Source organism: Arachis stenosperma, chromosome 1, assembly GCF_014773155.1.
Source record: "Arachis stenosperma cultivar V10309 chromosome 1, arast.V10309.gnm1.PFL2, whole genome shotgun sequence".
NCBI lineage: Eukaryota > Viridiplantae > Streptophyta > Magnoliopsida > Fabales > Fabaceae > Arachis > Arachis stenosperma.
In genome coordinates, this window is record NC_080377.1 from 93,137,737 (window position 1) to 93,209,825 (window position 72,089).

Below are 72,089 nucleotides of genomic sequence, written 5' to 3' on the forward strand. Positions count from 1 at the left end.
AATAATTTTTTATTTTTTATATCCATATATATTCTTCAATCCCAACTTCATTCATACGCATATCAACAGTTTTTTTTTCTAATAGTGATATTTTAATTTTTCGTTTTCTTTTTTTTTCATGTATCTTTTTTTAAATAGTGATGTTTTAATATTTTTTTTTTAAATACATTTTTTTTAATAATTACATTATTAATCTGAAATTTAAAATGAGAAAAAAGGTAATACATATATCTAAGAAAGAAAATAAATTTAAAAATTAGAAAAAAAAGAAATTTTATATTAAAAAATGTAAAAATAATATATTCAATAAGAATAGTTGTAATATATAAATTGAGTCAACAATTTAAATTTTTCTAAAACTAATTTAATCAAATACCAATATTAAAAATAAATTACTTAAATAATATTTAATCTATTCTAGTCCTTAGACATGTATAGATTAGAGTCATTCTCGTAACGACAACCAACTGAAACAACATCGTAAGTTCGAACATTTATAATTCGTGCAAATTTATACCATTCTTTTGTTCTTTGAAAACTTTCTGTATCCCTGATGGAGTTGAATCGTAATTCCTTTTATGGAAAAAGAGTTACGGAGGTGGCTTTGATGTGTTGGAGACCAAAATTCGGAAGTCACTATTTATATTTGAGTGTGACATCCATTAAACCCTAAATGCCAAATAAAATAGTATCTCTGATTTTATTCTCATTTAATTCTAAATCAAAAGTAATAATGATTTATTTAATTCAGCATTTATGATAATAAATGAGATGACCATTATATAAGTCATTTAATATAAAATAGCTTAATTTGTGATTAAAATTATTATATGTATTGTCCATAAATAGATTATGAAATAATAATTTCATAACAAAATAATCATTCAATTTGAATTACAATTAATTGATTGATAGAAATTATAATAAATTGTATGATATTTAAATAATTAACTAAATCAATTAGTTGATATAATTAATTTATTATAATAAATTAAATTTAATGAGCTAAAAGAAATAAATTGAAAAACACCATTAGAAACATGCCACGACAGTTTTATTATTAAGTACAGAAATTTAATTTTTATATAATAGAATAGATATTTACATATTATTATATTAAACACAGACTAAAAAAATACACTAAACAAAATAAAAGCATCAATGATAAAATATAACCTAAAAAATTACTTAAATTCAAAAAGAACCCGTGATGAATTATAATAAATCTATATATGAGAAACAAAAGTAAAATAAATAATTAAAAATAAAGTAAAAAGAACAATTAAAAAAAGTGAAAGAAAATAGAAAAGATAATGTGTGGAGTAGATAAAAAATATATTGTAATAGAAGATTGATATAATTAATTAAAACAAATGATGAAAGAGAAAAATCAAAATACGATCTTATTAAAAAATTTCAAAAATAATATTTTAAAGAAGAACCTATTAATCAACTTTTATAAAAATATTACAAAAAAATTAAATTATCTTTAAATAAAATAATAATACCTTTAATAATTATTAATAAAAATAAATAAAAAAGAATTAATATAAAACAAAATCATAGAAAAATATTAACAAAATTAAGATTAAAAAAATAAAAATAAAAAATTACAAAATATATAATACCCGAGTTTTTAAAATTAAATTTTATTATATTTTAAGTTATTATTATTATTATTATTAGATATGAGCCTATTATGTGTATATATATATACATATAACCTATGTCACCTAATTATAATCATCATTTTTCATCGTATGAATCATCATCACCAACGGACATATGAAGAAAATAAAAGAAAGAAAATGGAGACGTGGCTTAGGTGCATGAATAAATATGTATAAGCTTGACACCTAATGATATTTAATACCACTGTTACGGCCCGGCCCAGAATCAGCTTTGGGCCGACCCGATCCAAGCAGTACCCGACCCGGACACGCGCCCTCCAACCGATCCGGACACACGTCCTGTACGGTTCACACACGACTGCAGGACAGCGTCCTCGGAAATATGGGCCTGTCCCATAAGGGGCCCACTACTGACATGTATATAAGGGGAAGATTGGCTCTTCCCCCGAGGTACGTCACATCTTTTCAACCCTATACTTTGCCCGCCTGCACATTGCTGACTTGAGCGTCGGAGTGTCTTTGCAGGTGGCACCCCCCCTCATCATCTCTCCAAGACAAGTGCTCGACTACTCGTCTACCCGCAAAACAGCGCGACCCCAGTTAAGGCGTCCTCACCCTTACATCCTTTGTCCACCCGACCTGTTCGGAACCCGAGGAGCGAACATTGGCGCCGTCTGTGGGGACATCTTTTCCTGAATGGAAGTCGCGCCAGGTCCCGGCGACCGAGCTCGAGCAGCCGGAGCGGATGGGGCAGCCTCCGTCGCCTCGCAAAGGGGAGGCCGGAGATCCCCCCAACAACACACGAGAACCCGACCATTCGGGGGAACGGACGGCGATAGCGCCATAATAATGCAGGAGCTACGCCACAGGGTCCAGAACCTAGAACGACAGCTGGCCAACCGGGAGAGGGATGGATGGTCTACCGACCCAAGCTACACCCCGTCTCCTGGGGGCGAGGAGGAAGAGAGCTCTCACCGAAGCCGCTCACGGCGTATATCTGCATCCCGGATGGAAGCAGAGGGCACGCAAGAGGAATCACCCATTTCGAGAAGACGGAATGACACAGTCATCTATTCTCGCGGCAGACAATCTCGCCGAACGGCGAGAGGTCGTGAGGACGGAGAAGGGAAATCCGAGAGAACACGACAACCTGTGATAATGGGTGTCACGCCGTTCCACCGATCTATCCTCGAGGTCCGGTTGCCGAAACACTTCGACAAACCAACGGACATGAGATATGACGGAACTCAAGATCCTCTAGAACATCTCACGGCCTTCGAGGCTAGGATGAACCTAGAGGGAGTAGGCGACGAAGTAAGGTGCCGCGCCTTCCCGGTAACCTTAGCAGGACCAGCGATCAGATGGTTTAATGGCCTCCCCCAAGGTTCCATCTACAGTTCTCAGACATCAGCCGCGCATTTCTGGCTCAATTCACAACGCGAATAGCGAAGGCCAAGCATCCTATCAACCTCCTCGGGGTAACCCAGAGACAGGGAGAGCCGACCAGGAGATACTTAGATCGGTTCAACGACGATGCTTGGAATAGACGGCTTGACCGACTCGGTGGCCAGTCTCTGCCTGACGAACGGCCTCCTCAACGAGAACTTCCGGAAACACCTTACCACGAAGCCGGTTTGGACGATGCATGAAATCCAAACGGTGGCCAAAGAGTACATAAACGACGAGGAGGTCAGCCGAGTCGTGGCTGCCAATAAGCGGCAGTCCGGTTACGGCCAGGCTCGGCAGTCCGGTGGCGACGGGGAGAGAGCAAAAGAAAAGGTTAGGGAGGAGGCATCAAACAAAAGCACCTAGGCCGTTCCTCGAGTCGGGAAGTTACTAACTACACTCCACTCACCCTCCCCATTGTGGAAGTCTATCAACAAATAGCTGAGAAGGGAATTCTTCCGAAGCCCCGACCACTAAAGGATCGCACAGGTGGAAACAAGAACCTTTATTGTGACTACCATAAGGGATATGGCCATCAAACACAGGACTGTTTCGACCTGAAGGATGCATTGGAACAGGCGATAAGGGAAGGAAAGCTAGCAGCGTTCTCCCACCTCATCAGGGAGCCGAGAAGGCGTTATCGTGATCAGGACGAGGAAGACAAGACACGCTCGGCCAAACGGCGGCCGGAGCCCGAAGACAGAGACCACGGCCTCACGGTGATAAACGTGGTAACGGCAAAAAACGCTGCACCAAAATCCCGGTTGGCACACAAGAAAGACGCCAAGGTTCTGGCGATCTCATCTCCGCCTGTGCAGAGTACCAAAAAACCTCCGTCCATTTCTTTCGGCCCAGAAGATCAATGGTTCAGCGACGCCCCGGAAAACCCTCCCATGGTCATAACGGCCAGAGTGGGAACCGGCCTCGTCAAACGGATCCTTGTCGACACTGGGGCTGATTCAAACATCATGTTCCGCAATGTGTTCGACGCACTGGGGCTGAAGGATGCCGACCTGACGACCCACCAGCACGGGGTTATCGGGTTAGGCGACCACTTTATCAAACCAGACGGAGTCATTTCCCTACCGATCTCGGTAGGACAGATGCACGGCCGAAGATCGGCGATGGCCGAATTCGTGATCCTCCGAGACTCCACAGCCCTACACATCTTGGGAAGAAAACAATCAATGATTTTGAAGCCATAATCAACACCAAGCTACTAGTTATGAAGTTTGTCACCGATGATGGATCCATAGGGACCATAAGAGGAGACCTCGAGACGGCGGTCGCTTGTGATAACGCCAGCCTTTCCCTCAGAAAGAAGTCCAAGGAAGCATCTGGCGTATTCCTAGCCGACCTCGATGCCAGAGTAGAGGACAACCCGAGGCCGGAACCAGAAGGGGACCTGGAGAAATTTAGCATCGGTGACGAAGGGGAAAAGTTCACATTCGTTAACAAGAACCTCCCACATGAGTTGAAGGAGCCTTTGATTGAAATGATAAGGGCCAACAAAGACCTGTTCGCATGGACGCCAGCCGACATGGGCATTGATCCACAAATCATCTCACATCACCTAGCCGTCAAGAAGCACGCCCAGTGGCTCAACGAAGGAGAAAGATGTCGGCGGAAAGAGCAGAGGAGTAGCCAAGCAAACGGCCGGCCTCCTAGAAGCATGCTTCATACGAGAAGTGGACTACTCGACGTGGCTCTCAAATGGTATTGGTGAAAAAACACAATGGCAGATGGAGAATGTGCGTGGACTACTCTGACCTTAACAAAGCATGCCCCAAAGATTGCTTCCCCTCCCAACATAGATGCACTCGTCGACGCCGCGGCAGGGTACCGATATCTGAGTTTCATGGACGCCTACGGTTACAATCAGATACCGATGCACCGACCAGACGAAGACAAAACGGCGTTCCTAACGCCAGGAGGAACTTTCTGCTACAAGGTAATGCCGTTTGGCTTGAAAAATGCAGGGGCGACATATCAAAGGCTGATGAACAGGATATTCCGCGACCTCATAGGGAAAACGGTCGAAGTTTACGTGGACGACATCCTGGCAAAAACAACACGACCTGACGACCTCCTAAACGACCTGGCAAGTGTGTTTGCGTCCCTCCGCCGACATGGTATGAGGCTGAACCCCCTCAAGTGCGCCTTCGCCATGGAAGCCGGCAAGTTCCTGGGATTTATGATAACTCAGAGAGGGGTAGAAGCCAACCCGGAGAAATGCCAGGCAATACTTCAGATGAAGAGCCCGGGCTGTGTCAAGGACGTCCAGAGGTTGGCAGGGCGATTGACATCACTTTCCCGGTTTTGGAAGCCAGGGGACGGGGAACCACTGTACCTGTACCTCGCTATAACAAGCGAAGCCCTGGCCGCAGTACTAGTGCGGGAGGACGGGAGGACCCAACAACCAGTCTACTTCATTAGCAGGGCCCTACAAGGAGCAGAGTTAAGATATAGCAAGTTGGAAAAGCTAGCCTTAGCACTCCTAACTTCCTCGAGAAGGTTAAAACAGTATTTCCAAAGTCACCAAGTGGTCGTCAGAACGGACCAAGGGATCCGGCAAGTTCTCCAAAAACCCGACCTGGCGGGAAGAATGATGACTTGGTCCATCGAACTCTCTCAATATGACATACGGTACGAGCCCCGGCAAGCCATCAAGGCGCAGGCCATGGCGGATTTTTTGGTTGAAGTAACAGGAGACCCAGGCGAGGACATGGGTACACGGTGGAAGCTCCATGTGGACGGAGCCTCCAACCAGACCTTCGGAGGAGCCGGGATCATCCTAGAAAGTCCAAACGGGGTCGTATACGAACAGTCGGTCAGATTCGAGTTTCCCATCTCGAACAACCAAGCAGAATACGAAGCCCTCATAGGAGGCTTGACCCTAGCAACAGAGGTCGGCGCAAAAAGGCTGGAAGTATGCAGCGATTCCCAAGTCGTCACTTCCCAAGTAAACGGCAGCTATCAAGCCAAGGACCCCTTGTTGCAGAAGTACTTGGAAAAGGTCAAAAGCTTGAGCCAAAAGTTCGACGAGGTCACGGTCCAGCATGTACCAGAGAGGAACACACGAGCAGACCTCCTATCAAAATTAGCCAGCACGAAGCTAGGGGAGGGAAACCGGTCTCATCCAAGGCATGACAAGGGAACCTGCAATTGCACTACACATAACAACCCTAAGTTCTTCATGGCTAGACCCCATCCAACTACCTAGAACACGGCCAAGTCCCTGGTGACGAAAAGGATGCGGTGAAATTAAGGAGGGAAGCGGCCAAATACGCCGTCATCCAAGGACAGCTGTTCAGAAAAGGGCTCAGCCCCCTACTGAAGTGCCTACCCCGACCAAACGGACTACGTCCTCAGGGAAGTCCACGAGGGCTGCTGTGGGCACCACATCGGAGGAAAAGCTCTAGCAAGGAAGTTGATCCGAGCTGGGTACTACTGGCCGTCAATGATGGCAGATTCCAAAGAGTTTGTCAAAAAGTGCATAAAGTGCCAACAGAACGCCAACTTTGCCAAGGCACCGGCAAACGAGTTGAGCTTGCTGACGACTTCCCGGCCGTTCGCTCAGTGGGGAATCGACCTCTTGGGGCCCTTCCTTGTCGGCCCTGGGCAGGTCAAATATCTCATAGTGGCAATTGATTACTATACCAAATGGATAGAAGCCGAACCATTGGCTAGCATATCCTCAGCCAATTGCAGAAAATTCATGTGGAGGCAGGTGATAACACGGTTCGGGATACCAGAAGTCGTCATCTCGGACAACGGCACACAATTTGCTGACAAAAAGTTCACAGAATTTCTCAACGGCCTAGGTATAAGGCAAAGGTTCTCTTCAGTAGAACACCCTCGGACGAACGGACAAGTGGAGTCCGCCAACAAGGTTATCCTTTCAGGGCTAAAGAAGAGGTTGGACAACAAAAAGGGTGCTTGGGCCGACGAGCTGGCATCGGTCCTCTGGTCTTATCGAACAACCGAGCAATCCTCCACCAAGGAAACCCCTTTCCGACTAACGTACGGGGTGGATGCAGTAATACCCGTGGAGATCGGTGAACCGAGCCCGCGATTGCTTTTGAAAGGAGTAGAGGAAACTGTAGAAAAGGACCTGATAGATGAAGCCCGGGAAATGGCCCATTTGACGGAAACAGCGCTAAAACAAAGAATAGCTCTGCGCTACAACACCAAAGTGCTCAAGAGAGACTTTGAGCCTGACGACCTCGTCCTGAGACGGAATGATATCGGCCTGCCGACCCCCGGAGAAGGCAAGCTAGCGGCAAACTGGGAAGGCCCTTACAGAGTAAAAAAGGTGATGGGAAAAGGAGCCTTCAAGTTAGAAAGGCTCGATGGCAAGGAGGTCCCGAGGACATGAAACGCGGACAACCTTAGAAGATTCTACTCCTAGAAGACGGAACGACGTGCCGGCTAATCTAGCTAAGTAGTCAACTTGTCGTTTATAGTAACTTTCAAGTCCTTTATGTGGTTACCGAATAAGATATACTTGTGCAAATTCTCCACTCTATTTTATGTCCGTTTTTCAGATAAATCATCTTGTCATGACTAGCGACGACACCTAACCCGGGACTGATCACCCCGGGAGGTCATCAACTACCGTTGTAACGAACAACTACACGAGAGCCCACGGGCCAACGGTATAAACAACTATAAACCAAAAACGGTTACTAGAAACGATAACGCAATCACACAAGTAAGAAAAACTTTATCGCGACAACACGAGCAAGCGACTAAAAAGTCATTGTTCACAAAGCCAAAATTAAACGGCTAAGATTAAATTGTTCATAGGCCAAAACGGCTAAAACCAAGACTGTTTACAAGCCAAAACAAAACGGCTAAAAGAACGACGAAACAAAGAGTTCATTTCTTGGGAACATCGACAACTTGGCCGTCCTTAATAATTTTGAAAACACCGATTGCCGACGTATCGAACTCAGGGGCAACAATTTTAATTTGAGCCTTCAGGGCTTCTTCGGTACCCAAAATCGCGCCTTTGCCCTGTTTGACGACGTCTTTGTACTTAGCCTTCCATGATGCCAGTTCGGCCTCCACGGCCCGCTTCTCCTTCTCGACCTCGGCCGTACGCTTCTGCGCCTCACCGACTTGTTTCTCCAATGCCATCTCACGCTCGACCAACCGTTCAATCGTCGCGTCCGATTCTTTTTGTTTTTTTTCAGCGGCGGTGGCCTTCTGTTCGGCGGCAGTGGCTTTCTGCTCGGCAGCGGTGGCTTTCTTCTCGGCGGCATCTAATTTCTCTGAAGATTGAGTCAGCTGCTCCCGAAGGGTCTCAACTTCGCTTTTTAGCTCATTGTTGGCCTTCCCAGCGGAATCCAACCTCCTTCGGAGAGACTCCATCCCGGACAGCTCGAACTCGGCCTTCCGAGCTATGACCGCACCGCGCAGGAGAGTACGGTACATCCACCTCGCCTGCCCGGCAAGGGATGATTCATGAAAATGCTCCTCGGTGCCGGGGATCAGCTGGGTGTCTATGAAATTTGCGGCGTCAAAATTCCTTTCCATCACGGTAAGGACGCCCTCAGGGCTAGACGACGCCGTGGAGGCCTTCTTCCTTTTTCTCTTCAGGCTGGGGACCTCCACCACCTCCTCCTCATCGTCCAGATTGGCCACCGAACCCCCGGTCCGATCACCTCACGGATAGAGAAGTATCGACCGCCTTGTCGCCATCGGTTGCGGCGCCTTGAGCCGATGTGTCGATCCCTTCGGTAGCGGCCCCTGCTCGGGAGCATCCTGGCCCTCCGGGGGAGCATTAGACCCTTCAGGGGCGGTTTGCTCGTCACCTTCCTCGTCATCGCCGCCGGCAAGAAAGGTTTGAAACAAGTCGGCAAGGCCCATCACCGACGCAGACATATCCACTGCAAGAAAACAAAGAAGGTCGGTTAGTCGCCACACAATATCAAAAAGACGAAGGGCAAAGTAAAAAGTTTCTCACAAATATAATTGCGACCGGACTCCCGGTCACCCATGAGGAGATGGGGATTTACTGGGTTTTTCCCAAAAACTGCCATCAACACTTCGGCAATCTGTTTATCCACCTTCGACATACTCCTATAGGCCACCTTAATAAAAGAATTGGACCCCGCCCCGAAACTCCAATAAGTCGGGATAAGCCGTACCCCCTCCAAAGACAACCAAAAGGGGTGACGACCTTTAGCAGGGCGAACCTTAAAGTATTTATCCTTAAACCCGTGGTAGGAATCTTCGAACAAACCGAAAATCTTCCGACCCTGGGCAGCTCGGAAGGACATGAATCCTTTTTTGTGTTTTCCTTCCTTAGAAGGGTTTGTGAGGGTGAAAAAGAAGAGGAAGACATCCACAGACACCGGCAGTTCGAGGTATTCACAGACCATCTCGAAACAGCGGATAGAAGCCCAGCTGTTCGGATGCAACTGCGACGGTGACACGGAGATTCGGTTCAAGAGCGCCATCTGAAAGGCGGAGAACGGAATGCGGACCCCGACTTGAGTGAACATGGCTTTATAGAACCAAATCTAGTCGGTGACCTGGCGGGGTTGGAAGTTGATTTCGTACAAACGCTTGTGAGGAGCCGGGACGAAGACGTCGTAGTTGGCCTCCTCGTCGGTCCCGCCGCACAGATACCCGGCTTGTCGGAACTCGGTGAGCTCCTCCTCACCCATTTGATTGGGGGAATCCCTTATGTCAGAGACGACCCAAGCGTATTGGTCGTACGCCGCAGGATTAACGGATGCCCGGGAGACCGTGCGAGCCATACCTACATGGGGGTACCATCCAGTTAGTCTAAGAGATCGGTTGCTCAAGCCGAACATACACACCACCCTCACGACTTCCCGACTAAGGCCAAACAAGACTAAATGGCTAAAAGAGCGAGAAAAAACCTACCCTGGAATGGTACTTTTTCCCCTAACACGTCTACTCGCAACTAAGAGGCTACACGATAACTTCAAAGAACCAAACAACAAGCATACAGAAATAATGCATAAAAAGGGGATGATCCAAAAGTTACCTGAATTGATGAAAGGAAGATGAAGTTGAATCTGGAAAAACGCAAGAAACACGAACGGAGGCACCACAGCAAAGCCTTGTAGCAAGGAGGAAGAAGGGAGAATAGGGAGTGCGAAAAAAGTGCATAAAGTGCAGAAATATCAAAACCACTCGCTTAAAAACTGCCTCCAGAGCGCGAAACGCCTGGGGGCAAAATGGTCTTTTCAAACGGGGTTTTTTACCCCATTATGAGCATTCAATGCTCGGCGCAGGAAACGAAGCGATGAAACGGTTGTTTGATCAACCAAGAGACGCGCTTTGGGGGCACGTCCTCCCCACGAGCGACCGACAAGACGAGATGCGAGACGACACGCCATTGGTAGCTCCCACGACTACCATTGGCGCGTGGGGGCACTGTTACGGCCCGGCCCAGAATCAGCTTTGGGCCGACCCGATCCAAGCAGTACCCGACCCGGACACGCGCCCTCCAACCGACCCGGACACGCGTCCTGTACGGTTCACACACGACTGCAGGACAGCGTCCTCGGAAATATGGGCCTGTCCCATAAGGGGCCCACTACTGACATGTATATAAGGGGAAGATTGGCTCTTCCCCCGAGGTACGTCACATCTTTTCAACCCTATACTTTGCCCGCCTGCACATTGCTGACTTGAGCGTCGGAGTGTCTTTGCAGGTGGCACCCCCCCTCATCATCTCTCCAAGACAAGTGCTCGACTACTCGTCTACCCGCAAAACAGCGCGACCCCAGTTAAGGCGTCCTCACCCTTACATCCTTTGTCCACCCGACCTGTTCGGAACCCGAGGAGCGAACAACCACAAAATTTTTCATTCAACACCCTTAGCCTTTAATCACCCTCATTTCCTTTCATTCATCAACATGAACTAAAGAAAAAAAAGAGGGAGAATGCCGTGAGCAAGAAGAACGAGAAACCATGGCACTAAAAATCTTTCGAGTTCAATTTCTTGCGATCCGTAATTCCAATAAAAAATCTAATCTAGTAAAAGTATTTTTATCTTCCTTCTCTACACGTTGGTGTCACTTTTGTTCGATGAAAGCTGACGGTGACGTAGCTCCTCTTTCCCTTGAGTTCGGCCAATTGGAGTTCTAGAAGACACAGATGATTTCTGACACTTTCCTTTTCAGCAGCTTGGTCAAAAGTTTCTCCAGAATTTTTGTGGATTTTGATTTCATACAGAGGTAAGGGATCTATTTTTTAAAGATAAACGTTTTTAATTTAGAATGCCTACAAAATTAATTGAATAATTACAAATATATATATATATATATATATATATTAATAATAGTAATGTTATTGAGTATGGATTATTGCTGTGAATGTGACTGTTTTCTGATTATTAAGAATTTTGCTTATTTGAGAATTGTTGAGAAAAAAGCTGGTGAATTGTTGAGGAATAGGGTGGTTTAGACCGAATTTTAGAGAAAATACTCCGAAATTTTATAAAATCTGAGGTTTTATTTGAAAAGTTATTTCAAAAGATTTGGTTTTGAAAAATTAAATTATTTAAAATATATTTAGTTAAGAAAAGATTTACTCTATTTTAAAGTTTGATTTATTAAGAAAAATATAATGTTAAACCCAATCTTTTAAGGAGAGATTTTGTTTTAAGTAAAGATTTGAGCTCGGTTTATTAAGAAAAGGAATCTCTGCCATAGGAGAGCAGAGAACAAGGTTTTAAAGAATATATTAATTAATGAAGTGTCTGCCACAGAAGAGCAGATGTGACATTGTTTGGGCCTTAGTGCCAAATGTAAAGTGGGGACGCCCACACATTGAGAACTGTTTTCCAGATGTACGCTTATTGATTTGGAAAGTCACACTGATGCGGCCTAGTCGTACGACTTATAAGCACACTGATGCATCTGGAAAGCCATATCTGGGACTTGTGCCCGGGTAATGTCGGGAGCGGGTAGGCAACCGACACATGAGCTCATGGCCTGCGTTAGGGATAGACATGCATCATGTTGTTTGCACATTTGTATTTGATTGCGCTTGCTTGTCTTATTACTTTGTGATTGTATTGTTTGTCTTGTTGTGACTTGCTTGTACATTGAATTGAATCTTTTGCTTGCACTACTTGTTTGTGAGTGTATTAAAGTGATTACGAGTTGACATTTGACGGAGGATTAACTATGTGGCTGAGAGACAGAAAATGTGACTAATTTTTATATTTAAGTTTTGTTTTGAGTTAAGAGATTTTAAAAGGAAGTAATTAATTATCTAAAGTAGAACCAAGAGTATTTTCAAAGGGTTTGATAAAAATATTTTTTTATTGAGTAAAGTTAATTATTTGCACTTTATATCATTACTTTTACGGTATTCCCATTTCCTACTGAGAACGAGTGGTTTGTTCTCACCCCAAAACTTCCACCCTTTCAGTGACACAGGTTCGGAAATTCAGTAAGAAGCTGCAGACGATTCGTAGATTTACTTGTGATTCCTGTTGTTTTTATAGAGTTCCCTCGTCCTTGTTGCTTTAAGTTTTATTTTATCCAGAGGGATAGGTATTGTATTTGAGTTTTATATTGAATTCATTTGTATAGCATTTATTATTATTAATAATTGTGTGATTTGAATTACTACAAACAATTTTCTGGTATTTTCCTATAAACTGAAACGCGATATCAACCTAAAGGCTCAATATTAAATAGTAAATAAGGAGAACAGGTTGGTAACTCCTTACTTTTGGTACGATCATGACGTGCTAAAGGTTAGGGTGTTACAAAATATTTTACATGAAGTACAAAATAGAAAGAGAAAAAAGGATATATAAAATAATAAGATAATAAATTCAATTAATTGAGTTTATTTATTTCATTGTTTTATATATTATTTATTAAATAATCTAATATTTATCTCGATCAAATTAAATAATAAATTAGTTATAATTAATTTGGTTTCATGAATCAAACAAAATTTAAAATAATTTGATATTTACTCTAATTAAATTAAATATTTGAAGTTATGATTAATGTAATTTAATTAATCAAATAAAATATTAAATGATAAAATATTTATCCTAATCAAATCAAATTACTTAATTGATTAGTTATAATTAATATAATTGAATGAATTAAACACATTAAATTGAAAAAGAATTTAATTAATTTGAGTCTTAAGGATATATTTTAAAAATATTTATTTTTTAACAACTTTTATAAAATATTTTTATTAATATTTTTAACCTATGGTCTAAAAGCACAGTTATAATAACTCATTAAAAAGTACTTAATTAGTTAATACAAATAATTATTATAATTGATTTAGTTTAATAAATTAAAAAAATAAATGTGAAAGAAAAAGATAAAGGAAAAGTGAAATTATAAAAAAGTGTAGCGTTTAAAAAACAATAAAAAAGTGCTTTTTAGTTATTTATTTATTAATTTATCATAATTAATTTCATAACATTTATTGTACATTATTCATCTTACAAATTAATAGAATCAATTAATTGATATCAATTATCGATAATTAATTATAATTGATATAACTCATTTCGCTATACTTTCTAAATAAATAATTAAAAATGCACATCTTAATTTTTTGTTAAAGTAGAATAAAATAAAATACATAAATTAAGTAGATATAAATATGAAAATTATAAAATTTTATTAACAAATCAAATAAATTAGTACTATCAAACTAAATTTAATGTTTATTTTAAAAATAATTATTGACCTTTTATTCTTTTAATTATTAATAATTTAAATAAAGTAATATCCTATAACTTATTTTGTTATCTATTTTAAGTAATTACTAACATTCTATTTTTTTAATTATTTGCTTGTCTTATTTATCATTTATGTTTTCAATCAATTATATTAATAAACAAATAAACTAAATTAACTCTGGTTATACTTGGACTATTCAACAATTCAACATAATCTTTTGAATTTGGGAATAACTACTAACGATAGAAAATAAAAAATTTAGAGTAATTTAATATTATGAAAATTAATTATTATTGTGAATTAACCTAAAATTATAATGTAATTTATTTTTAAAGAAATAATCCAATATAATTGTTAATTATGAAATAACTTAAAATTATAATGCATTTTATTTTTAAAGAAACAATCATTCATTGATAGCTATAAATAGAAACTATCATCAAAATGCTTTGATTAAAAATATGAGGGGTTAATTACTATTCATTATTAATAATATATCGATTATATCAAAAAGTAAAAATATAATTATCCGCATTTACACCATTAGAAGAATCACCATCACAAGTAAAATTTTGTCAAAAAAATAGAATAAAATTGCATGGGTCACAAATATACACTCTAAATTGTCACGATATTTCAAATAAAAAGAGCATCAAAGAGACACACACACAAAAATAATAGTAAAGAGAATCAATAAAAACATTAACATATAAACCACATACACGAACAATGTATATATGAATTGAAGTACACATGAAAAAAATAGAATATTACAAAACAAAATTATAGTAAGATTATTTAAAAACAACGTAAAGATGACACATTTTTTTTGTTAATCAGAAGCTAAAAGAAAAAAAAGTATGTGCCTAATAATAAGCAATTAAAATAAACAAAAGTTTTAAAAAAAATATAAAAAATAAATATAAATAAAGATAAAAGAAACAAAAATTAAATAAATTACAAAAATTGTACCTTGAACATGAGAGAGAGAGGGAGGGAAGGAGAGAGAGAGAGAGAAAAGACAGCGAATAAGTAAAAAATATTTGATCTTGTATAAATAGATGGTATTGAGAAAAATAAACTAATTAAACTAATTCATATATTTCGTTATCATATTTATTATTTATTAAATAATTTGATATTTACTCCAATCAAATTAAATAATTAATATAATTAACCAAATTAATTAATTGATATAATTAATTATAATTACTCAATTCATATAAAGTATAATAAATGGTGAGATTTAAATGTCTAATCAAATTAATTAATTGATATAATTAATTAATTATAATTGATTTATTTTAACGAATTAAATGAAATAAATCAAGAAACACTTCAAGAGCATGCCACATTAGTTCTATCATTATGTGTAAAAATTCGATTTTTATATAATAGAATAAATAGAATAGATGGATAATAAAGATATTTTCTTAAATTAGTATAATTATACATTATTCATTAAATATTTATTATAATATTGTAATATAATTATAATAAAAATATTTTTCTAAAATAAATTTATTTAGAGAAATATAAATTAGATATTAATAATCAGTGCCATTATCATATAATTATCATTATTACTATCAATATAATTAAAATAATTAAAAATATTTCTGATTGATAATTGATAAGTAGTTTAATAATGCATTAAATATTGATTTTATATAACTATAATAAAGATATTTTTTTAAATTAGTATAATTATATATTATTACTTAAATGCTAATTATAGTATAATTATAATAAAGATATTTTTATAAAATAAATTTAGAAGAGAAAATAGTGTATTTATTTTGGCGGGAAAATGGAATCACGAGGAATTGACACCTCACTTCCATTAGTTGGGAAAAACCCAGTTTTAGTATATTACAAGTGTAATAATCCGTGCCATGCACGTGATAAAATTAAAATTAAAATTTTAAATTGTTTTGTTAAAATTAATTTGAATTATAAGCATTTGATTAATAAAAAAGTAGCATGTCATGCGTTGTTCGTTTTTTCTTAATCTGGTGTTAAGTGCATCAACTCTAATGTAGTTATTAATCGTTTTTACTAATCTACTCTAATGGTGAGCATGTGACGGCGCGACGGATTCGTTCTTTATGTCGTTGAGTGGTCGTTAGATTTGTTCACTTATTTGGGTTTAGGGTTGTTTATGAGATTGGTTGTAACAAGTAGCAGTTAGACCCCAATTAATCCCACAATGTACACCTTATTTTTTCCTCATTTATTTCTAAATAAAAGCGAGAATTAAGAGAAATAAGTAATAATATATCATGAAAAAGATAAAAGATTTTGCATATGAATAGATAATTGTTACAAAACAAAATCTCATTGCAAAATATTAAAATTTCACATACTACAAATCATGAAGATCAACCACAATGTAATGACCACTTCTCCCTATTTTTTACCATGATATAAGCTCTCATTTTCTAGTCAAGAGTCTAATAACATCTAATTGAAAAAGAAAATTGAATTAAAAGTATCAAATTAAAGACAAATAAATGAATAATATAATAAATTACTTATAAATTAAAGAGATGTTATCCATTTATTTTATACTAATAAACAATAAAACTAAAAATATATTAATAAAAGGATATAGCTTTAAAAAAGTCACAATAAAAATTTAAACATTTGCATAAATTAAATGTTAAAATTTATGTTATCGATAAAATGATACTATAATATAATTTCTTGACAAAATAAAAAAAATAATTTTGTGTAGGTTAATATAAATTAACTATGTACCAAATAAATTCGATTGTTTATTTGTTTGTTTTAATATATCAGCATGAGCAAGAAAATTGAAATGATTGTTAGAAATTTTACGATCATCGACCGTATTTACTATACCTGACTCCTTCTTAAAAGTTATTCTACACATGTGTGTAGTTGGAAGAAAAATTTTGCTTGATTCTTCAATCACAAAATTTGAGAAGACATAGACCCTCCCCTAGATCAGTTCATTATGAAACAACTTTTTCAAATAACTCTTGATTGACCAATGAATTTTATCATATTGTAAAATAAATTAAATATAAAAGCTATTAACACTTATAAAGCTATTAAAAATATTTATAAACTGGATCTAGCATTACTTGAAAGAATCATGAAAAATAATCAACTAACCTTATCATTCATTAGAACCATTTCTATGTAAGCTGTCTTGCTCTTGTCAAATTTAGATGGGACTTTCCATAATTTTATAATTCTTGGCTTTATTTTTCAAATTTTTCATCATATAATCTACCATAGGTAATACTATTGATAAAATCTTAGCTAGTAGCCATCAGGTATGAAAAATATAAAATAGAAGAGGAACTATGTCTGAATTATGAATTCTCTAAATGATAAATAATTGTAAAACATCACTATTACTCAGTATATATATATATACACACTAATTATACACGACAATAATTAGGCAATATTTCTAATGGAGATAGTTGCTACAATTAGATGAAAATTATGCCATTATATTTTATTAACCTTTATGATTAATTCAATGAAAATACTTGTTCAGTATATATATTATCTAAATAGTTAAAGAAGAGAAAAAAGATATAATATTAAATAAATAAATAATTATCAAATAATATAGAGTAAAAATTTTGTATTCTATAAAGAATAATATAATCTCCAATGTATTCATTATATAAAATAAGTAAATTAAATTTATTATCAAAATTTAAACACAATTAAGAATATTATTGGACATAAAAAAATTTTAATAAATATTATTGTTGATTTATTCGTATCTAATTATTAATTATTTTATTATTTGTTCACAATAATTTTACATAATTGATTAAAATAATTATCATATCAAAATAATATTTATTATTTGCAGTTTTTTAATTCAACTATTTTTTTCCTTAGTTATTATAAGAGCAAATAAAAATAAAAATAAAATAACTTAAAAACTAAAAAAAGAAAAAAAATTTCATATTCAAAAAATTTAAAATAACATATTAAAGAAGAATAGTCATAATATATAAATTGAGACAACAATTTAAATTTAAATTAATGTAAAACTAATTTAATTAAATACCAATATTAGAGCTAAATTACTTAAATAATATTTAATATATTCTAGTCCTTAGACATGTATAGATTGGAGTCATTCTCGTAACAACAACTAATTGAAGCAACATCATAAGTTTGAGCATTTAGAATTCATGCAAATTCAGACCATCCCCTTATTAAATAAGCTTCATTATTCGCTATCCAAGCAATCCGGTAAGATATAGAATTACCACATCGAAAAACTAAACTGACATTTATTCCCCTTAATGTCATTGCATTGATATAAAAGAAGGCTGGTAATTTCTGAAAAAAATACAATATGTTATAAAATTATTTTAATTACGAAAAGCTTAAAATAAGAAAATTTGAATATATTACTAATCGTTGAAATTGCATCTCCGAGTTTGACACAAATTTTCCAAAACTAAACTTAAATTGAGAAAATTCAATCTCATTATGTGCTCCACTTCGAAGATTTTTGGACAGACTTAGAAAGCATGGAAGGTATGGAACTTGAACTTGACCTAAAAAGTTTCGTGAAAATAATTTCTCAATAAAAAATTGAGCTCCACCCAAGAAAACTAACTTTACCCACATTCCATTAGGTTGGTCATAATATGTGAGTAGATCCAATCATCCTTAGGTAAAATAGAGTTTATTGCCTCTTCATTGGATGCTTACATCCATGTAATTAGAACCCAAATCAATGAATACAACTTGAGATGATATTTGATGGATATGGTGCATTGTAAACTATTGTGGCAAAAGACAATCGCACTGAAATATTAGACAAAAAGAATAAGATGGAGTAAAAACAATCATTAAATTATCAAAAGACTAATATAATAGAATGAGTATATAAAAAATATTATAAAAATTTATAAAGTGTACCTTAAAATGATCAACTTCGATGAAAAACGAAGAATATATTCTTATTCTATGAAGTAGTAAAAGAAGAATAATAAATTAAAAAAAAAGAGTTAACTCTCAGACCTAGGCTCACGAACAAAAAAAAACTACATATAGCTTTTATTAGAACAAAAATAATTATATAAATTAGTTATTATTAAATTAATTTTTTGTTATTTATATAATACATCATATATTTATCGTGATTGAATAAGTCATTATCATATCATATACATTTTTATCATAATTAGAATCATAGATTTTTGTTTTAATTTTTTAAGGTAGATATCAATATCAACTTGTTCGAAATTATGATTATTTTAAAATTATATTACAATGATTAAAAATTAACATAATTATGTATTAAATGCTAATTTGATGTATAATAATAATAAAAATTATTGGCAATTAGCATAATTATGTAGAAAATAAAATATAACAACTTAAATTAAATTTATTAACTAATTAAAGTTAGGTAGACAATATTTGACAATTATTTTAGCATTTAATTATTGATATCTATTATTATTATTATTATTATTATTATTATTATTATTATTATTATTATTATTATTATTATATAAATGGGTCACTATTAACGTAACAACTTGCCACTAAAAAAATTATTGCATAATGAATGAGAATTAAAATGGTATCAATATAATTAAAATGATTAAAAATATTCTCGGTTGATAATTAGTTTAATCATGCATTAAATATTAATTTTATATAATTATAATAAAGATATTTTTCTAATTAGTATAATCATGCATTATTCATTAAATGCTAATTGTAATATAATTATAATATTGTAATATAATTATAATAAAGATATTTTTTTAAAATAAATTTAAAAGAGATAATAGTGCTTTTATTTTGGAGGAAAAATGAATTCATGAGGAATTGACACCTCATTTTATTAGTTGATAATATATTAAATATTGATTTTATATAATTATAAATTCATTAAATGCTAATTGTAATATAATTATAATATTGTAATATAATTATAATAAAGATATTTTTTTAAAATAAATTTAAAAGAGATAATAGTGCTTTTATTTTGGAGGAAAAATGAATTCATGAGGAATTGACACCTCATTTTTATTAGTTGATAATATATTAAATATTGATTTTATATAATTATAATAAATATATTTTTCTAAATTAGTATGATCATGCATTATTCATTAAATTCTAATTGTAATATAATTATATTAAAGATATTTTTCTAAAATAAATTTAAAAAAGAGAATAGTACTTTGATTTTGGAGAGAAAATAAATTCATGAGGAGTTGACACCTTACTTTCGTTAGTAGAGAGAAAATTCAATTTTAGGGAAAAAAAACTCAATTTTAAAGGAGAAAACCCAATTTTAGTATATTAAGTAGTACTATTTTAGTAAACTACTTTATTCAATAAAAATGTGACTATAAATAACCTAATAATATTTAAACCCACTAACAAATTTTTATATATTCTTTTACTATCAAGTAAGAACATATCAAAATCAACTCAAAATGAACAACAAATTATTAGAGAATTTTAATGTATAAAATTCTCCAATAAACAATAAATAATTTAAATCTATTAAAAAATAACTCAACATTCTCCTTTGATACCTGCAAAATATATACCTAAAACAATATTATATCAATATTAGTATACGATATTATATGATATTATATGATTAACGTAATTTTAAAATAGTTTATAAAAAAACTACGTGTGAAGTAGAAATTTCTAAATGATAAATAATTGTAAAAATTCACTATTACACATTATATATATATACATATTAAATTAAATTAAAAATTTCATTTAATTTTATAATTAATGAATAATTTTTTATATTTAAATTATAAAGTTTGATAGTTACAAAATAATAACAATTTTATAAATTTAGATTAAATAATTGAGATTTTAAAACCTAACCCTTTTTGGTTCTATAATAATATCATTTATATAGAATTATTGCCAACTCATATATATAATGTAAATGGCGGTGCATAATAAAATCACAAGATAAGACAAATAAAACCCAAATTATAGGCAAACATTGCAATTGCATTTATCTCCGCATTTGGACATTTTCAATCGTCCAAAAGGCCCATGATGAGCGGATAATTTATACGCTTTTTGGCATTGTTTTTACATAGTTTTTAGTAAGTTTAAGCTACTTTTAGGGATGTTTTCATTAGTTTTTATGTTAAATTCACATTTCTGGACTTTACTATGAGTTTGTGTGTTTTTCTGTGATTTCAGGTAAATTCTGACTGAAATTGAGGGATTTGAGCAAAACTCTGAAAAAGGCTGACAAAAGGACTGCTGATGCTGTTGGATTCTGACCTCCCTGCACTCGAAATGGATTTTCTGGAGCTACAGAACTCCAAATGGCGCGCTCTCAACGGCGTTGGAAAGTAGACATCCAGGGCTTTCCAACAATATATAATAGTCCATACTTTATTCGAAGAATGACGACGTAACTTGGCGTTAAACGCCAAGTTCATGCTGCTGTCTGGAGTAAAACGCCAGATAACGTCATGATTCGGAGTTAAACGCCCAAAACACGTCATAACTCAAAGTTCAACGCCAAGAAATGCCTTAGCTCGTGGATTGATCAAGCTCAGCCCAAACATACACCAAGTGGGCCCCGGAAGTGGATTTATGCATCAATTACTTACTCATGTAAACCCTAGGAGCTAGTTTATTATAAATAGAACATTTATCTATTGTATTAGATGTCTTTTGACCACGTTACATCTTTGGTCTCATCTTTGGTCTCAGTTTTGTTTTATTCTTCATCTTAGGAGATCATTGATCACGTTTAGGGGGGCTGGCCATTCGGCCATGCCTGAACCTTATGCTTATGTATTTTCAACGGTGGAGTTTCTGCACACCATAGATTAAGGGTGTGGAGCTCTGCTGTACCTCAAAGATTAATGAAATTCTACTTTCTTTTATTCAATTCCTCTTTTATTCTTATTCCAAGATATTCATTCGTACTCAAGAACATGATGAATGTGATGAGTTAGATAACCCTCATTATTATTCTCACTTATGAGCGCGCGTGATTGACAACCACTTCCGTTCTACATGCAACAAGGCTTGAATGTGTATCTCTTAGATTCCCCAACAGAATCTTCGTGGTATAAGTTAGATAGATGGCGGCATTCATGAGGATCCGGAAAGTCTAAACCTTGTCTATGGTATTCCGAGTAGGATTCTGGGATTGAATGACTGTGACGAGCTTCAAACCTGTAACCTGCTGGGCGTAGTGACAACGCAAAAGAATCAATGGATTCTATTCCAGTAGGGGAGGGAACCAACCGGTGATTGGCCGTACTGTGACAGAGTGCGTGAGCATTAGCTTTCACTGCGAGGATGGGATGTAGCCACTGACAACGGTGATGCCCTACATAAAGCTTGCCATGGAGAGGAGTAAGAAGGACTGAGTAGAAGGAATAGGAGAGCAGGCGTCCGTGAGCTCTACAGCATCTCCATTCCGCTTATCTGAAATTCCTATCAATGAATCTACATAAGTATTTCTATCCCTTTTATTATTTATTTTCTTATTTCTATTTTCAAAACCCATAAATCAATATTTAATCCGCCTAACTGAGATTTACAAGGTGACCATAGCTTGCTTCATACCAACAATCTCTGTGGATTCGACCCTTACTCACGTAAGGTTTATTACTTGGACGACCCAGTACACTTGCTGGTTAGTTTAACGGAGTTGTGAAGAGAATAAACAGTGCCCTAAGGGTACATGCCAAAGCTCAAAAGATAGAATAAAATTTATACAACTTAAGAATGTTGAATCACAATTTCGTCCACCAGCCCACTTCTTCAATTTTCAGTTTGTACTTAATATATATATATATATAATCAGCACAATTATTATATATACAAACTAAACATAAAAGAAAAAAGTGAAAGTGGAACTGGGAGAATGGAAGGAGGAAAGGGGGACGTGTGAGAGAGAGAGTTCACAGAGGAGAAGAAGAGTGCGCCGGTCAGGGAGGGGCTGTTGCCTTGCCACCACCATACTTTGCCCTGTTTTGCATCATCACTATGCCACCGACCTGTCTTGAAGCCGCCGTCGTGAATCAGAACTGAGGCGAAAGAGAGAGACCCGAAGGAGGAGGGAACCGCACGTTGCCACCGCGCCCAGTCACGTTCTCACCATGAAGTCCGTGTCGCTGCCGTTCGAGCTGTTACCTCCAGCCCTCGTCGTCACCGTTCCTACTTGCTCTGCCGACGTGGAGTGTGTCGCTGTTAGGAGCCAGAATGCGAGAGGAAAGAAGAGCTGTCGCGTTCGGCCGCCGCTAAAGGACTCGTCACCACTAGATCCGCCGCTGCTAGAGTCTCTGGCCGCCGGGCGTGACCTTGTTGCCGGTGAGCGAAGCTGTTATCTCCAACAGCCACTTCTGTTAAGGGTTTTAAGTTGGTTTACGTTCTTTTTGAGTTTTCGGAAGCTTTTTCATCGCTGCATGTCTGTTACAGCCACCGGTGTCAGATTTCTGGTCGCCGCTATCGTTTGGGATGGCTGTCGGGGCTGCTACCAACCCGGTTCAGCAACTGCCGCTGTCTCGTTCTTATTAAAGTAAGTGTTTATATTTCGAAAACCCTTGCATTAGTATTTTGTTAGGCTTGGTTATAAACTTTGAAGTTCTGGTAACGTAGGGTCGTGTTTAGAGTGTTACATGTCGGTTTTAAGTTGTTGTGGTTGCTGCGAGAATGGTTAGGGACTGAGTTTGTGGTTGCCATTGGTTTCGGGCCGAGAGAAAAGAGTTCGGTTGATGCGTTTGGGTTATGGTTTCGACGAGTCGAGGTAGGGACATTTCCTTAAATTCATTTTACTTCTAAGAGTTGTTATAAGTCGATAATAGTATGAAAAATATATTTTTATAATTAAATGAGTTTTATGAATTGAATTGAACTATTTGGATGGCTATGATTATTTATTTGACTGGTTTACTGAATTATTGAGGAAACTAGTTATTGTGATTTGCTATTTTGGTTTGTTAAATTGGTCGTTATTAAATTGATTTTCCTTGAATTACTGGAAGATGTTTATTGTTGGAATTTGGTTTGATTTGGAAAGGATTTGATATTGAAAACTAGTTGAGAATGGGTTAAAAAATGTGGTTTTGATGGGACCTGCAAGGGTGGCATAGTCCAAATTTTAAAGGAGATGCTGTCCAAATTTTTTATAAAAATTGGAGACTTTGTTTATGAAAAATGGTTATTTAGAAAGATTTAGATTTTCAAGGATCTTATAACTTGATTTTAGGGAATTATGAAGAAAAAGTTCATGTTTGGTACTTGATTTATTTAGAAAAGAATGAACTATATTTTGAATCTGAATTATTGAAGAAAATAACAAGTGGTATGATGAGAATGAGTATGATTTTTGAATAATTGAATGACAATGAGATATGAATTAGTATCAGAAATGAAAATGATAATTATGGAAAATTATTGAATATATTGAGTTTGGGGCGTTGCCCCATGTCAGCCGGGTTTTTTTCCCATGGTTACTATTGAGCTTGGGGTATTATTTTCCCCATGTCAGCTTGGGGTGTGGTCTCTTCTCCCCATGTCAGCTTGGGATTCGTCCTATGGATATATTTGAGCTTGGGGGCATTCTCTTCCCCATGTCAGCTTGGGAATTATCCCCATGGTGTAGTTTTGAGTTTGAGAACATGTCGGGAAGGCTACGTAACCGACAGTTGATATCAACAGCCATATGATAGGCATTCATCATATACATTTGTATGCTTTGCTTGAGTTTGAATTTGTTTGGATCTGCCTAATTGCTTAACTGTTATTAACTGCTATCCGATCTATTTGCTATTACTATAATCTACATGTGTGTTTTCCTTTTATGTTTTGCTTGTGTTTGTTTCTGTTGTGGTACCTTTGAGTTTGAATTTTTATGATGAGATGATGATTTGGTTATGAAATTGTTTGAGTTGTTGAGTTGAAGGCTGTGATTGGTTTCTGATTGACTTATTAGTAAAGTATGAAAAATCAAGTTGGTTCAGCATAGACTTAATGAACCTATGTTTGAAACAGATTGGTCATTCATACTGTTAGGAAATTTTTAATTTTCTTTTATAGGAAAAACTGTGCTTTTAAATTCTGGATACTTAATCACTGAGTTTGAACAATAGTTTACCTACTAAATAACTTCTTATAAAAAACTCTGAAAATCTGAGGTAAGACCATGTGGTTAGGTTTTCACCCTCCTACAGACTTTTCTTTTCAGGAAACGGACGAAGAAGCTTATGAAGAGTAGTTGAGTTTAGCTTATGCGATAGAAGATGTTTTAGTTTAGTTATCATTATTCTTCCCTCGCCATTAACATTATAACCTTTGCAAGAGGGATAAGAGTTTTGATATTTGAAGTTTATATATTGGTATGATGTGTATATATATATATATATATATATATATATATATATTATTTGTAAGTATTGTAAATTGTATTGAAAATTATGGATGTGTGTTTTGAAAATTCTGTTTAAGATTTAAACAGGCTCATATTTTAGTATTAAATATTTTAAGAGTCGTAATACCCGAGTTATCAGAGTGGCGCAGTCGGAAGCGTGACATTTTGATAGTTAGGGTGTTACATTTTGGTATCAGAGCAGTTCATCCTGATTAGAGCCTTGGGAATGGACTGACTGTGCTTCATTGCATACTCTGAGTGTCTGTCATGTTATAGGTCTTGTTTGGATGACAAGAATTAGAACTTAATGCACATGACTGTCTATTAATTAATGCTGTTAGCTTACCATTGCATATCTGTTGATGTTAAGTCTGGCCAACTTAATGTTGATGGCTTATGTGAACAGGGAAGTTAATAAGTTATTATAGACGAATTGGAATTGATAAGTAATGGGTAATGCGAGTCACGTGGTTCGAGAATGCTAGAGTTCACTGGTGGACGAAATTGTGATCACATCAATGTAGTATTCTTTGTTGTTGTATGGAATCATTATTATGGCACCTATGTGTGGACACAACTCCGTTCAACTAACCAGCAAGTGTACTGGGTCGTCCAAGTAATACCTTACGTGAGTAAGGGTCGATCCCACAGAGATTGTTGGTATGAAGCAAGCTATGGTCACCTTGTAAATCTCAGTTAGGCAGATTAAATGGTATTGGGTTTCGAAAATTAATAATAAAAGAAAATAAAAAGGGATAGAAATACTTATGTAAATTAATAGTGGGAATTTCAGATAGGCGTATGGAGATGCTGTGCTCCTCTTGAATCTCTACTTTCTCATTGCTTCCATCCAATCCTTCTTACTCCTTTCCATGGCAAGCTGTATGTAGGGCATCACCATCATCAATGGCTACTTTCAATCCTCTCGGGAAAATGGTCCTATGCGCTGTCACTGCACGACTAATCATCTGGAGGCATCACCCTTGCTGATGGCTACATCCCATCCTCTTAGTGAAAACGTTCCAAATGCTCTGTCACAGCACGGCTAATCATCTGTCGGTTCTCAATCAGGTTGGAATAGAATCCATTGATTCTTTTGCGTTTGTCATCACGCCCAGCCTTCAGGAGTTTGAAGCTCGTCACAGTCATTCAATAACGGAATCCTACTCTGAATACCACAGACAAGGTTAGACTTTCCGGATTCCCAGGATCCTACTTGGAATACCACAGACAAGGTTAGACTTTCCGGATCCCCATGAATGCCGCCATCTATCTAGCTTATACCACGAAGATTCTGTTGGGGAATCTAAGAGATATGCGCCCGGCCTAGAGTAGAACGGAAGTGGTTGTCAGTCACGCGTGTTCATAGGTGAGAATGATGATGAGTGTCACGGATCATCACATTCATCAAAATGTTGTGCAACGTATATCTTGGAATAAGAATAAAAGAGAATTGAATAGAAAATAATAGTAATTGTATTGAAACTTGAGGTACAGCAGAGCTCCACACCCTTAATCTATGGTGTGCAGAAACTCCACCGTTGAAAATACATAAGTGAAAAGTTCAGGCATGGCCGAATGGCCAGCCCCTTAAAACGTGATCACCGGATTCAAAATACAATCCAGGATGAGATTATAATAGTAAAAAGTTCTATTTATAATAAACTAGCTCCTAGGGTTTACATGAGTAAGTAATTGATGCATAAATCCACTTCTGGGGCCCACTTGGTGTATGTTTGGGCTGAGCTTGTTCTATCCACGAGCTGAGGCTTTTATTGGAGTTGAACTCCAAGTTATGACGTGTTTTGGGCGTTCAACTCCGGATCATGACGTGTTTCTGGCGTTTTAACTCCAGACAGCAGCATGTACTTGGTGTTCAATGCCAAGTTACGTCGTCAATTTTCGAATAAAGTATGGACTATTATATATTGCTGGAAAGCTCTGGATGTCTACTTTTCAACGCCGTTGAGAGCGCGTCATTTGGAGTTTTGTAGCTCCAGAAAATCCATTTCGAGTGTAGAAAGGTCAGATTCCAACAGCATCAGCAGTCCTTTTGTCAGCCTTTTTCAGAGTTTTGCTCAAGTCCCTCAATGTCAGCCAGAAATTACCTGAAATTACAGAAAAACACACAAACTCATAGTAAAGTCTAGAAATGTGAATTTAACATAAAAACTAATGAAAACATCCCTAAAAGTAGCTTGAACTTACTAAAAACTACCTAAAAACAATGCCAAAAAGCGTATAAATTATCTGCTCATCATTCACTTTTCGTGTCTGGTTTCAACTTGTGATTCTTGTTTGCGTCACTTAAGTTGGCGTATCATTTCTTTATTACTATTCTCATTAAAGTTCCTTGATTTGGATTCCTTCCTTGAACCATGATTGAACCATTCTTTGACCATATTTTATTATTCGTCCATAACCTTACTTGATTGTATTCCTGAGAGTTTGCTTGAGTCTTTCAAAAATATTTGTCTTTATCATTGATTATACTCTTTTTCGTGAATCCTATACTCATTGATCTGATCTTGAACTTGTTTTGGTGGGATGCACGATTCTTAAATCTTGAGTGATTTGAACCTTAAAAGTTACGATTCGAACTAAGCTAACTATATAATTTGATTCTTTTGCTTCATGTCTAATGTATAGCTTGATCTGACCATATCCTTGATTATTTCTTAAATTCTCGACATTATAGTTCCTAACCTTGAAGTCTTCTTCGTGATCTGTGTATCTTCTTGACGTAAACTGAGCTTGTTTTGGTGTGATATGTCATCCCTTACAGCCTATTTCTAGAGTTCTTGTTTTGGATTGAAAAAGTTTTGAATTGACTCTTTTCTGTCTAATTCTATTTTACAATTATCTTTCGAATTTTTATGAGATCTCTTTTAATTTAGCATATACTTTCCTACATGGATTCAAAAATTTCTTTATATGGTTTAAATCTGTTTATTTGCAATATCTCCCTCATGCTATGCTTTTCAATTAATTCTCCACATGTGACCATGGGAGTGCTTTGAGTGCTCAAATATTGGGAGACTAAATTGCTTACTACCTTGGTCAAAGTAGCCACAAATTCTAGTGTCTACCTTTGCATTTCTCCTTGCCCTTGAAGTATAAGGCTAAGGATTTCATCCATTGAGGATTGGGGTGGATAGGAGGGTTCAATGTCTTGGAGAATGGGTTCATAATAGGAAGGTGGTTCTTCTTGGTAAGGATGTGGTGGTGTGTATTGAGATGGTTCTTGGGAGTAGTAATCTTGGAATGGTGGTTCCATGTAGGGGTCATATGGCTCAAAAGGTGGTTGGTATGGTGGATATGGATTGGGGTCATGTGAAGGTGTTTGGTGAAAAGAGGCTTGTGAGTATGGTTGAGGTTCATGTTGAGGATATGATTCATAGGCATATGGTGGTGGTTTTTGAAAGTCACAAGGAGATTCACCATAGCCATTGGATTGATATGCATCAAAAATGGCTCTTCTTCATAGTGCATTAGTGGAGGTTGTTGCCATGAAGATTGATCATATGCATATGGCTCCTTCCACCTTTGGTCATTCCATCCTTGATGTATCTCTTTATTGTAATCTCCACTTCCTACAACATAGTTGTAATCACACTCATAGCCAAAGTGAGAATTCATAATGGAAAGAGAAAACAAAAATCAAAAGATAATAGAAAACGAGAGAAACAAAATTCTACAACTAGCAAATAAAGCAAAAAGCAAGATATTCACACTATTCACATATGTACAATAACCAAAAACATCACACTATTGCAACTCCCCGACAACGGCGCCATTTTGATGAATGGATTTTTGACGGTTTAGAATTTCACAAATGAAATCTCGTTGCAAGTATAGTTTCTAAACCAAGCAATGATCCTTTCATACAAAAGATTGTTTGTCACAAGTAACAAACCTCTAAAATTTATAAACCGAATTATTGAAACCTCGGGTCGTTCTCCCTAGGAATTACAATAAAGTGTCTTGTTATTGGTTATGAGTTATTTTGGGGTTTTTTAGATTTTAGACAAGAAATATAAATAGCAAAGAAAATAAACTAACAATTAACAAAGCTTTTGGCAAGATATGAGAACTAGAAGTCCTATCCTAGTTATCCTCCTCAATTGTGACCACAAATTGTTCATTGCTCCCACTTAGTTAACATCTAACCATGGAGGAAAGTCAAGCGGATGAATCAATTTGATTCCTCAAGTCCTAATCAACTCCTAAAGGAAAGACTAGCTTTAGAGGCATTCAAATCAATTAACAACTTCTAATTATCAATCAACAAAGGAATTAGATAACTCAAGAGTCACTAATTACTCTACCTAGGCCAAGAGAAACAAAATCTATACTAAAACCCAACCAAGCATTTTATCAAACACTTGGAAGGTACAAAAGAAAAGCAAAGCAAATTGACAACAAGAATAGAATCTAACAACAATTATTGCAAGGAATTAACAACAACAATCAAAAGAAACACAATTATTATGAATTACCTTGAATTGAATGGAAAGAAAGTAAAAGAGACAAGAGTACATCTACAACAAAGTACAAGAACAACATAAAGAAAATTACAACAAAAGAATAGAAGAATGATGATTGCAACAACAATGAATTGAGAAGAGGAAGTAGAAGAAGATATGAATTAAACCCTAGATCTAAGAACTAAGCCTAATCCTAATCCTAATCCTAGAGAGAAGTGAGAGCTTCTCTCTCTAGAAACTACTTCTAACTAATCTTAATGTGTAAAAATGATCAAAAGTCCCTTTGCTCTTGAATCCTTGGCTTTAAATAGCATCTTTGGCACCAAAGTTGGTTGGAATTGGGTCCCACAACTCCTGAGAATTTGCTGGGCGTGAATTCACTTAAAAATCAAGTATCAGCATCGATGCGTATGCGCACAGCACGCGTACGCGTCCATGGGCCATTTTGCAAGGTGCGCGTAAGCGCCTAGTGCGCGCGCGCGTCCATGGGCAAGTTCAACTCTTTGGCTTTTCATGATTTCTCCACTTTGCATGATTTCTTCTTCACGCCTTTGATCCATTCCTTGCATTTTGAATCTGAAATCACTAACAAACACATCAAGGCATCTAGTGGAATCAAAGGGAGATTAAAATCATCAAGTTAAAGGCCTAAAAAGCATGTTTTCACATCTGAGCACAAATAAGGAGACAATCACAAAATCATGCTAATTCATTGAATAAATGTGGGTAAAAGGTATTAAAATCCCCAAAAATCAATACAAGATAAACCCTAAATATGGGGTTTATCAAACACGTGGTGGCGAGCCGTGGTTTTTACCCAGGAAAACTCGTATCTCAGATATCATCATTCATAAGCCATTTCATAGTCATAATCATTATTTAATCATTCATCAAGCCATGGCATGTTAACTCTTTTTATTAACAACCCCCCTTTCACATTTTTCATCATCATTCCCTTATAATTCATCTTGATTACCCTTTCCAGGTCCTGACCAAACTATTTATCAAACTCTTCTCAACCTTCTTAATATCGAATAATCTTAAAATCAACCCAACTCTATGATGATTGGATTTTTGATGGTATAGAATTTCACAAATGAATTCTCGTTGCAAGTATAGTTTCTAAACCAATCAATAATCCTTTCATACAAAAAGTTGTTTGTCACTAGTACAAACCCCTAAAATTTATAAACCGAAGTATTCAAACCTCGGGTCGTTCTCCCTAGGAATTACAATAAAGTGTCTTGTTATTGGTTGTGAGTTATTTTGGGGTTTTTGAGATTATAGACAAGAATTATAAATGGAAAAAGAAATAAACTAACAACTAACAAAGCTCTTGGCAAGATATGAGAACTAGAAGTCCTATCCTAGTTATCCTTCTCAATTGTGATGAGAATTGTGTATTGCTCCCACTTAGTTAACCTCTAACCATGGAGAAAAGTCAAGTGGATGAATCAATTTGATTCCTCAAGTCCTAATCAACTCCTAAAGGAAAGACTAGCTTTAGAGGCATTCAAATCAATTAGCAACTTCTAATTATCAATCAACAAAGGAATTAGATAACTCAAGAGTCACTAATTACTCTACCTAGGCCAAGAGGAACAAAACCTACACTAAAATCCAACCAAGCATTTCATCAAACACTTGGAAGGCACAAAAGAAAAGCATAGTAAATTGACAACAAGAATGAAATCTAACAACAATTATTGAAAGGAATTAACAACAACATTTAAAAGAAACACAATTATTATGAATTACCTCTTATTGAATGGAAAGAAAATGGAAGGAACAATAGTAGATCTACAACAAAACAATAGAACAACATAAAGGAAATTACAACAAAAGAATAGAAGAAGAATGAATGTAACTACAAGGAATTGAAAGATAGAAGTAGAAGAAGATGAATGAAAACCTAGATTTAAGAACTAAACCTAATCCTAATCCTAATCCTAGAGAGAAGTGAGAGCTTCTCTCTCTAGAAACTACCTCTAAACTAATTCTAATGAGTGAAAAATGAACTAAAGTGAGATAATCCCCCTTTGCTCTTCAATCCTTGGCTTTAAATAGCAGTTTAGGCACCAAAGTTGGTTGGGATTGGGCCCCACAACCCTTGAGAATTCGTTGGTCATGTTTTCATTAAAAAAAATCATAAACCAGCACCGACGCGTACGCGCACAGCACGCGTACGCGTCCATGGGGTGATTCGCAAGGTGCGCGCATGCGCCAGGTGCACGTGCGTGTCCATGGGCGAGTTCAACTTCTATGACTTTTCATGATTTCTCCACTTTGCATGCTTTTCTCTTCACTCCTTTGATCCATTCCTAGCCTTTTCAATCTGAAATCACTAACAAACATATCAAGGCATCTAGTGGAATCAAAGGTGAATTGAATTTAGCTACTTTAAGGTCTAGAAAGCATGTTTTCACATCTAAGCACAAATAAGGAGACAATCACAAAACTATGCTAATTCATTGAATAAATGTGGGTAAAAGATATTAAAATCCCTTAAAATCAATACAAGATAAACCGTCAAAATGGGGTTTATCAACCTCCCCACACTTAAACCAAGCATGTCCTCATGCTTAAACCAAGAATGAAGTAAGGGTATGACATTTATTCAATGGAAACTAACTAAATGCAATCTACTTATATGCAACTATCTACATGAATGCAATTGCTTGGTCAAAATAAATCAATTTCTCAAGAAGCATATATACACAAGGGCTAAGGACTAGCAAGTCTAATCCACAATTGAATTGAGTTATTAAATATTTTTACAAACTTGCATGAAAATTATGATCATAGGTGAAAACATGTAATTGAGCATCAAACCCTCACCGGTAGTGTTTGCACTCTATTCGCTCAAGTGTTTAGGGTTGATTCTCTCAATTCTCTCCTAATCATGCTTTCTAAGATTTGTTTTTCTTCTAACAATCGACATATATTTCATGCATGCATACAAGTATCATGAGGTCTTTTCTTTGGTTGTAATGGGGCTAGGGTCAAGGTAGGATGCATATATGGTTAAGTGAGCTTGAAATTTGAATCTTTGATAAGCTTAAGCTTCCCACCTAACCTATGACATCCTATACAATTTCAAAGCTAGCCTAACTACCCATTTTCACTTTTTTTTTTCACATACTCATGTATCCCTTTTCATTTCACAACACTTATGCATTGATTTTATTAAGCTACACTTTGCTTTGGGGCATTTTGTCCCCTTTTTCATTTCTTTCTCTTTTTTTTTCTTTTTCTTTCTTTTTCTATTTTTTTATTCTTTTCCACACTATTTTTCTTTTGTTTTTCTCATTTTTTTATATACAAGAACATCAATGCCTAAGGTTTTACATTTGATCAATACATGAGCATGTGCCCAATTCCCAATAATTTCACTAATAATACAAAACTACCCTTTTATTCACCTAATGTCCCAAGGTTCCCACACTTGAATGATACTCACATACACTAGCCTAAGCTAATCAAAGATTCAAATAAGGACTTTTATTGTTTTCCACTTTAAGGCTTGTAATGTGCTAAATTAAGAACAAAGTGGGTTAATCGTAGGCTCAAATTTGGCTAACAAAGGAAGATAAACGGTAAGGCCATTTGGGTAAGTGAGCTAAATGAAATGATGGCCTCAATCATATAAATGCATGAATACACAAAATAATGGACATAAAGAATCAAACAAATCGAGGATTAAAATCATAGAAAGAGAATAATGCACACAAGAAGGAAAAATAAGTGGTTATAAGATGTAACCACACCATTAGGCTCAAATCTCACTTGCTTGTGTTCTTAGCTCAAAAATTCATGTTCCACAATATATATATATATATATATATATATATATATATGTGTGTGTGTGTGTGTGTGTGTGTGTGTGTGTGTGTGTGTGTGTGTGTGTGTGTGTGTGTGTGTGTGTGTGTGTGTGTGATTCAAGCAAGTTTAATGAAAAGTTTTCACTCAAATCAATTGAGGTGCCCTATAGATAGAAATCTTGAAAAATTTTCATTATTTTGACTAAGCTTATTGTGTATATAAATGCAAAAATAAGAAAATGCAACAAAAATCTTAAAATCTTAGAATGAAATGCAAAAGTGTTGGGATTAGAAATTTGTCACCCAAAATCACCGACCGGTCGGACGACCTCCCCACACTTAAAAGTTTGCACCGTCCTCGGTGCATTCAAAGATGAGCAAGGGGGTACGGCGAATCTCCAGATTGCTTGTCTTCTTTCTTCCGTTATTGTTTGTGGTGCATCCATCATGAAAAACAAAAATATAACACCATAAGATGATGAAACAAAAGCAAGGAAGCATAATTGTTGGATTGAGGTAATGATCACTAGAATGAGGTGAGTGGATTAGTGACATTAATAACAAATAAGTGTGTGAATTCTAAATTGTGCGGTTTAGAACACACATTAGCATAGAAGTCATGTCACAAAAGAAGCATGCACTTTACTTATCCTAGTGTGCTTGAGATGCTTTAAGTAAACTTGTAAGGTAAAACAAGCATTAGAGAAGCATGAAAGCATTCAAGTCAAATATATATGGATGCATATAATCATGAACACAATGCATTAAGATAAATGCACAACATCATCCATCAAGAGGTTGCCTAATCACAGAATAAGACTTAAATCACATGGTGGCCAAATCATGTAATTCAAGAAGAGTTACAAGCTCGAAGGCAATTCTCATCACTTGGTATTTTTCAAAAGGTAAGCATAAAAACTCAAAACCAAGTAGCAAAATATAACCTCAACGATAGAATCCAACAAAGAATATTTAAAACAATTATGCTGAGATAGCATTCAATTAGTAATAAGCAGCAATATTTGGTAAGCAAAATCTATAATCCAACACTTATAATGGAAAGAGAGAAAAATGAAATGAAAACTAAACTAAAACTAACTAATTAACTACCCAACTAACTAATTAACTAACTAAAATAAATGGTTATCAACGGTGTTTGGGAGTGTTGGGTGGGGGTAGAAAAAGGGAATAAGAGAGGGGAAGGAAAGAATTGGAAAGAGGAGAAGAAAAGAGAAGTGGATGGGAGAAAGAAATCCGCGCGTACGCGCACATGGCGCGCGCGCAGGTGGTGGAATAGAGAGGGAGGCGTGGATGCGTACTCTGCGCTCACACGTAGATGGGGATGTGGGCATGGGCGCGGATGCGTACCTTGCGCATCTGCGTGGATGGCTAGCCAGGCCGGCGGCCTAATGTTGGCCCAGAGTTGGCGCAACTCTCTGGAAAATGGACCAGGAGTGCAGGTGGTATAATCGACGCGCGCGCGGCATGTGCGCGTGAGCGTGCATTGCGAATTCAGCATGATGGGCGCGTACGCGCCAGGTGCGCGGACACGCGGATGGTGTTGGGCCTGGGGCTCAACGTTCGCACAGTGAAGGCCTAACTCTTGGGTTTGCTGGCTGGGAGTGGAACTTCTGCATCTACGCGCGCGCTATGTACGCGTGCGCGTAAGTGGTCGAAAGTGCTTGAAGTGCGCGTACGCACGTAGTGCGCGTACGCGTGGATGATGCTCTGTTTTTCAAAAAATTTTTTGCTATGTTTTTGCACCAATACAAGCATTCCAAACCTCCAAACAGCTACCAAAATACCATAAAACCTTATTTAACATACTAAACTACCAATTAAACTCAACTATCTAAACAAAACATGAAATTAAACTAATTCTATCAATATGTACAAAAGGGAAAATGAAAAGAATTTACCATGGTGGGTTGTCTCCCACCTAGCACTTTTGTTTATTGTCCTTAAGTTGGACTTATGGGGAGCTCCTCTCAAGGTGGTTTGTGCTTGTATTCATCTTGGAACTCCCACCAATGCTTGGTTCTCCATTGTGCCCCAAGATTCTTCATGGATTGAGCCAAGTGTTGATGGAGTTCTTCACAAGCTTGAGACTCCCAAAGTTAATCCTCATGTGTTCCCGGATCCCATATTTTGTCTTCACACCCATCTCCAAGTTGATTATCATTAATCCATGTGGGTGGTGAGCAAGGTGAATTCTCAACAAAGTGACCAAACATCCTTCTAGACCCATGTACTCTAGCTATACACCAACCTTCGCTATCAAGCTTTGGACATGTGACCATAATGAACCTAGAATGATGCTTCCAACCACTAACCATCTCCTTTTTACTCTTAAAGCCACTAATTTTTCTAAGTTGACCATCCGTCTCAAGCAAACCATATTCAACGGGAATAACAAAGCTTAAGTATAAGGAATTTACCCACTTGAATGAGAGAATGGATGGTGGTGGCTTGGGGAGAGGTATCTCCAATGTGCTTGCAAGCTCTACTCCCTTGTTTGCTTCTTTGTCAATCTCCACCTCTTCATAAACTTCTTCATTCTCAATCCTTTGTTCATCAACTTCATCTAACTCTTCTCCATCACTTAAGTCATAAATGGGAGGTTGAGAGAAATCTACCTCCACATCACTTTCAAATTCATTGGGAGAAGGTTCTTCAAATTCAAAGGATTCTTCACCAAGAAGATTGGATGCATGATCTTCATCACCACGGGAACTCAACTCTTGCTCCATTCCTTCCAAGTCTTCATATGGAATATGCCTTGGAGGTTGTGCACATTCCTCCTCAACATCAACTTCAATCTTCTTGGAGGGGTTTTGTTCAACTCTAGGTTCCCATGGAGGTTCCGCATCTCCTAAGTCTTCAACCACTTCTTCCTTTTCTTCAATGGTCATAGGTTCCTCCAATTGTTCTAACACAAAGTAGCATCCCTCCTTTTCCACCGGAGCTTCCAATCTCTCCTTCATGCTATGTTCTTCTTTTGATTCTCTGCATGTAGCCATGGGAGTTCCTTGAGTGTCCAAAAGTTGGGATGCTAGCCGGTTTACCACCTCGTCCAAGGCGGTCATGAATTGTTGCACATCCCTTGTCATCTTCTCTTGTCCTTGCACAAGAACATCAAGGATGTAATCCATTGGAGATTGGGGTGGATGGGAGGGTTCATTGTCTTGGAGAAAGGGTTCATTATAGGAAGGTGGTTTTTCTTGGTAAGGTGGTGGTGTGTATTGAGGTGGTTCTTGGGAGTAGTAATCTTGGAGTTGTGGTTCCATGTATGGCTCATATGGTTCAAAAGGTGGTTGGTATGGTGGATAAGGATTAGAGTCATATGGAGGTATTTGGTGAAAAGAGGCTTGTGAGTATAGTTGATGATCATGTTGAGGATATGATTCATAGGCATATGGTGGTGGTTCTTGAAAGTCACAAGGAGATTCACCATAGCCATTTGATTGGTATACATCATAGAATGACTCTTCTTCATAGTGCATTGGTTGGGGTTGTTACCATGAGGATTGATCATAAGCATATGGCTCTTCCCACCCTTGATTATCCCATTCTTGATACACATTCTCATTGAAGTTCTCATCTCCTACAACATAGTTGTAATCACACTCATAGCCAAATTGAGAATTCATGATAGTAAGAGAGGGCAAAAATAAAAAAATAGGAACAAATAAAGAGAACAAACTAAAAACTAACAAAGAAGCAAAAAGCAAACATATTCACAATATTCACATATATACAATAACCAATAACACAACACCATTGCAATTCCCCGGCAACGGCGCCATTTTGATGATTGGATTTTTGATGGTATAGAATTTCACAAATGAATTCTCGTTGCAAGTATAGTTTCTAAACCAATCAATAATCCTTTCATACAAAAAGTTGTTTGTCACTAGTACAAATCCCTAAAATTTATAAACCGAAGTATTCAAACCTCGGGTCGTTCTCCCTAGGAATTACAATAAAGTGTCTTGTTATTGGTTGTGAGTTATTTTGGGGTTTTTGAGATTATAGACAAGAATTATAAATGGAAAAGGAAATAAACTAACAACTAACAAAGCTCTTGGCAAGATATGAGAACTAGAAGTCCTATCCTAGTTATCCTTCTCAATTGTGATGAGAATTGTGTATTGCTCCCACTTAGTTAACCTCTAACCATGGAGAAAAGTCAAGTGGATGAATCAATTTGATTCCTCAAGTCCTAATCAACTCCTAAAGGAAAGACTAGCTTTAGAGGCATTCAAATCAATTAGCAACTTCTAATTATCAATCAACAAAGGAATTAGATAACTCAAGAGTCACTAATTACTCTACCTAGGCCAAGAGGAACAAAACCTACACTAAAATCCAACCAAGCATTTCATCAAACACTTGGAAGGCACAAAAGAAAAGCATAGTAAATTGACAACAAGAATGAAATCTAACAACAATTATTGAAAGGAATTAACAACAACAATTAAAAAAAACACAATTATTATGAATTACCTCTTATTGAATGGAAAGAAAATGGAAGGAACAATAGTAGATCTACAACAAAACAATAGAACAACATAAAGGAAATTACAACAAAAGAATAGAAGAAGAATGAATGTAACTACAAGGAATTGAAAGATAGAAGTAGAAGAAGATGAATGAAAACCTAGATCTAAGAACTAAACCTAATCCTAATCCTAATCCTAGAGAGAAGTGAGAGCTTCTCTCTCTAGAAACTACCTCTAAACTAATCCAAATGAGTGAAAAATGAGCTAAAGTGAGATAATCCCCCTTTGCTCTTCAATCCTTGGCTTTAAATAGCAGTTTAGGCGCCAAAGTTGGTTGGGATTGGGCCCCATAACCCTTGAGAATTCGTTGGTCATGTTTTCATTAAAAAAAAATCATAAACCAGCACCGATGCGTACGCGCACAGCACGCGTACGCGTCCATGGGGTGATTCGCAAGGTGCGCGCACGCGCCAGGTGCGCGTGCGCGTCCATGGGCGAGTTCAACTTCTTTGACTTTTCATGATTTCTCCACTTTGCATGCTTTCCTCTTCACTCCTTTGATCCATTCCTAGCCTTTTCAATCTGAAATCACTAACAAACATATCAAGGCATCTAGTGGAATCAAAGGTGAATTGAATTTAGCTACTTTAAGGTCTAGAAAGCATGTTTTCACATCTAAGCACAAATAAGGAGACAATCACAAAACTATGCTAATTCATTGAATAAATATGGGTAAAAGGTATTAAAATCCATTAAAATCAATACAAGATAAACCGTCAAAATGGGGTTTATCACTCTAACATTAAATCAATCACATCACACGAAGATTAAACTTTAACTTCTCAAACCCATGACTATCACTAAGACATCCTCGACACTCTATTTTCTTTTCTATTTTTAATATAACAAATAAACTTGGAATTGCGCAAACTTTATGTCCAGACGTTCATCTTGAAATAATCTTTCTAACAAAATAAAGATAATAATTTTCTAATTTTTCTAGCCTCAGAAATAAAGGAAAAACCGTAACTGCTCTGCAGTGCATAAAACCAGAAAAACAGCAGCAGCATGTGGTATTCAAAATTCAATATAAAATCCAAGTTAAATCCAATGACTTTAAAAATTAATGTACTTAAACTGTACTCATCCAGATTTCTTTTTCAATTAGTTCTGAGTTAATACCATTTTTAATGAAGAAGTTACATTACCTGGAAGTTAAGTAAAAATGAGTCAAAATCTGTTTTAGAAACCAACAAACTTAGTACCTTTCAATTTGAATAACTTTTATTACAAAACTCCAATTAAGCTAAATTTTGGTTTGGAAACTCTTAGATCATCCAGAAACAAGTGTGTCTTAGTTGTAACCCAATTGCTATTCAATTCTAAGAGTTACAAGCATTGGAAGTTGATGCATAGCTTGCTGAAATCTGTTTCTTTTCAGCTTTGATCACCAATATTCAAAAATTCACAACTCCCAATCATCATCTCTTAAAATTATGAAGTTTTAGAGAAATAAAGCAAGTTAATCAAATTTTATAACAAAATTAGTTTTGCTCCAAAACTCAACTCATAGAAGTTGCAGCAAGACAAACAAGTTGCTGCCCTGTTTGACCTTTTCTGCTGCAGGACAGATTTAACAACCTAACTTTAAAAATTTGCCATAAATTGTATATTTAACAAAAAGATCCCAAATTTTCCAGTTTAGTTCCTTATATTCCCAAGTTTAGCCCAAACTTGGTCTCATACAATTCTAATCATTACATAATTAGTTACAGCATATGCAATACCACCACAACACAACTCTACATCCTTATTAACAAACACCAATCCTAATCCATCATAAATAAATATAATAGTACATCATTAATAACTTCCGCACCTCATACTTCCAATATATATCCACCAACAAATCTATTCCAAAAACAACATTACAAGGCTAATCATTAAATACAACAAATAATTCAACTTATCCTATGGTTCCTCTAACCTAAGTTTTCACAACACCGTAAATATTAAACGTGCGAAACTTAAACCATACCTTGACCGATCACTTAATTCACCCAAGGCAGCCTCTAAACACAAAATCACAGCCCCTCCAAGCTCAATCAAACAGCTCCAAAGCAAACCTTGGCACTAACAAAGCTCCAAGTAATCCAAATTCAAGTCCAATGCATAAAACACCCTCTTTATCTACACCTAACACACACACACACACACACACACACACACACACACACACACACACACACACATATACATATATATATATATATATATATATATATATATATATATATATTCCAATTCAGTTTTCTATTACCAAAAATAAGATTGAGTTAGGGTTAGGGTGTTCTTATCATACCCATATGCTCAATAGCTTGATCCCACAAGTTTCGAAAGCTAACTTGAACCTAGAACATAGAAATTGGACAAGATTCACCATATGTTTTTAAGTTTACCAAAGAAAGAGGGATAGGGATTCTGAACTTAATAGGAGGCTTACCAGTGAAATTGTTCAGATAGAAAGGTAGAGCTTGACGCGCTGAGCGCGTAGCCGCGAACGGTGCGACGATCGGAGCCCGGATAGAGGAGTTATTGTGGTGAGAAGGAAAGGTGAGGGTTAGGTTTTTTCTCCTCCCTTCCTTGCTGTGTGTTTTGTTGCTTTTGTGAAATGGAGAAGATGAAGCTGCTGCTTCATTTATGTTATGGGTCTTGTTGGACCAACGGGCCCGGTTTGGGCTCCGGTTCAACCGGTTCGGCCCTTCTGGTCCGATTCTAGGCCAAATTTCCGAAATTGGTATCAAAATTTTCATTTCGACTAGCTCTATCCTATTTTGATATTAGTTTTGCATTTTTAGCTTTCCTAATAAAAATTCAATTTATTAGCTAATAATTTACCAATTTTAGCGGGGTTTACAACGTGAACTAATTATTCCCCAATCTTGTTCCTTGTTCAGACGCTATTTTCATTTGATCCTAACTGCGTACGTTTACTTGAACTTCTTGAGATATCTACTTTTCTTAAGATGCGATTTGGTTCTTTTGCTTTATGTCTCGCATCTTATATATATCTCATTCTAATTGAATTTGGTTCTTTTGAAGTTCTTGTTTCGAACCCTACATTATGAATTATTCCATGCCTGATAGTGTTCTTCAACCTTGGCCAATGCTTTTAAGATTGATTGATTATTGTTTTCTTTTATTAGCACTTTTATGCCACACTCTTCAAGCCGCAAAAGACCACTTAACCAATAACATGCATCCTTGTAGCATTCCTAGGGAAGAACGACTCGGGACTAATACTCTCGATTATAGATTGTAGATTTGTTTGATGATGGATTTTGCGTCGGTTTAGACTATACTACGATTGATTACTTGATAATTTCTATACCGGCAAAAAATTCGTTTGTCAAAATGGCGCCGTTGTCGGGGAATGCGCATGAGTGCCATGTTTTTGGTTAATGTAAATATGTGAATATTGTGAATATGTTTGTCTTTTGTTTGTTTGTTAGTTTTTGTTAGTTTTAAGATCTCTATTGGTTTTGTTTCTATTTGCCACTATGAATTCTCATCCTCGTGGTTTTGGATATAACTATGACTATGTTGTAGGCGATGAAAACTTGAATGATGGCTCACATTATGGGAGAGATGAATTCTTAGGAGGGGAGCCATATCCATATGAGCAATCATCATGGCAACCTTCCCCTTCAAGTTACTATGATGGTAATCCTTCCTATAATGCATATCATTCCTATGAATATGATGATTCTTATCATGGTTATACCTCTCAACCACCACCATTCTATGCACCATATTCTCAACCCATATCTTATTTCCACCAATTGCCTACATATGATCCAAATCTATATTCTCCCTATGCATACCCTTGTGACGATTATGAACAAGCAACTCTTGAATCACCACCACTCCAACATTTTTACCCTCCAACCCAAGTTCCCATGGATGATACACTTAGTATCATTCTTCAAGAGCAAGAAGAGATCCAAACTGCCTTCACTAGTTTCACCTCCATCCTCCAAGAATTTACGTCCTGCATAATTCCACCTTCCACCAATAACCAAAATAACTTCCCACCTCAAAGCTTTGATGAATCTCCTTTCCAACCATATCATGATTTTGTAAACCATGTTGCTTGTATACGAAGATTGTATTCGTAGGTTTTGATGAATGACAAACCAACAAACGACATGAAAAGACATACCAACAAACAACTTGAATGAACAAGCATGAAGAGTTGAAAGCAAACACAACAACAACAAGAAACTCAAGTCCACAACAGTTGAAGACAAGTATAGAGTCTTAGGACTTAGGTAACTTCTTGTTAAGAACCAATTGCTAAATCTCTCAACACACACTCACAAAATGTTTTGATACACATCTTGCAATTCGATGCTAGCCAAAAGGTTTAAAAACTTGTTTTCAAAAGTACAAAAGCATAGGAATTGACTCCAACAAGTTTGAGATCAATCCTAAGCATTTTGAAGTGTTTTTAAGCCATTCTTTGAGGTTTGCATCGATGCACACTCATCTTGCATCGATGCAAAGCATGCAACGACTTGTTGCATCGATGCAAAGATGTTTGCATCGATGCAACCTAGCTGAAAATTCAAATTTCAGCATCAAAGGCACATTTGCATCGATGCAAAGTGTTATGCATCGATGCAAATAATTCAAAAACATAAAAAACGGCTAGTTTTGACATAAATGCTCCATCCCATTAATTCCCCAACGTTTCTAAGGTTTGGGGAATCTATAAATGGATGGATTGAAGCCTTATTTCACAGTTTTTGATCTTAGAAAACTATCTTGCTCATATTCTTCCATTCTACACTTTTTTAAGTGATATAGTACACAATTTGAGAGAGTAATATCAATTGGTTCAATAGTGCTAGACTTGTAATCACACACTCTTCTAGAGAGCACTCTTTTCATCTCAACAATTCTTTGAGAATTGTTTTCTTGTACACATTGTAAATTGGAGTGTGATCTCTAAGGTTGAGTCAAGAGTTACAAACACTATAGTCGGTGAGGATACCAAAGAGGTATACTAAGTACTCAAGGCAAATCTTAGAGAAGGTATCTCTAAGTGGAGTGGGTTAGTATACGAGTGGTGATCATATACCGTGAGGTGTTAGAAACTAAGGACTCGGATTGTAAAAGGTTTTGCTCGAGCACCTTGAAGCTTGGCAATAGTGGAACTTCTCAATTGCGATTGAGAAAGAAAGTGGACGTAGGACAAGAATTGTGCCGAACCACTCTAAATAGCGTTTGCATCTCTCCAAACTCATCTTTTCAATATTATTGTCTTTTACCTTTAAGCAAATAAATTGTGATCGTAAAGTAGCTTCGTAAGTACTTAAGGAGTGGCTTAAGTCCGATTGGTGAAAAACTTGATCAATTTATTTGAGTTGGTGTCTATTGGAAAGTAGAAGCTCCTTATAAATGCTTAGCAATTGAGTTAAGCTCTTGGAAAAATACTAGTACAATAACACTTTTGCATATTGTCTTTAAATTCATCAAAAAGATTCATTGTTGTTGGTTTACTCAATTCACCCCCCCTCTTGAGTAATTGTGCATAGGTTCTACAGATTTCCCCTCTCCGCCACAAACCTCCATGGAAGCATATCAATGTCCATTAATCTAAGAGCAATATGATCCTACTTATGTTAGTAAAGCGGAACAAGAATTAAGGGATCGTTTCAAGGAAGAAATGGATCGACTTCAAGCAACCATCCGTCAAAAGATAGATTCTTGGGATTCATATCACAAGCGAAATGAGTTCACGGATGATTGTGAGAAAGCAACCAAAGAGGGAGGTATGAGGGAGACTTTAGAGTCTCGAGTTGAGCACAAGGAAATGGAGTGTGTGTTGCAACAAGCGGAGGAAATGAAGATTGTCGAAGATAAAGAAGTGGAAGAAGACCTAGAGGAGGTTAAACAAGAAGGAAGTTCCATCCACGAAAATAACTCTACATCAAGTGACAATGGTGATCTTGTTGAAGCTCCCCCCTTCAAATGTGAAACCAATGTTGAGGAGTGCACGCAACCTCCAACACATAACTTGATCAATGATAAAGGTTTGAAGGAAGTTAGCAAACAAGAAGAATTTAAAAAGAGTTATCAAAAGATGGAAATCATCATGGAGGAGCCAAAGGAAGTGGAACCTACAATGTCAAGATCATTGAATATCTTCCTTGCTAAGTCGCCGTCCCAATCACAAATTGAGTGGGTAATCATCTCATCCTTTAATTTTCTTGGCCCATATCAATATGCGTTGTTAGAAACGGACGGTCAACTTAGAACTCTTTGTGGGCTAGAGAGTAAGAACGGATTAGATGTTGGTGGACAATGTGAATCAAGGTGCATAAAGGATGGGAGATCAAACTTTGAGTTTCAAAGGTTGAGTGAAGCCAAATTCAATGGGTTTAAGATGATGATTACGAGTTACAAGGAGAATTCAATAAGTTTGTCACCCTATTGGAAGCATGAAGATCAAGAAGAAAAGGGGTTGACAAACAAAGTATGGGTCCCCGGAACATACATAGATCACTATCAACTTAGGGGCCTTGTTACTTGCTTAGGCCCCCTTGAAAGCCTTGTACGTTTAAACTGGGATCCCGGAGGCTATTGGAAGAGCAAACATTGGTGGGGATTCGAAGAAGAGTTTAAGCATAAGCCACCCTAGCAAGGACCCCACCAAATGTCCAACTTAAGGACTTTAACTAAAAGTGCTAGGTGGGAGACACCCCACCATGGTAAACTCTTTCCACTCCCTTCTAATTTTGTTTAATAAATGATTTGAGTTACCATTGTAGGTAGTTTTTCATTTCAAAATTAGCTTGTTTGTGTACATTAGTTGCTAGCATATTAACATGTATGTTGTGCTTAGTAGAAACAGAATAAACCTCAAAACCAACTTGCATTTTAGAAAGTGTGTGGTTTTGACTAAATAAGGAGTTGTAGGCACCATGGGGAGTCTTTGGGCAATTTAGAGCTTTCAGGCATTTTCTTATTCAAAAAAAAAAAAAGAGAGAGAGGGGGTGGACGCGCGCGCACCATGTACGCGCACGCGTCCCTGTGTGGATGCACCACGAGCCACACTCCCGAGAGTTGGGCCTCCCTTGGGCAAACATTATGCCTTGAGCCCAACACGACCCACGCGGACGCGCACTACGTGCGTGCGCGCCGTTTATGAGAACATGGAAGTTCGCGCAGACGTGCACCTGCCGCGTCCGTGCCGATTTGCTGCTGCAAATGATTGAGCCAAACCCCAGAGAGTTGAGCCATTTCTGGGCTAGCTTTAGGCCCCAGGCCCAACTCGATCTGCGCGAGCGCACGCATCGCGCTAGCGCGCCATATCACAATTCGTCCATGTACGCGGACGCGCACTTACCGCGCGCGCGTCCTTGCGCGCTGCCACCAATCTAGGCCACGGACCCGAGAGTTGGGCGTGCTTCAAGCCCATTCTAAGCCTCAGGCCCAATCTAATGTACGCGTGCGCGCACTGTATGCGCACGCGCCCTTGCCTATTCTGCCATCCCATGCTAGAGCGCACCGCACGCTCACGCGTGGATCTCCATTCTTCTCAATGCACGCGGACGCGTACATGCTGCGTGCGCGCAGATCTGGTGGCGCGACTCCCAAGCCATTCTCCAGAGAGTTAGGCCTGAGTTGGGCCAACTCTAAGCCCCTAGCCCAACCCCATGCACGCGTGCGCGCACTGTACGCGCACGCGTCCTTTCCCATTTTGCTCATCCACGCTTAAGCGCGCTGTACGCGCACGCGTAGGCCCCAAGTTTTCTCAATGGACGCGGACGCGCAAGGTGTGCGCTCGCGCCGATTCAAAAAATAGGAAACCTAAGACGCGAAGAGCGTTGCGCCGCAGCGCACTTCCTTCTTCTCCCTCCCCATTTTCTTTTTCTTCTTTCTCCCCTCCATAATCGCCGCTGCTCAGCCGACCACCACCGCACGGCTAACCCCTTCCCTCGCCATCACCCCAATCGCCCACGTTCTCTTTCTCTCGTCCATCCACCCCCGCCCGAACACCAACCACCACAGTCACTCCTCTCAGCCAAGCCACCACCACCGCGCTACCATCTCCGCCGCCACACCATCATCATCGTCGGCGACTCTCCCGTCCTCCCTCATCACCACCCAACCTCTTTCTCCCTCTCAACCACCCAGTTTATCTCGGCGGCCGCAGCAACTACCGCCGCCTCTCCTCTGCCATAACCGCCACCGTTCACGGCGGCGCGACTGCTGATTCTGTTGCCCCACTCCCCATTTTCCCTTCCATTATTAGTTTCCCTGCTCCCAGGTTCCTGCTCCATTTCTGTTATATGTTTTTCTGTTTTTCCTTTTTATTATTCGTTTATGTTAATTTCTGTAATTGCATGTTAGTTAGTTTGAATTCAAATTTTGTATGTTAGGTTAGATAGATATAATTGCAGTTAGGTAGCTAGGGCTGGATAGAGGATTCTAGGCCTGATAATTGCTCCGTATGTGCATATTTGCTGCTTGCTTCTTTAGGTACTGTATGTTGGTTTTGGGCTGCTATTTCATGCAATATGTGTTGCTCAATAATATCTGTTTGATGCTGTGCGTAATTGATGTTGTTTTCTATGCTAATTGAGCTCTTTTGCTATCCGGGAACGTCCAATTTTAAGCCAGAATGCTGCCCAATTTTCAAGAAAATTAGTTTCATTTTGGTCTTTATTTCAATTTTGGGCAAAATTTCATTTCATTTTGACTTCCCGGATTTGCACAATCATTGTGAACATGAACCGCAACTTCTCGTTTAATTGAGCCTATATATCATCACATCACTAACCTACTTTTCTTACTCACTAATTCCTTTAACCATCTAACTTCCACTCACCTTTAACCCTCTTTAACCATTCTTTCAAAAATATGATGATACTATTGCCTTTTGAATAAGAGTTGTTGACTTTAATGCAGCTTGCTTTCTTGGTTTACTTGTTCACTTTTGCATATTCATTGCAACATCATGATTGTTTTTTGTCAATTGTATCCTGAACATGCCTTCTTTGTTACATGCTAAATGTTTTACATATTCGATCATATTTTTCAGGATGTCGGATAAAGGCAAAGCCATAGCCACTGCTTCTAAGAAGAGAAAACACTCTACACCCTCCATTACTTCCATCTACAAGCATTATGCCAAGAATCCGTTAAGTGATGAAGAAAAAGAGAATCAGCAGTTGCCTTCTACCAATCCGGACAAATTTCCCAATCTCTACTGTGAGCTTCGGTTTTCTAGATATCGAACAACGAAGCTGAATATTGAGAAGAAGTTGCTCCTACCTAATGATGTGAGACGGTCCATTACCGGTCGGATCCTTGAGTTAGGTATCGACTTTGTTGACCGGGACTTGGGGGATATAAATATATCTTGGGTGAAGGAATTCTACTGCAACTTCTTCCGTCCCACATTGGATTCGGTTCAGGTGCAGGGTAGAGAGATTATGATCACCGAGACTGCCATTGAGGAGGCATTACATTGCCGACACATTCCGGATGACCTGTGTGCCCATCAGCAAGCATAGATAGCCATCCATACCATGACCTTTGACTATGAGGCGCTTAGGCGCGTGATTGGGATACCGGATGCTGCATGGGTTATGGATGCGGGCAACACCAAGCCTAAGGGGATGTTGTTTACTCATTTGACTAGGGAGGTGGTGCACGAAATTGCAATAACACTTTTGCAATCCCGCACAACTAACCAGCAAGTGCACTGGGTCGTCCAAGTAATACCTTGCGTGAGCAAGGGTCGATCCCACGGAGATTGTCGGCTTGAATCAAGCTATGGTTATCTTGTAAATCTTAGTCAGGATATCAGAAATTATCAGGATTGATTGTGAAAAGCAAAAGAACATGAAATGGTTACTTGTTTTGCTGTAATGGAGAATAGGTTGAGGTTTGGAGATGCTCCATCTTCTGAATCTCTGCTTTCCTACTGTCTTCTTCATCAAACACGCAAGTCTCCTTCCATGGCAAGCTCGTATAGGGTTTCACTGTTGTCAGCAGCTACCTCCCATCCGCGCAGTGAAAGCTAATGCACACACTCTGTCACAGTGCTGCCAATCACCGGTTTGGTTCCCTCCCCTACCGGAATAGAATCACTCTTTTGCGTCTGTCACTAACGCCCAGTAGGTTACAGGTTTGAAGCACGTCACAGTCATTCAATCATTGAATCCTACTCAGAATACCACAGACAAGGTTTAGACCTTCCGGATTCTCTTGAATGCTGCCATCAGGTCCTGCCTGTACCACGAAGATTCCGATTAAAGAACCCAAGAGATAACTACTCAATCTAAGATAGAACAGAGGTGGTTGTCAGGCACGTGTTCATGGTTGAGAATGATGATGATTGTCACGGATCATCACATTCATCCGGATTAAGAACAAGTGTTATCTTAGAATGGAAGCAAGCATGATTGAATACGAAACAGTAGTAATTGCATTAATCCATCAAGACACAGCAGAGCTCCTCACCCCCAACCATGGGGTTTAGAGGCTCATACTGTGGAAAGAAACGTGTACAAAAATGTTATGAGGTCATAAGGTTCGGATACAATGTCAAAAGATCCTATAAGTAGTAAACTAGTGTCCTAAGGTTTACAGAAATGAGTAAATGACAGAAAAATCCACTTCCGGGCCCACTTGGTGTGTGCTTGGGCTGAGAAATGAAGGAATTTCGTGTAGAGACCTTTTCTGGAGTTAAACGCCAGCTTTCATGCCAGTTTGGGCGTTTAACTCCAAATTTTATGCCAGTTCCGGCGTTTAACGCTGGAATTTCTGTAGGTGACTTTGAGCGCCGGTTTGGGCCGTCAAATATTGGGCAAAGTATAGACTATTATATATTGCTGGAAAGCCCAGGATGTCTACTTTCCAATGCCGTTGAGAGCGCGCCAATTGGGCTTCTGTAGCTCCAGAAAATCCACTTCGAGTGCAGGGAGGTCAGAATCCAACAGCATCTGCAGTCCTTTTCAGTCTCTGGATCAGATTTTTGCTCAGGACCCTCAATTTCAGTCAGAAAATACCTGAAATCACAGAAAAACACACAAACTCATAGTAAAGTCCAGAAAAGTGAATTTTAATTAAAAACTAATAAAAATCTACTAAAAACTAACTAAAAGATACCAAAAACCTACTAAAAACAATGCCAAAAAGCATACAAATTATCCGCTCATCACAACACCAAACTTAAATTGTTGCTTGTCCCCAAGCAACTGAAAATCAAAATAGGATAAAAAGAAGAGAATATACTATAGACTCCAAAATATCAAAGAAACATAGCTCCAATTAGATGAGCGGGACTAGTAGCTTTTTGCCTCCGAACAGTTTTGGCATCTCACTCTATCCTTTGAAGTTCAGAATGATTAGCATCTATAAGAACTCAGAACTCAGATAATGTTATTGATTCTCCTAGTTAAGTATATTGATTCTTGAACATAGCCAGTGTATGAGTCTTGGCTGTGGCCCAAAGCACTCTGTCTTCCAGTATTACCACCGGATACATACATGCCACAGACACATAATTGGGTGAACCTTTTTAGATTGTGACTCAGCTTTGCTAAAGTCCCCAATTAGAGGTGTCCAGGGTTCTTAAGCACACTCTTGTTGCCTTGGATCACAACTCTATTTCTTTTCTTTTTCTTTTTCTTTTCTCTTTTTTTTTCGAAATTTTTTTTTTGTGTTCACTGCTTTTTCTTGCTTCAAGAATCAATTTGATGATTTTTCAGATCCTCAATAACAGTTCTCTTTCTCCTCATTCTTTCAAGAGCCAACAATTTTAACATTCTTAAAACAACAAATTCAAAAGACATATGCACTGTTCAAGCATTCATTCAGAAAACAAAAAGTATTGTCACCACATCAAACTAATTCAACTAGTTTCAGAGATAAATTTCGAAATCCTGTACTTCTTGTTCTTTTGTGATTAAAGCATTTTTCTTTTAAGAGAGGTGATGGATTCATAGGACATTCATAGCTTTAAGGCATAAACTTTATTAATTTTATTAATTATGAATTAAAAACAAGACTCAAAAATAGATATAGAATGAGACTAGAAAAACGAAAAATAAAAACAAAATAAAGGAAAATAACAAAAAACAAAAAACAGAGGCTCCTAATGATAGAGGTTTTCACAGAGTTAGGACTCAACAACCTTGATTTTGAGAAGTGGATGCTCCCTCAGCTTGAGAGGAGAGCTTTTGGCGTTTCAACTCTTGGAGATCACGCCCCTGCTTCTCTTGTTCCTTCAGCAATTTGCAGAGCATGCAATTCTGATTCTGCTGTTCTTCCTTCAGTTGCTCCATAGTCTCTTGCAGCTTGTTAATAGATGCTTCTAGGCTTGACCAGTAGTCAATTCTTGGGAATTCAGGGAGGAATTCCTGCGCCCTCCTCTTGATGGAGTTGTCTTGCACTTGTCCTTCCATTGACTTCTTAGTGATTGGGTGTTCAATGGGTATGAACTCATCTACTCCCATCTTCACCCCAGCCTCTTTACAGAGCAAGGAAATCAAGCTTGGATAAGCCAATTTGGCTTCAGTGGAATTCTTATTTGCAATTGTGTAGATCTCACAAGCAATCACATGATGGACCTCCACCTCTTTTCCAAGCATAATGCAATGAATCATCACTGCTCTCTTGATGGTGACCTCAGAACGGTTGCTAGTGGGCAATATGGAACGCCCAATAAAGTCTAGCCAACCTCTTGCAATTGGCTTGAGGTCTCCCCTCTTGAGTTGGTTTGGGACACCCTTAGAATTGGTTATCCACTTAGTTCCAGGGAGGCATATGTCCTCTAGAACTTGATCCAACCCTTTGTCTACTCTCACCATCCTCCTATTAAAGGAATCAGGATCATCTTGCAGTTGAGGCAACTTGAATATCTCTCTTATTTTGTCCAGATGGAAGTATATAACTTTCCCTCTGACCATGGTTCTATGGGTATGGTAAGCAGTTCCAGTCATTCTCGGCTTATCTGTTAGCCACAGATTTGAGTAGAATTCCTGAACCATGTTCCTTCCAACCTTTGTCTCAGGATTGGTTAGAACTTCCCATCCTTTGTTTCGAATTTGCTCTTGGATCCCCGGATGTTCATCTTCTTTCAGATCAAATTTAACTTCCGGGATCACTGACCTCAGACCCATTATTTTATGATAATGGTCTTCATGTTCTTTGGTTAAGAACTTCTCTTCATTCCAAAGATTCTTTGGATTATTCTCTTTCTTGCCTCTTAAATTGGTTTGTTTTCCCTTAGGAGCCATGATATTGATGAATCTTGGCTTAGTGATCACAGAAAAGCACACCAAACTTAGAGGTTTTGCTTGTCCTCAAGCAAAAGGAAAGAGAGAAGAGAGGGGGAGGAAGAGAAAATTCGAATGGTGTGGTTGGAAGAGTGCAACAAACGTGTATTTATAAGGTGGGGAGGGGAGTTTTCGAAAAAAAAGAGGAATTTGAAAGGAGATTTGAAAAGATATGAGAAGAAATTGAGAAAAGGGTGAGTTTTTGAAGAAGATTTGGGATTAATTTGAAATAGATTTGAAGAATGGTTTTGATTTGTGAAGATTTGAAAGTGATTGATGAAAGGTTGAAGTGCATTTATGTAGAAGAGTATGGTTAAAAAGAGGAAAGTTTGAAAAAAAATTGAGTTGAAAACAAAATTGTGGTCCCCCCACCTTTCTGGCGTTAAACGCCCAGAATGGCACCCATTCTGGCGTTTAACGCCCACTTGGCACCCTTTTTGGGCGTTTAACGCCCAGCCAGGCACCCTGGCTGGCGTTAAACGCCAGAAAACCTTCCTCACTGGGCATTTTTCTGAACGCCCAGTGATGCTGCACACCTGGCGTTAAACGCCCAGAATGGTACCCATTCTGGCGTTTAACGCCCAAAATGGTACCATTACTGGCGTTAAACGCCCAGAATGGTACCCATTCTGGCGTTTAACGCCCAAAGTGCACCTTACTGGCGTTTTTTCGCCAGCAAGCTCATTTTCTCTGCTTTTTGAGCTGAATCCTTCTGTAACTCTGTGAATTCCTTCATTTTTTTGATATTTGCCTCTGTAAGAACAAATCATACAACCTACTAATGACTGGGTTGCCTCCCAGTAAGCGCTTCTTTACTGTCTTTAGCTGGACTTTCACTGAGAATCATTCTAGCCTCAGTTTTGAGCATTCCTGCTCAAAATTTCCTTCAAGATAGTGCTTGATTCTCTGTCCATTAACAATGAACTTCTTGTCAGAATCAATATCCTGAAGCTCAACATATCCATATGGTGATACTCCTGTAATCACATACGGACCCCTCCACCGGGACTTGAGTTTTCCTGGAAACAGTTTGAGCCTGGAGTTGAAGAGCAGAACTTTTTGTCCTGGCTCAAAGACTCTGGTTGACAATCTCTTGTCATGCCACTTCTTTGCCTTTTCCTTATAAATTTTTGCATTCTCAAAGGCATTGAGTCTGAACTCCTCTAGCTCATTTAGCTGGAGCAGTCTTTTCTCACCAGCTAACTGTGCATCCATGTTTAGGAATCTGGTTGCCCAGTAGGCTTTATGTTCCAGTTCCACAGGCAAATGACAGGCCTTCCCATACACCAGTTGGTATGGAGAAGTGCCTATAGGAGTCTTGAATGCTGTTCTGTATGCCCACAGAGCATCATCCAAGCTCTTTGCCCAATCCTTTCTTCGGGCCATCACAGTCCGTTCCAGGATTCTTTTTAGCTCTCTGTTAGAGACTTCAGCTTGCCCATTTGTCTGTGGATGATACGGAGTTGCCACTTTATGGCTGATTCCATATCTAACCATAGCAGAGTATAGCTGTTTATTGCAGAAATGAGTGCCCCCATCACTGATTAGCACCCTGGGGACGCCAAACCTGCTGAAAATGTTTCTCTGGAGGAATTTCAGTACGGTCTTAGTATCATTAGTGGGTGTAGCAATTGCTTCTACCCACTTAGATACATAGTCCACTGCCACCAGAATGTAAGTGTTTGAGTATGATGGTGGGAATGGCCCCATGAAGTCAATTCCCCATACATCAAACATCTCTATCTCCAATATCCCTTGTTGAGGCATGGCATATCCATGAGGCAGGTTACCAGCTCTTTGGCAACTGTCACAGTTACGCACAAACTCTCGGGAATCTTTATAGAGAGTAGGCCAGTAGAAGCCACATTGGAGGACTTTAGTGGCTGTTCGCTCACTTCCAAAATGTCCTCCATACTGTGATCCATGGCAGTGCCATAGGATCCTCTGTGCTTCTTCTCTGGGTACACACCTGCGGATCACTCCGTCAGCACATCTCTTAAAGAGATATGGTTCATCCCAAAGGTAGTACTTGGCATCTGAAATTAGTTTCTTTCTCTGCATGTAACTGTACTCTTTGGGTATGAACCTCACAGCTTTATAGTTTGCAATGTCTGCAAACCATGGAGCTTCCTGAATGGCAAATAATTGCTCATCTGGGAAAGTCTCAGAAATCTCAGTAGAAGGGAGGGACGCCCCAACTACTGGCTCTATTCTGGACAGATGATCAGCTACCTGATTCTCTGTCCCTTTTCTTTCTCTTATTTCTATATCAAACTCTTGCAGAAGCAACACCCATCTGATAAGCCTGGGTTTTGAATCCTGCTTTGTGAGTAAGTATTTAAGAGCAGCATGGTCAGTGTACACAATCACTTTGGATCCTACTAGGTAGGATCTAAACTTGTCAATGGCATAAACCACTGCAAGTAATTCTTTTTCTGTGGTTGTGTAATTCTTCTGTGCATCATTTAGAACACGGCTGGCATAATAAATGACATGCAGAAGTTTATTATGCCTCTGTCCCAACACTGCACCAATGGCATGATCACTGGCATCACACATTAATTCAAATGGTAATGCCCAATCTGGTGCAGAGATAACTGGTGCTGTGACCAGCTTAGCTTTCAGGGTCTCAAATGCCTGCAGACACTCATTATCAAAGATAAATGGAGTGTCAGCAGCTAGCAGATTACTCAGAGGTTTGGCAATTTTCGAAAAATCCTTGATAAACCTTCTGTAAAATCCTGCATGTCCCAGAAAGCTTCTGATTGCCTTAACATTGGCAGGTGGTGGTAATTTTTCAATTACCTCTACCTTTGCCTTATCCACCTCTATTCCCCTGTTTGAAATTTTGTGCCCAAGGACAATTCCTTCAGTCACCATAAAGTGACGTTTCTCCCAGTTTAAAACCAGGTTAGTCTCTTGGCATCTTTTCAGGACAAGTGATAGGTGGTTAAGACAGGAGCTGAATGAGTCTCCATATACTGAAAAGTCGTCCATGAAGACTTCCAGAAATTTCTCTACCATATCTGAGAAGATAGAGAGCATGCACCTTTGGAAGGTTGCAGGTGCATTGCACAGACCAAAAGGCATTCTCCTATAGGCAAACACGCCTGAAGGGCAGGTGAATGCTGTTTTCTCTTGGTCCTGAGGGTCTACTGCAATTTGGTTGTAGCCTGAATAGCCATCCAAAAAGCAGTAATAATCATGGCCAGCTAGTCTTTCTAGCATTTGGTCTATGAATGGTAAAGGAAAATGATCCTTTCTGGTGGCTGTATTGAGCCTTCTGTAGTCAATACACATGCGCCACCCTGTGACTGTCCTTGTGGGAACCAGTTCATTTTTTTCATTATGAACCACTGTCATGCCTCCCTTTTTGGGAACAACTTGGACAGGGCTCACCCAGGGGCTATCAGAAATAGGATAAATGATCCCAGCCTCTAGTAATTTAGTGACCTCTTTCTGCACCACCTCCTTCATGGCTGGATTTAGCCTCCTCTGTGGTTGAACCACTGGTTTGGCATTATCCTCCAACAGGATCTTGTGCATGCATCTAGCTGGGCTAATGCCCTTAAGATCACTTATGGACCACCCAAGAGCTGTCTTGTGTGTCCTTAGCACTTTAACCAGTGCTTCCTCTTCCTGTGAATTTAAGGCAGAGCTTATAATCACTGGAAAAGTGTCACCCTCTCCCAGAAATGCATATTTCAGGGATGATGGTAGTGGTTTGAGTTCAGGCTTAGGAGGCTTATCTTCCTCCTGAGGAATTTTCGAAAATTCCTTTACCTCCTCTGGCTCTTCCTGATCAGTTTGAGCATCCTTGAAGATGTCCTCAAGCTCTGATTCTAGGCTTTCAGCCATATTGATCTCTTCTACCAGAGAGTCAATAATGTCAGTGTCCATGCAGTCCTCTGGTGTGTCTGGATGCTGCATAGCTTTTACAGCATTCAACTTGAACTCATCCTCATTGACTCTCAAGGTTACTTCCCCCTTTTGTACATCAATGAGAGTTCGTCCAGTTGCTAGGAAGGGTCTTCCTAGAATGAGAGTTGCACTTTTGTGCTCCTCCATTTCCAGCACCACAAAGTCAGTTGGAAAGGCAAATGGCCCAACCTTGACAATCATGTCCTCTATTATGCCTGATGGGTGTTTAATGGAGCCATCAGCAAGTTGGAGGCATATCCTGGTTGGTTTGACTTCTCCAATCAACCCAAGCTTTCTGATAGTGGATGCAGGTATTAGATTGATGCTTGCTCCAAGATCACATAAAGCTATCTTGGTGCAAGTGCCTTCCAATGTGCATGGTATCAGAAAGCTCCCAGGATCTTGAAGCTTTTCTGGTAAGCTTTTTAGAATGATTGCACTGCATTCTTCAGTGAGAAACACTTTTTCAGTTTCTCTCCAATCCTTCTTATGACTTAAGATTTCCTTCATGAACTTAGCATAAGAAGGTATTTGCTCAAGTGCTTCTGCAAACGGAATCTTTATCTCAAGAGTCCTTAAATAGTCTGCAAAGCGGGCAAATTGCTTATCCTGTTCCGCTTTGCGGAGTTTCTGAGGATAAGGCATCTTGGCTTGATATTCTTCAACCTTAGATGCTGCAGGTTTATTCCTTACAGAAATGGTTGAAGAGGCCTTGTTAGGGGGATAGTCATCAGAACTCTCAGGTGCCTGATTCCCCTTGGGCGTTTGAACGCCAGGAGTGGATGAAGTTTGGGCGTTAAACGCCAACTTCTCCCCCTTTTCTGGCGTTTGAACGCTAGAACTGGGCAGGGAATGGGCGTTTAACGCCAGCTTTCCTCCCTGTTCTGGCGTTTGAACGCCAGTATTGGGCAAGGAATGGGCGTTTAACGCCAACTTTCCTTCCCTTTCTGGCGTTTGAACGCCAATGATATTCCTCTCTGGGCTCTTACTGTCCTCAGAGGGATTTTGAACAGTGGCTTGGTCATCCTCTGTCAACTGTTCCTTAATTGACTTCTTGCTCTTTTGAGCAGTGGCATTCAGTGTTTTCCCACTCCTTAGTTGAACTGCTTGACATTCTTCTGTTATTTGTTTAGATATTTGCTGTTTTGCTTGATTCAACTGCAGTTCTATGCTCTTGTTAGCAACCTTAGTATCATGGAGCATTTCTTTAAATTCTGCTAACTGTTCTATCATCAGGAGCAATTGTTGATTAAGCTCATTCATCTGTTCTTGAGGATCAGGATCATTGACTACTGCCATGACCTCTTCTTGTGGAACGACTTCCTTGCTAGAGTATAAGTATTGGTTTCTAGCAACAATGTCTATAAGCTCTTGAGCTTCTTCAATTGTCTTTCTCATGTGTATAGATCCACCAGCTGAGTGGTCTAAAGACATCTGAGCTTTTTCTGTAAGCCCATAGTAGAAGATGTCTAACTGTACCCATTCTGAAAACATTTCAGAGGGGCATTTTCTGAGCATACCTCTATACCTCTCCCAGGCATCATAAAGGGATTCATTATCCTCTTGTTTAAAGCCTTGGATGTCCAGCCTTAGCTGTGTCATCCTTTTTGGAGGGTAGAAATGATTCAGGAATTTTTCTGATAACTGTTTCCATGTTTTTATGCTTGCTGTAGGTTGGTTATTCAACCACCTTTTTGCTTGATCTTTTACAGCAAATGGAAACAGTAACAGTCTGTAGACATCCTGATCTACCTCTTTATCATGTATTGTGTCAGCAATTTGTAAGAACTGTGCCAGAAACTCAGTAGGTTCTTCCTCTGGAAGACCGGAATACTGGCAATTTTGCTGCACTATGATAATGAGTTGAGGATTTAGCTCAAAGCTGCTTGCTTTGATGGGAGGTACACAGATGCTACTCCCATATGCAGCTGTACTGGGGTTGGCATAGGACCCCAGAGTCCTCTTGGACTGATTAATTCCACTTAAGTCCATAATGGACAAAAGGGAAATGAGAATAATTGCAAAGAGATAAATTTTGTTTATATTTTTTTTTGAAGTAACCGAAAAAAAGGAATTTAAAATAAAATAAAATAAGATAAAAGAAAAATAAAATAAATTTCGAAGATTAAAAATAAAATAAGATCAAAGCAAATTGAGAACTGAATCAATTAGTAAAGAAAAAGATTTTGAAAACAGCAATTAAGAAGATATGATTGAAAAAATTTTTATGAGAGAGATTTGATTCTTAAAAAGAGGAAAGAGAAAAACACAAAAAGACACCAAACTTAAAATTTTAGAAAATCAAACACTAATTTTTTCGAAAATTTTAAAGAGAAAAACACAAAGAGGACACCAAACTTAGAACTTTTGTGAATCAAAAAGGGACTAAGAACCAGAAAAATTCGAAAATTAAAAGAAGAAAAACAAAAAGCGTGCAATTGACACCAAACTTAGAATATAAAACTAGACTCAACTAAAAGACTCTAAACCAACAAAAAGAAAACAGTCCTAATCTAAGCAACAAGACAAACCGTCAGTTGTCCAAACTCGAACAATCCCCGGCAACGGCGCCAAAAACTTGGTGCACGAAATTGCAATAACACTTTTGCAATCCCGCACAACTAACCAGCAAGTGCACTGGGTCGTCCAAGTAATACCTTGCGTGAGCAAGGGTCGATCCCACGGAGATTGTCGGCTTGAATCAAGCTATGGTTATCTTGTAAATCTTAGTCAGGATATCAGAAATTATCAGGATTGATTGTGAAAAGCAAAAGAACATGAAATGGTTACTTGTTTTGCAGTAATGGAGAATAGGTTGAGGTTTGGAGATGCTCCATCTTCTGAATCTCTGCTTTCCTACTGTCTTCTTCATCAAACACGCAAGTCTCCTTCCATGGCAAGCTCGTATAGGGTTTCACTATTGTCAGCAGCTACCTCCCATCCGCGCAGTGAAAGCTAATGCACACACTCTGTCACAGTGCTGCCAATCACCGGTTTGGTTCCCTCCCCTACCGGAATAGAATCACTCTTTTGCGTCTGTCACTAACGCCCAGTAGGTTACAGGTTTGAAGCACGTCACAGTCATTCAATCATTGAATCCTACTCAGAATACCACAGACAAGGTTTAGACCTTCCAGATTCTCTTGAATGCTGCCATCAGGTCCTGCCTGTACCACGAAGATTCCGATTAAAGAACCCAAGAGATAACTACTCAATCTAAGATAGAACAGAGGTGGTTGTCAGGCACGTGTTCATGGTTGAGAATGATGATGATTGTCACGGATCATCACATTCATCCGGATTAAGAACAAGTGTTATCTTAGAATGGAAGCAAGCATGATTGAATACGAAACAGTAGTAATTGCATTAATCCATCAAGACACAGCAGAGCTCCTCACCCCTAACCATGGGGTTTAGAGGCTCATACTGTGGAAAGAAACGTGTACAAAAATGTTATGAGGTCATAAGGTTCGGATACAATGTCAAAAGATCCTATAAGTAGTAAACTAGTGTCCTAAGGTTTACAGAAATGAGTAAATGACAGAAAAATCCACTTCCGGGCCCACTTGGTGTGTGCTTGGGCTGAGCAATGAAGGAATTTCGTGTAGAGACCTTTTCTGGAGTTAAACGCCAGCTTTCATGCCAGTTTGGGCGTTTAACTCCAAATTTTATGCCAGTTCCGACGTTTAACGCTGGAATTTCTGTAGGTGACTTTGAGCGCCGGTTTGGGCCGTCAAATCTTGGGCAAAGTATGGACTATTATATATTGCTGGAAAGCCCAGGATGTCTACTTTCCAATGCCGTTGAGAGCGCGCTAATTGGGCTTCTGTAGCTCCAGAAAATCCACTTCGAGTGCAGGGAGGTCAGAATCCAACAGCATCTGCAGTCCTTTTCAGTCTCTGGATCAGATTTTTGCTCAGGACCCTCAATTTCAGTCAGAAAATACCTGAAATCACAGAAAAACACACAAACTCATAGTAAAGTCTAGAAAAGTGAATTTTAATTAAAAACTAATAAAAATCTACTAAAAACTAACTAAAAGATACCAAAAACCTACTAAAAACAATGCCAAAAAGCATACAAATTATCCGCTCATCAGGAGGCCAGGACTTGGCAGATAATCTTCACCCACTACGTCCTGCCTACCACCCACTTCTCTGAGATCCCCATGGAGATGCTCCTGCTGATTGGATGCGTCATGGAGGGGAAGGATGTTTCTTTCCCTAGACTTATCAGACAGTGCATGTGGCGGGCACATATTCGTGGCCTACTTCCATTTCCTACATTGGTCACGAGTATGGCGGCCCTAGCTGAGGTCCCATGGCTGGACGATGATGTGCGACCACCACCCACCGATGCAGATGACAAGGAGGTTACCATTCCTTGGGGTGGTTGGGTGCACGAGAGACCACCTGCTAGACGCCGCTCTAGGGCTAGAGCCGTCGTGGGGACACCTTCACCATCAGCCCCTACAGCTGCCCCATCATCCTCCACAGCCGCAGCCCCCTCATCATCTACAGATCCTCCAGCAGCACCTAAGCCTACCTATTTCCTGGTCCAGCGTCTTTTCCGGTTTTTAGAGCGCGAGCGACGCCATGTCAGACGCCGGTTGGATCGGATGGACCAGGCACTTATCTCTTTGGGTGCTGAGCTACCTCCGCTTCCCGATTCTCTGGCCTCCGATGAGCAGGATCATCAGGAGGAGGATGCGGAGGCACCAGTTCAGCAGGATGCCCCTGACACCCCAGAGCCACCACAGACTCATGAGGAGCCGGTCCCAGAGCCACAGCTAGAGCCAGAGCCTTTCGTTGTACCTCCCACTGATCCCCCGGTTTAGCATCGAGGACGATGCTTGATTTTAAGTGTGGGGAGGGCACCGGTAGCATTATTTGGGAACCGGTGAACTTTTCGGCCTAGTTATCTTTTGCACATCTTTTGTATATATTTTGATGCATTTTTAGTCTACTTTGGATACTTTTATTGCTTATTTTGGATTTTAGATATTTTGATGCTTTTGGATATTTTTAGATGTTTTTGATGATAGATTCCGTACTTTTAGTTGGATTTTCTTTATACATTTTTGTTTATCTTTATTTTTAGCTGTGGTTGTGATTAGAAATCATACTTTGAATTGCAAATACTTAGTCATCATCCTTTTTGCATACTATATTGATTTTGAGTGAAAAAGGAAAGGGTGAACTAAGAAAATCTTTGAACATAGGGTGTCAACCCAATTGATTGAAAGAAAAATTTTTGGTAAAACTTGCTTGAATTCCACACTTTGTGAAGCATGTATTGAACTAAGAACACAAGCTTGTGAGACTTGAGCCTATTGACGTGGTTACATTTTATAACCACTTATTTTCCATTCTTGTGTGGAATTGCTCTCTTTCTATGATTGTGATCCTTGGTTTGCTTGATTCTATATATCCATTTATTTCTTGTATTTATGCATTTATATGATTGAGGCCATTATTGCATTAGCCACTTACCCAAATAGCCAACCTTCTACTCCCCATTGTAGCCAATTTTGAGCCTATGCTTAACCAACTTGTTCTTATTTTAGCACATTACAAGCCCAAGGCGGAAAACCAATGAAAAGTCCTTGTTTGGATCTTTGATTAGCCTAGGCTAGTGAGAGTGTTTATTATTCAAATTGGTGGGGCTTGGGAACATTGGAGGGGAGGTTGAAGGGGTAGTACACTTTTATGTTTAGGAAATGGGTACATATTCATGTATTGAGTAAATGTAGAGACCTTATGCATTGATGTTCTTGTACATAGTTTGAAAAGAAAAAAAAATGAAGAGAAAAGAGAAAAAAAAATTGTATATAGAAAAAGAAAGAGAAAAATAGTAAAAGGGGACAAAGTGCCCCAAAGTGAAGCTCAATAAGAGTCAATGCATAAGTGTAGTGAAATTAAAAAAAGAATACATGAGTATGTGAAAAAGTGAAGAATGGGTAGTTAGAATAGCTTGCATTTGTATAGGTCATTAAATAGGTTAGGTGGGAAAGTCTATGTTAATCAAAGATTCAAATCCTAGTCCACTTAACCATAAATGACCCTACCTTGACCCTAACCCCATTACAACCTAAATGAAAGACCTCATGATGAATGTATGCATGCATTGAATAAATGTTGATTGTTAGAAGAAAATCAAATTTTGGAAAACATGATCAGAAGAGAATTGAGTGAATTAACCCTTAAACACTTGAGTGAATAGAGCGGATACACATCCGGTGAGGGTTCAAAAATTCAATCACATGTGTTCACCTATATTATCTATATTCTTGCAAGTTTGAACTCCTTTTTGATAATTCAATACAATTGTGGTTTGGACTTAATCCTTATTGCCTAGCTCTTGTGCTTATGCACGTATCTTGGGAATTGATTTGTTTGAATTAAGCATTTCCAATTGCTTTAGGTAGTTGCCTCTAGATAGGATTCATGTAGTTTAGTGCATTTAATGTCATAACCCTTAGTTCCTTCTTAATTTAGCATGAGGACATGCTAAGGCTTAAGTGTGGGGAGGTTGACAAACCCCAATTTGACAGTTTGTTTTGTATTGAATTTAGGGTAATTTGATAACCTTTTGTCACATTTAGCCTATGAATTAGCATGGTTTTGTTATCTCTCCCATATTTGTGCTTAAGTGTAAAAACATGCTTTTTAAGCCTTATTTTGATGAATTCTAGTTCCTCTTTGATTCCATAAGATGCCTTGATGTGTTTGCTAGTAATTCCAGGATTGAAATAGGCTAGGCATGGATCAAAGAAAGCAAGGAAGGAAGCATGCAAGTGGAGAAAAGCACAAAAAGCCAAAGAATTGATTTCGGCCAAGCATGCGTACGCGCACAAGGCGCTCGCGCGCACATTGCGATACAGGCCAAGGACGCGCACGCGTACCGTGCGCGCACGCGTCGTAGCCCGCACGTGATTCTTTTATTGCAACACGTGCCTGGCGATTTTGGAAGGTTTTAGCAACCAACTTTGGCGCCAAAATGAATATAAGAGCCAAAGATTGAAGGGGATTAACACACATTCACATCCATAGACTAATTTTAGATCATTAGATAGATAGTTTTAGTTAGTTACATTTGTAGAGAGAGAAACTCCAACTTCTCTCTAGGATTCATCTTCATTTCCTCAATTCTCAACCATTCCTTGGTGAGATCTATTGCCACTCTCAATTTACTTCGTTCATGTTGTAGATCCTCATCTCTAATCTCAATTAGTGTTTGTAATTGTTTAATTCTTGTAGATCTTAGGTTTAACTTTGTTGTTTTGGATTCTATTGATTCATTGAAGATCTCATTTTCATTGTTGTTCATTGTTGATTGTTGTTAATCTCTTGTGTTGAATTGCTTTGATTCTAAATCTCTTCTCAATTTTACTATGTCTTTCATTCTTGCTCTCCAAGTATTTGAGAAAATGCCAACTTTAGATATGGAGTAGCATTCCCTCACTTGGCCTAGTGGTTGAGTCATTGGAGACACTTGAATAATGGATGTCAATTGTTGATTAAGAATTGAGGATTGCTAATTGACTTAGAGTGCACTAAAGCTAGACTTCCCTAGGGTAAGACTAGGACTTGTGACTTGAGTTAATTACTTTTACTTGACTTTCCTCTATAATTAGGGGTTAACTAAGTGAAGCAACACTCCTTTGTTATCACAATTGAGGGAAGCTATAGTGATGGAACTTCCAATGTTCAACCTTGGCCAATGCTTTTAAGATTGATTGATTGTTGTTTTCTTTTATTAGCACTTTTATGCCACACTCTTCAAGCCGCAAAAGACCACTTAACCAATAACATGCATCCTTGTAGCATTCCTAGGAAAGAACGACTCGGGACTAATACTCTCGATTATAGATTGTAGATTTGTTTGATGATGGATTTTGCGTCAGTTTAGACTATACTACGATTGATTACTTGATAATTTCTATACCGGCAAAAAATTCGTTTGTCAGTAACTCAATCTGGTTTTAGAGTAACGTGTGATTCCTCCTTGTGCTGTTTAAACTCCTTTTCTTGGATCATGTATTCTCTGATGTAATTTTGGATTTGTTTAATGCATCAAAGTAAATCCTTGAAATCTTTGTGAACCTTGTCCGAGTTGCTTGTCCTTTCTCTGAGGCCTTATATCTTTTTGAGTAACTTGAGATTTGTTTTGGTGTCATGAGCGACCGTTATACATAGCAAGTGGTGCGTTAGTTCTTTATGATGCGTTTCATAAATACAAAAGGTGGAGTTTGTAAGCGTGCGACGTTATAGGATGTTTTGGGATTTTTGAGTCGCATAAAGAAGTTTGCGGAAGTTAGATTTGTGACCAATATTGGGTTGCGAAGTGTTTGATGAGATTGAGAAATTCACGAATAGTCTATTTGTTAAAGTACATTTTGGAGTGGTGAATATACATCAGATTGATGCTTGGAAAGTTGGAACTCTGGAGTTGGTATAAGATCAATGTGCGGACGTTAAGCGTGTCATTTTAGCCATATGCCTGTTTTATAATCTTTTGTCACCTTGTTCCACCATCGCATGTTTGGACCATATCATCTTTTGCATCAAGCTTGCCTTGTAATTTCAGCTTTGTAATCGTACTTTTTTCTTTATACCTGTATGCCATATGAACCTCTCTTATTTTAGAGCCATTTTCGAAGACAAAAATTTGTATAAGTGGGGTAGAATGTAAGTCTTCGAATTTTTTAAAATTAAATAATTAACTATTTATGAGCTAATATATTATATTGAGACGTAGTTTTTTAAAAAAAATATTTTTAATAAAAATAATTAAATAAAATTTTATGATTATTGAAGTATAATTTAATTATTATTTATTCTATTAAATTTAATATTGATAAAACAAAAATTAAATTAATTTTTATAGTTCTTATTATTACTATTATTATTATTATCATTGTTATAATTAATATTATTATTATTATTATTTTAATATTAAATTATTATCATTATTATTGCTATTATTATGATTATTATTATAATTATTATTCACATCGGCCGAAAGCCTTTAAGGGAATGAAAGAATAAAAAATGGAATGTGTTACTTGCTAAGCTTTATATGCAAGTGTGTATATATATAAAATCAATGACATATAAGTCTTCCATGTGTCACTTTAACACTAATTATCCAAGTCTTCTTTCATTAACCATTCCTTCTCCAAGTAATACTGAATAATTTTCTTTGGGAAAATGAAGAGAATGTCGTGAGTGAGAGAGAACGAGAGAACAATAGCACCGTGAACTTTTGGTTTCGATTTTTTGCAATCCGTAACTCTAATAAAAAATCTAATTCGATAAAAGTGTTCGTATCCTCTTTCTCTACACATTGGCGTTATTTTTGTCCGATAAAAATTGACGGTGACGTAATTTCTCTTTCCCTTAAGTTTGGCTAACTGAAGTTCTAGGAAGCACAGACAATTTCTGACGCTTTTTCCTTCAGCAGCTTGGTCAGAAAGCTTCTCCAGAACTTTCAATGATTTTGATTTCATACGAAGGTAGTGAGTTTTATTTTAAAATTAACTGTTTTAAATTATGAATGCCACAGAAGTCTAGTGGATATTTGCAAATAATTTATGATTGCTTGGAATAACTGAATGATGAGTTTGAATTGAAGCTGTGATTGATATTAGTTTTGTGATTGATATTAGTTTTCTGATTTTGATGAAGTTGTTGAAATTCTGATTTTATGTGATTATGATGAATTGGTTGAGTTGTGACCGTAAAAGGTGATTAAATTAGTGTTACTTGTTAAATTGTAATATGATGAGTTAATTATTGAAGAAATTGTCGTATTGATAATTGTTGAATGGAGTTAGATTTGAGTTTGGTTTGGAAAGTGATGAATTTGAGGGAGCTCGCATGGGTGGTTGTTCATACCCTGGGTTGAGATGACCGAGTCGGAATGTTCAGTAACAAAGCGACCGACCTCTTTAGGTCAAGCGGACCGACTTCTTTACGTAGAAGTCGGCCAAAGCGACAGGAAAAACCCAAAGAAGGGCCCAACTCAAGGAATACGACCCAAATCCAAAGGCAGCCTAAGCCGATAGAGACAAGGGCGGTTCCATGGAAGATAAGCTGACCTCAACAAGAGATAAGATAAGATAAGATAACTAACTTATCTTATCCACAGAAGGTCACATCTCACCACTATAAATACACTGGAGCACCCAGGTATAACTCATACTCTGATTCTACTCAATGCCTGTTTAATACCCTTGCTAACTTAAGCATCGGAGTCCCTTGCAGGTACCCCCCACCCTCTGGGGACGAAGGATCAGCAGCACTTTCAGTCCCACAAGTCGGACACACCAGCTCCAACAGCTATACACCATCCGGACACGTTGGCTCTGATCAACACAGCAGATCTCAATCGAAATCGACATACAGTTTCAGGTAAACCCCGGAACATTGGCGCCGTTGCCGGGAAACCTGGAAGTCATTCCAACACCATGGCGGACAACCATGACAACGACCACGACTCAGGTTTGGAAGATAGAACGCCACACAAGAACATGGATGCTCCACTTAAAGATACTCCAGAATCTAATGGAGACAAAAATTCATCAAACTTGAGAAAGAAGCCCAACATCAGCGCGAAAAAGAAGAGGATCTACATCGGGAGATAAGGCGGTGCCGAGAATTAGAAGATAAGCTTATGAAACTTGAAGCTGGCCTCAAAACTAAAGCTACTCGACCCTCCACAGATAGCTCTCAGAAAGATCAAGACCCATTCACAAGGGAAATTATGAAGACCAAAATTCCAAAAGATTTTAAACTTCCAGATATGACTCTATATGATGGCACCTCAGACCCCAACCATCATCTCAGCAACTTCAGAAGTAGAATGTACCTCACTGATGCCTCAGATGCAGTTTGCTGCAAAGCCTTTCCAACAACTTTTACCAAGACAGCCATTAGATGGTTCGACAACCTACCTCCAAAATCCATCTCGAGTTTCGACGACCTGGCCAAAAAGTTCCTGGCCCGATTTTTCATACAAAAGGACAAAGCCAAACACGCACCCAGCCTACTAGGGATCAAGCAAGGAGATCGAGAGAGTCTTCATAACTACATGGAAAGATTCAACAAAACATGCATGGACATACAAAGTTTACCAACAGAAGCTGCCATCATGGTCCTTATAAATGGCCTACGAGAATGACCATTTAGCCAATCTATATCAGAGAGGTACCCAACATCCCTAGACGAAGTACAAGAACGGGCGCAGAAGTACATCAACATGGAGGAGAATTCTCTACTTGGCGAAGCCTCGAGGTTCGGTTCTGCCTATCGAGATAAAGAATCCAAGAAAAAAGAAGATCGCTCCGGATAGAAAATAAAAAATATCATAACTATACCCCTTTTAGGGTATCCTTGGTAGATATTTACAAAGAAGTCTGCCATACGGAAAAAATACCCCCAGCTCGGCCACTTAAAGGCAAAAGGGGAGGAGGAAATCGGAACGAATACTGTGAGTATCATCGAGTCCGAGGACATTCCACCAACGAATGCTTTGACTTGAAAAATGTCATAGAGAAATTAGTTAGGGAAGGAAAACTAGATCGGTTCCTGGCCAATCGGGACGAAGAACCAAGAAAAAGAAGAAGGGATGAAGATGTCGGACGATCTGAACGATCACCCCGCACACCGGAAAGACATGTCCACGTGATACACGGCGGATTTGCTGGAGGAGGAATCTCCAAATCATCCCGCAAGCGACACCTCAAATAAGTATACCATGTCGAAGGCAAGAAAGAAGTGCCAGACATCCCAGCAATCACGTTTACCAAAGAAGATGCATCCGGAATCATCTCAGGACACGACGACCCCATGGTTATCACAATCATATTGGCAAACTCCAACCTCCACCGTACATTAATTGATCAAGGAAGCTCCGCCGACATTCTATTCAAAACTGCCTTCGACAAGCTCGGCTTAGAAGAAAAAGTGCTAAGAGCATACCCGAACAGCCTGTTCGGACTTGGGGACACCCCAGTACAGCCACTAGGATACGTTTCGTTACACACAACCTTTTTAAAGGGGAACCAATCCAGAACACTTAAGATAGACTATATCGTGGTCGACGTAAGCTCAGCCTACAATGCCTTAATAGGTCGGACGGCGTTAAATCAACTCGGAGCAATAGTTTCAACTCCACATCTATGCATGAAATTTCCAACTACAGAAGGGATAGCTACAATAAAAGCAGATCAAAAGATGGCGCGTCGCTGTTATAACGAAAGTCTAAATCTCCGAGGCGAAGCAGGAGAGTTCCACACAATCGAACTCGGCGGAGATCAGAGACGAGAAGAACTCCGCCCACGACCCGAAGGAGAAATAGAAAGAGTTCAGATCGGAGATACCTCGGACAAAACAACTAATATTGGCACGATCCTGAAAGGAGACGCAAAACAATCACTAATATGAATTCTACGAGATAATGTTGATCTCTTCGCATGGAAAGCTGCCGACATGCCAGGCATAGATCCCGAACTAATGAGCCACAAGCTGGCAGTCTACCCAGGATCCCGGCCGGTACAACAAAGACGAAGAAAACTCGGGCCAGAATGGTCTCAGGCTGTAGAAGAACAAGTACAAGCACTACTAGAGGCAGGATTCATAAGAGAAGTTAAATACCCACTATGGCTAGCAAATGTCGTCTTGGTGAAAAAGTCAAATGGGAAGTGGCGAATGTGCACTGACTACACCGACCTCAACAAAGCCTGCCCAAAAGACCCTTATCCACTCCCAAGCATCGACGCTCTAGTAGATGCCTCATCAGGATATAAGTATCTCTCGTTTATGGACGCATACTCGGGGTACAACCAGATCCTAATGTATCCACCGGATCAAGAAAAAACCTCGTTTCTCATACCAAAAGCAAATTATTGCTACATCGTAATGCCTTTCGGCCTTAAAAATGCGGGAGCCACTTATCGAAGGCTAATGAATAAAGTCTTCTCAAACCACATCAGAAAAATCATGGAGGTCTATGTGGACGACATGTTGATAAAGACACAAAGTGAGGAAACATTACTAACCGACTTGGTTCAAGTGTTCGACACCATACGGAAGCACAACATGCGACTCAACCCGGCTAAATGCACCTTCACAGTGGAAGCAGGTGAATTTTTGGGCTTTATGCTCACACAAAGAGGAATTGAGGCAAATTCAGATAAATGCCAGGCCATACTCAACATGAAAAGCCCAACCTGCATCAAAGAGGTACAACAACTCAATGGGAGATTGGCAGCCTTATCCAGATTCCTAGCAGGGTCAGCAATAAAGTCCCTCCCCTTCTACGCTACCTTAAAGAAGGAAAAGAACTTCGAGTGGACAACGGAATGTGAACAAGCCTTCTGAGACTTTAAAGAATTCTTGGGACAGCCCCCCATCCTATCTCGACCACGAGAGGGAGAACCACTCATACTGTACCTCGCAGTAGGAAGTCGGGCAATAGCTTCAGCATTAATTAGAGAAGACGAAGGGGGACAACAACCCGTCTACTTCATTAGTAAGGCACTACAGGGGTCAGAGCTGAACTACCAGAAAATAGAGAAGTTTGCCTATGCTCTGATACTCGCATCTCGACGACTTCGCCCATATTTCCAAGCGCACACCATTAAAGTTCGGACCAACCAACCCATAAAAGGAATATTGCAGAAAACAGATCTAGCAGGAAGAATCCTACAGTGGGCTATCGAGTTGTCCGAGTTCGACCTCCAATACGAGGCACGGATAGCCATCAAATCACAATACCTAGCCGACTTCATTGCAGAATTCACAGACACCATAGAAATCCCCATAGAGTGGAATATATACGTGGAAAGTTCCTCAAATAAAGCTGGAAGTGATGCAGGTGTGATAATCGAAAGCAACCAAGGAACCCAACTTGAGCTTTTCCTGAAATTCGGATTCCCGGCCTCAAACAACCAGGTGGAATATGAAGCGTTATTAGCTGGTTTGAAACTGGCCAGGGAAGTTGGAGCTCAGAAACTCAACATTTACAGTGACTCACAAGTCGTTACCTCGCAAATAACGGGAAGCTATCAAGCCAAAGATCCTACCATGAAAAAATATTTGGATAAAACCAAAGAACAGCTCGGACAACTCGGGGAATATAGGATCTGCCACATACCCCACGAGCAAAATGCCCGAGCTGATGCGCTCTCAAAGCTATCCAACACCAAACCAGGGGGCAACAATAGAAGCCTCATCCAAGAAATACTATTGAACCCATCAATATCGGAAGAAGAAAAAATCTTAGCCATAACAGGTCGGGATCAAGGATGGATGACCATAATTAACTACCTCAAAACAGAAGCGCTCCCCACAGATCAAAAGGAGGCAAAGAGGTTAAAAAGGGAGGCACAGTACTACACTATCATAAACAACATCCTATACAAAAGAAGGATCTCAACACCATTGTTAAAATGCGTACCGACCTCCAACACAAAGGAAGTCTTGGAAGAAATACATAGCGGCATTTGTGGCAATCATCTTGGAGCACAAGCTCTCACCAAAAAGGTACTCCGAGCAGGATTCTATTGGCCAACTCTACGAAAGGAAGCTACAGAATTTGTAAAGACATATCCACCATGTCAGAAGCATGCCAACTTTCACATCGCCCAGCCAGAAAAACTCATTAGCGTGACCTCACCCTGGCCATTTGCAAAATGGGGACTCGATCTTCTCGGACCCTTCCCACAGGGATTGGGACAAGTAAAATTCCTCATAGTAGGGGTAGACTATTTCACGAAATGGATCGAGGCAGAACCTCTAGCCAATGCCACTACTCAAAGAAGCCAGAAATTCCTATATAGGAACATCGTTACAAGATTCGGGGTCCCAAACTCCATCACCACAGACAATGGCACCCAATTCACAAATGTAGGCTTCAGAAAATTAGTGGCCGACTTGAATATAAAACACCAGTTCACCTCCGTCGAACATCCCCAAGCCAATGGACAAGCCGAAGCGGCCAATAAAGTCATATTGGCCGGGTTGAAGCGGAGATTGCAAGAAGCAAAGGGGGCTTGGGCCGAGGAACTTCCACAAGTCCTATGGGCATATCGGACAACCCCCCATTCTACTATGAACGAATCACCATTCCGACTAGCATACGGAGTGGAAGCAATGATTCCAATAGAGGTCGAGGAAGGATCTCCCCGAGTAGTCCATTACAATGAACAAACAAATTCTCAACTCCAAAGAGAAGAGCTCGACCTACTTCCAGAAATCCAAGAAAGAGCTCGGATCTGAGAAGAAGCACTAAAGCGGCGAATGGCTTCCAGGTATAATCAAAAGGTAGTGCCAAGAGATTTCGCGGAGAACGATCTCATCTTAATCTGAAATAATATTGGAACAACTCGACCTGGAGAAGGAAAGATGGCAGCTAACTGGAAAGGACCCTACCGAGTCACAAAAGTACTTGGAAAGGGCTACTACAGACTGTCCGAACTCGAGGGACGAGAACTCCCCAGATCATGGCACACCTGTAACCTAAGAATGTATTATAGCTAGGAAAGGTAAAAGATCTCAAGATGCACTCTTTTTCCTGAAAAGGTTTTTTAATGAGGCGTCAAGATTGAGATTTAATCCGACTTAAGGGTATGAAAAACTCCCGCCTGTATATATTTGCACTTCTCTTAAATAAAGTACATTTCAGATAGTCTACAAGTTCTCAAGACGCATTAATCTAAAGCATTCATCGTCCGATTATAAAGCAACGGATCGAACAAAAAGTGAAGAATAGATTCACTGTACGATCTTGATAGGAATAATCGACCGACAAAGGTGAAAACGTGATTCACCTAAAAGTCGATTAAACCAGGACATAAACCACCATCTATAAATCGGCAAAAGATGAACATAGAATAATGCAAGAAGTTATCGAAAGTGATCCCAAAATGAACCTGACGAGGTCTTATGAATTGCTATATAATAACTTAAAAAGACTGGCCGATGACGATTGGATTTTTGACGGTTTAGAATTTCACTAATGAAATCTCGTTGTAAAGTATAGTTTCTAAACCAAACAATAATCCTTTCATACAAAAGATTGTTTGTCACAAGTAACAAACCCCTAAATTTATAAACCGAAGTATTCAAACCTCGGGTCGTTCTCCCTAGGAATTACAATAAAGTGTCTTGTTATTGGTTTGAGTTGTTTTGGGGTTTTGATAAGAGGCATGAAAGTAAATGGCAATGAAAGTAAACTAATAACTATAAAAGGCTCTTGGCAAGGTATGAAAATTCGAAGTCCTATCCTAGTTATCCTTCTCAATTGTGATGATAATTGTTCATTACTCCCACTTAGTTAACCTCTAACCATGGAGGAAAGTCAAGTGGATGAATCAATTTGATTTCTCAAGTCCTAATCAACTCCCAAAGGAATGACTAGCTTTAGAGGCATCCAAATCAATTAGCAACTTCTAATTATCGATCAACAAAGGAATTAGATAACTCAAGAGTCACTAATTACTCTACCTAGGCCAAGAGAAGCAAAACCTACACTAAAATCCAAACAAGCATTTTATTAAACACTTGGTAGGCATAAAAGGAAAAAAACATAGTAAATCAACAACAAGAATGAAATCTAACAACAATTATGGAAAGAAATTAACAACAACAATCAAAAGAAACACTTTTATTATGAATTACCTTTATTGAATTGGAAGGGAGTAAAAAGGAACAATACTAGATCTATAACAAAATACAAGAACAACATAAGAGAGATTATAACAAAAGAATGGAAGAAGAATCAATGTAACTACAAG